Here is a 72,089-nt window from a genome sequence, read left to right on the forward strand (position 1 = left end):
GAATATGACCTACATTAAATCTAACCATGTTTGAACTTTTAGGAAACTTTCTGTTAAAGTAATAAAAATACCAAGAAAACAATGTTTTTTTTGTCAAGTTCATTCAGATGTGCTAAGAATGTTCCGAATGCCAAGCGGCTATCTTGCACCATTCCCAGAAAGTTGTGGGACGGTTGTACACAAAATAACCATAGGACAACCATGCTCTTACCAAGCTCTAAGAAACATATGGTTCTCAGAATGTTTCTTTTTTTCCGTTTTTTATTTAACATTCATTTAACTAGGCATGCTTGTTAAGAACAGATTCTTATTTACATTGACGGCCTACCAAAAGGCAAAAGGCCTCCTGTGGGGACGGGGGCTGGGATTTAAAATATATATTTACACTACCGTTCAACAGAAGAGGTGACTCGGGGATGCTGGCCTTCTAGGCAGAGTTCCTCTGTCCATTGTCGATGTTCTTTTTGCCCATCTTAATCTTATCTTTTTTATTGGCCAGTCTGAGATATGCCTTTTTCTTTGCAACTCTGCCTAGAAGGCCAGCATCCCGGAGTTGCCTCTTCACTGTTGACGTTGAGACTGGTGTTTCGTGGGTACTATTTAATGAAGCTGCCAGGTGAGGACTTGTGAGGCGTCTGTTTCTCAAACTAGACACTCTAATGTACTTGTCCTCTTGCTCAGTTGTGCACCGGGGCCTCCCACTCCTCTTTCTAGTCTGTTTAGAGCCAGTTTACGCTGTTCTGTGAAGGGAGTAGAACACAGCGTTGTACGAGATCTTTAGTTTCTTGGCAATTTCTCAAATGGAATAGCCTTAATTTCTCAGAACAAGAATAGACATGAGTTTCAGAAGAAAGTTATTTGTTTCTGGCCATTTTGAGCCTGTAATCGAACCCACAAATGTTGATGCTCCAGATACTCAACTAGTCTAAAGAATGCCAGTTTTATTGCTTATTTATTCAGGACAACAGCTTTCAGTTGTGCTAACATAATTGCATAAGGGTTTTCTAATTATCAACAACAAAAAAACATCTTCAGACCCCTAGATCTCTCCTCCTCTGTTGGGGTTGAGAGATAATCTGTAGGGTTGTGGTCTCCTGTAACCTGACCTGATCAGGACAGTCATGACAGTGTCGTCTGCGTAGAGGTGGATCAGAGACTCACCAGCAGCAAGAGCGACATCATTGATGTATACAGAGAAGAGAGTCGGCCCAAGGATTGAACTCTGTGGCACCCCCATAGAGACTGCCAGAGGCCCGGACAACAGGCCCTCCGATTTGACACACTGAACTCTATCAGAGAAGTAGTTGGTGAACCAGGTGAGGCAAACATTTGAGAAACCAAGGCTATCGAGTCTGCCGATGGGGGATGTGGTGATTGACAGAGTCGAAAGCCTTGGCCAGGTCAATGAATATGGCTGCACAGTATTGTTTCTTATCGATGGCGGTTAAGATATCGTTTAGGACCTTGAGCGTGGTTGAGGTGCACCCATGACCAGCTCTGAAACCAGATTGCATAGCGGAGAAGGTGCGGTGGGATTCGAAATGGTGGTAATCTGTTTGTTGACTTGGCTTTCGAAGACCTTAGAAAGGCAGGGTAGGATAGATTTAGGTCTGTAGCAGTTTGGGTCAAGAGTGTGCCCACTTTGAAGAGGGGGTTGACCGCAGCTGCTTTCCAATCTTTGGGAATCTCAGACGACACGAAAGATAGGTTGAACAGGCTAGTAATAGGGGTTGCAACAATTTTGGCAGATCATTTTAGAAAGAAAGGGTCCGGATTGTCTAGCCCAGCTGATTTGTAGGGGTCCAGATTTTGCAGCTGACTGGATTTGGGAGAAGGAGAAATGGGGAAGGCTTGGGCGAGTTGCTGTGGGGGGTGCAGTGCTGTTGACCGGAGTAGCCAGGTGGAACGCATGGCCGGCCGTATAAAAATGCTTATTGAAACTGATTGAAATTTATTGAAACATTAACAATGTCTACACTGTATTTCTGATCAATTTGATGTTATTTTATTGGACAAAAAATGTGATAACATGGTACAAACATTATTGGGCACAGACAACAGCACAAAGGGCAAGAAGGTAGAGACAACAGTACATCACGTGAAGCAGGCACAACTGTCAGTAGAAGTGTCCATGATTAAGTATTTGAATGAAGAGATGGAGATAAAACGGTCCAGTTTGAGTGTTTTTTGCAGCTCATTCCAGTCACTAGCTGCAGCGAACTGAAAAGAGGAGCGACCCAGGGATGTGTGTGCTTTGGGGACCTTTAACAGAATGTGACTGGCAGAACGGGTGTTGTACGTGGAGGATGAGGGCTGTGTTATATGCGAGCTGGGAGGATGAATGATGAATGTCATTCAATGAATGTTCAATGTGAAGAAACTGTATTGTTGCATGGGCTATCCGTGTTTCTGGGATTGTCTGCGGCTCCTCTGGGTTTTAAGGTGTCAGTTACTGCAGTACTTGACAGAGCTGTCAGACTCTCCCATTGGCCAGATTTGGATGTGCCTTATGTACTCTATGCCAGTGATATTCTGGATGTACTGTTCTGATTAGATTTCGGGGTTTTGAGATGAGGATCTTCTTCTGCAGTCAAATGTATGCATTTACTGTAACATGGTTCAGAGATTCTGGAGGGACATTTATCCTTTCGTGTGTTTTGAAATTATTCTAGATAAAAGTAGCCTGTGAATGTAGCATTTCAGTGTTTATCTCACTGATATTTGAATATATAAGTCTCTAATATTTCAGTGTATTCCAGTGATATTTCAGTATAGAAGTCAGTGAAATTGCAGCATCTAAGTCAAGAGGCTCGCAATATCGCTTGCTGTTGACACAGGAACAACAGTAGTGTTTATTGTCGACTGCGAGTGGGAGCGAATCAATAAAGGATAGTGTCGGTTCGTTGAAGCCGAGGAGGGAAGAGCCCGATGTAATTCATTTTCAGCGTGGCTTGGCCATGGTGTGGTGTCATAGCTCCTTTCACCCCTTATCACTGTTATGAATCTCCCTCCAGACCCCAAGCTTCAGCTCTAGGGTCTCTAACCTTATCTACACCTACATCTTATCAGAGAATTGTCCCCATACACACAACCTGTCTCGGAGGAGATCAGCTTCTCTTAGGCCTGTATCCTGTTTTCTTATGTTGCCTGATGTAGCTGTTAAAAGGAAACTAGCATAATCCTCAATGTCTATTTGGTCTGGTTTCATGTTTCTTTTTACCTTTTTAGTTGATTCTAGTGGCTGGTTTCTTGGACACAGATTAAGCTTAGTTCTGGACAAAAACGCATGCTCAAAGGAGAATCTGTATCGAAATAATGTTTAACATTTTTACATTTACATTGGTGGCGTAGCAGGAAGATCGGATCCCAGGTGAAGACATGTTAAATAATAATTACTGTATAAATTAACATGCACAATGCGATCATGTATGTCAATGTGTCAAATACAGTATATATACACAAAGGTACTGCTGACAGGTGTATAAAATCGAGCACACAGCAATCTCCATAGAGCTGCCCCGGCCAACTGTAAGTGCTGTTATTGTGAAGTGCAAATGTCTAGGAGGAGCAACTGCTCAGCCGTAAAGTGGTAGGCCACACAAGCTCACAGAACGGGACCGCCGAGTGCTAAAATGCGTAGTGTGTAAAAACCGCCTGTCCTCGATTTCAACATTCACTACCGAGTTCCAAACTGCCTCTGAAAGCAACGTCAGCACAATAACTGTTTGTCGGGAGCTTCATGAAATGAGTTTCCATGGCTGAGCAGCAGCCCACAAGACTAAGATCACCATGTGCAATGCCAAGCGTAGGATGGAGTGATGTCAAGCTCGCCACCATTGGACTCTGGAGCAGTGGAAACACGTTCTTTGGAGTGATGAATCACACTTCACCATCTGGCAGTCCGACGGACTAATCTGGGTTTGGTGGATGTCAGGAATACGCTATCTGCCCGGATGCATAGTGCCAACTGTAAAGTTTGGTGGTGGAGGAGGAATAACGGTCCGGGGCTGTTTTTCATGGTTTGGTATAGGCACCTTAGTTCCAGTGAATGGAAATCTTAACGCTACAGCATACAATGATATTCTAGATTCTGATTCTGTGCTTCCAACTTTGTGGCAACAGTTTGGGGAAGGGCCTTTCCTGTTCCAGCATGACAATGTCCACGTGCACAAAGCTAGGCCCATACAGAAATGGTTTGTCGAGGTCAGTGTGGAAGAATTTGACTGGCTTGCACAGAGCCCTGACCCTAACCCAATCGAACACCTTTGGGATGAATTGGAACTCCGACTGCGAGCCAGGCCTAGTCGCCCAACATCAGACAAACAGACAAAGAGCTGTAAATGGATCAGTGGTTTACCAATCAGGGGATGTTTCAGGGAATGTTTATTTGGGACAATCAGGTTATGCCCTGACAACTGATTCACCAGTGGAGGCTCTTCAGAGAATGAAGGGGAAGACCATCCTCCTCAGTAAATTTGACAAAAATAGTGTAACATTAAAAAAGTTATCCCTTTTAGATAAAACTATACAAAATATTTTCACGTCAGCAAATAATTGATTAAAACACACTGTTTTGTAATGAAGGTCTACAGTAGCCTCAACGGCTCTCTAAAGGGTAGCACCATGGTGTAGCCGGAGAACAGCTAGGTTCCGTCCTCCTCTGTAAACATTGACTTCAATACAAAACCGAGGAGGCTCATGGTTCTCACCCACTTCCATAGACTTACACAGTAATTATGACAACTTCCGTAGGAAGTCCTCCAACCTATCAGAGCTCTTGTAGCATGAACTGACATATTGCCACATGTGTGGCTGCTATGAAAGTGAACTGTGTTTGCGTGCGATCAGGGGAGTATTCATTCAGCTGATTCTGTTGGAAAACCTTTCTGAAATGGATGCAAACGGAACAAAACAGGGATAAACATATTTGAATAATGTCCAATAGAACCTCTTGTTTGCAACTGTTGGACTAATGATTACACCCTAGATCAGCTGGATGCAGACACGAGTGTTGAAGGCAGTATTGAATGTGTCAATATCTGTCACCTTGATTACTCAAATGTCTCTCAACCTGTGCACCTACGTTGTAAACTTTCATTCATAGGCTAGGTTGTAGCAACCTCATGTTCTGTGTATGTTTGGTGTGACGATGTAATATTCTCCTAACCCTCAGTAAACTGGACACATGAATATTCTTGCAATGTTCCCATGAAACATGTCTAGAACATTAATATGTTATGTTTAACCATGTTTTGTGTATGTTTGGTGTGATGTCGATGGAATATTCTCCTAACCCTCAGGCAACTGGACACATGAATGTTCTTGCAACGTCCCATGAAACGTGTCTAGAACATTAATATTGGATATTCTGAGACCATGGTAACCACGTTCTGCTAGAGTTCCCCTAACTCCAATGCCAGAGCATGCTAAATAGGTTCTCAGGAGGTTGCTAACATACATAGAATTATCTCCTAACTAATGGAAAACTGGACACTCAAACATCAAGGGAACATTACATGTAACATTAAAAAAACGTTCTCTATCGCTCTACCTAGAATTGAGATCTGGGAGGTCTCCAGAGATGGTCTGGAGAAGGGAGGGGATATGGTCAAGCGGGCAGATTGTTAGGTGGCTGGACATCATTAGCCATAGGATTTTCCATCTGAAGAGAGTATTTGGTTTTCAGACTTACCTTGTTCAGTTGCGTAAGAGCCAATTCATGCTTGATCCGTCATTCAGGGCAGGTGGGGCACTTTTTTCCGTTGTAGAATAATAGTGAAGACATCAAAACTATGAAATAGCACATACAGAATCATGCAGTAACCAAAAAAGTGTTAAACAAATCTAAATATATCTTAGATTTTAGATTCTTCAAAGTAGCCACCCTTTGCCTTGATGACAGCTTTACACCCTCTTGGCATACTCTCAACCAGCTTCATGAGGTAGTCACCTGGAATGCATTTCAATTAACGAGTGTGCCTTGTTAAAAGTTAATGTGTTTGAGCCAATCAGTTGTGTTGTGACATGGTAGGGTTGGTATACAGAAAATAGCCCTATTTTGTAAAAGACCAAGTCCATATTATGGCAAGAACAGCTCAAATAAGCAAAGAGAAACAACAGTCCATCATGCTAAATTCGCCACTGCGGAATGACTCATTTTTGCGGCCTTGCATTGACATGATTGGAGGTCCTGCATAAACATAAACTCACTTCCTTGACAACTTCCTTCACAACAGTTCTGCACTGCTCCGAAAGCCCAAGTAGTATGAATGCCCTGACTTCTGTAAAGGCCGTATCACCGTAAATGCTGCACAGCCTATGCAGAAGGCAGATTGACCATGCAGCACCTTTAATGCGCTCTGCAGGTGTGGCTACCTTGTGCCCTCTGAATAAATGTAATTCAATTGATGAAAACCCTCCAACTTGCTGGCCAACATATTTTCTCGTGGAATTTTCATTCAATTGGGTTTTCAGTATATTTATCTTACGTCATCCCTTTAAATACGGTGTACCTTTTAGTTCAAGCATTTACGAATCATAAAACATTTTTTGGAGAGCCTTTATGCACAAAAGAAAGAAAACTGAGGTTTGTTTTATTCAGAAAATTGCCACATTCAGTTCTTCAACCCATGGTAATGTTGTTAGATTAGTGTACATACATTTATAATAGGGATAATTGTGTACAATAGTAGGCTATACCCTCGTCTATTGCCCGCACTAACCATGGAACTGTGGGGATACGGCACCCTAAAACACGTAGATCCCCTGAACACAGCTCACTTTCCAGCTCACACTCTCAAAAACCTAGATCCCCTGAACGCAGCTCACTCTCCAGATCCCAATCACCTGAATTGTAATCACCTGTTCACTCACCTGTATGTCATTATCACACACTATTTAGTTCAGTTCTTTGCACCCCATCACTGTGAGGTGTTGTTTGTTTTGTGACTCAGGTCTTTTAGAACGTGTGGCCTCCGCCGAATGGAACAAGTCGGCTCTGGTCACTGTGTTCCGCAGCGGACTGCGGGAGGAGGTACAGACAGAGTTAGCCAGCCGTGAGGACAACCTGTCACTCGACCAGCTCATCAGCATGGCGATCCGGTTGGACAACCTCCTGCGGTCCCAATGAAGACCTGCGTGAAATCCGGAGCCCATGGCTACACCTGCTACACCATGGCTACACCGCCAGAGCCGATGGAGGTGGGCTCTGCACGTTTGCACGTGGAGAAAGGGATCATTTCTCCCTGTCCTGCCCTCTATCCACTAATAGGCGAGGAGGTGACAAGCCAGGGAATTCCCCTGCTCCAACCCAGGCATGATGCATGATCTCCCCTCCTTTTCTGTCAACTCAACCAGTGTGTTTTCCCATCAAATTCCCTGAATACCCTAGCCTCTCACTCCTGTTAGCTTTGATTGATTCCGGAGCCGCTGGGAATCTTTTAGATAGCGCACTGGCCACTGCTTTACGCATTTATTTGGTTCCCCTACATTCATCCATTCCGGTTCAATTCCTGGATAATCGTCCAATAGGGACAGGGCTCCTCCTCAAGCATCTTTTTTGTTAAGAAGAAAGATAGGGGACTGTGCCCCTGCAATGATTATCGAACACTGAATATAGCCACCATTAAGTTCAGCTATCCTTTACCCCTCATCCCAACCATCATCAAACAAATGCACGGGGCACAGTACTTCACAAAACTGGATTTGAGGAGCGCCTACAATCTGGTGTGCATTCTCTCAGGCGACGAATGGAAAACGGCCTTTCCACAACCACCGGCCATTATGAGTATCTCGTAATGCCCTTTGGCATGTCTAATGCTTCTTCAGTCTTCCAGGCCTTTATTTAACAAAGTGTTTCGGGACATGCTGGGACAGGGCGTCTATTTGGTCTATTCTGTTGACTGCGCCCAGCATGTCTCGTTAGTCAGGTCTGCGCTGGGAAGACTGTTGGAGAAGGATCTATATGTTAAACAAGAGAAATGTTTGTTTTTCAAGCGGTCCATGTCCATTTTTGGGCTACCTCATATCCACGGAGGGAGTGGAGATGAAAGAGCAATGCGCCAGCGTAGTCAGGTCAAGGCCCATCCCCAACTCCGTGAAAGCAATCCAGCGATTCCTGGGGTTTGGCAACTACTTCCGGAGGTTCAGCCGGGGCTTCAGCACAGTGGTCACGCATCTTACCTCCCTGTTGAGAGGAGGTAACCAGCGGCTTTGTTGGACGGAGGAGACGGAGAGGGCGTTTGAGACACTGAAGGCACGCTTCACCACTGCTCCCGTGCTGGCACATCCCGACCCCTCACTCCCCTTCATTGTCGAAGTAGATGCCTCCAAGTTAGAAGTCGGGGCAGTGCTATCCCAGCGCACCGGAACCCCTCCAAAGCTGCGACCCTGCGCCTTCTACTCCAAGCAGCTGAACCCCGCCCAGAGGAACTACGACGTAGGGGACCAGGAACTCTTGGAGGTCAAGAAGGCTCTGAAGGCATGGAGGAACTGGCTGGAGGGGTCCAAACACTCTTCCCTGGTGTGGACGCTTGGAAAATTCCAGAAAATGACGTCATGGCTTTAGAAGTTCTGATAGGCTAATTGACATAATTTGAGTCAATTGGAGATAAACCTGTGGATGTATTTGAAGGCATACCTTCAAACCCAGTGTCTCTTTGCTTGACATCATGGGAAAATCAAAAGAAATCAGCCAAGACCTCAGAAAATAAATTGTAGACCTCCACAAGTCTGGTTCATCCTTGGGAGCAATTTCCAAACGCCTGAAGGTACAACATTCATCTGTACAAACAATAGTAAGCAAATATAAACAACATGGGACCACACAGCAGTCCTACCTTTCAGGAAGGAGACGTGTTCTGTCTCCTAGAGATTAATGTACTTTGTTGCGAAAAGTGCAAATCAATCCCAGAACCACAGCAAAGGACCATGTGAAGATGCTGGAGGAAACAGGTACAAAAGTATCTATATCCACAATACAACGAGTCCTATATCGGACATAACCTTGAAAGGCTGCTCATCAAGGAAGAAGCCACTGCTCCAAAACTGCCATAAAAAAATCAGGCTATGGTTTGCAACTGCACATGGGGACAAAGATAGTATTTTTTTGGTGCACTACACAAAATAGATGGCATCATGAGGCAGGGAAATTATGTGGCTATATTGAAGCAACATCTCAAGACATCAGTCAGGAAGTTAAAGCTTGTTCGCAAATGGGTCTTCCAAATGGACAATGACCCCAAGCATACTTCCAAAGTTATGGCAAAATGGCTTAAGGACAACAAAGTCAAGGTATTGGAGTGGCCATCACAAAGCCATGACCTCAATCCCATAGAACATTTGTGGGCAGAACTGAAAAAGCGCCTGTTAGCAAGGAGGCCTACAAACCTGACTCAGTTACACCAGCTCTGTCAGGAGGAATGGGCCAAAATTCACCCAACTTATTGTGGGAAGCTTGTGGAAGGCTACCCAAAACGTTTGACCCAAGTTAAACATTTGAAGGCAATGCTACCAATTACAAATTGAGTGTACGTAAACTTCTGACGCACTGGGAATGTGATGAAAGAAATGAAAGCTGAAATAAATCATTCTCTCTACTATTATTCTGACATTTCACATTCTTAAAATAAAGTGGTGATCCTACCTGACCTAAGACAGGGAATTCTTGCTAGGATTAAATGTCAAGAATTGTGAAAAACTGAGTTTAAATTTATTTGGCTAAGGTGTATGTAAACTTCCGACTTCAACTGTATGTTGTCACGGCTGTGACAATAACCGAGGATAGTTTTCTTGGGAGATAATTCCGTTGGCATTTGATTGTGAGGATTTCTAGGTCAGGTGAACAAAAGGACTTGAGTTCTTGTATGTTGTTACAATTACACCATGAGTTATTAATCATGAAACTTACACCCCCGCCCTTCTTCTTACCAGAGATATGTTTGAAAATCCTATTGGCTGTACGGACTCCGACAGCATGTCCCCAGCTAACCATGTCTCCGTGAGTGCAGGAACATTGGGTGAATAACAAAAACATGAACACCACACAAGGGTTAAAGGTCTAGCAAAACAACAAATGGGCCGAAGTCTCAAACAGTCTTGCAACTGTCTGTATCCACGTTTTTCATGTTCTCCATGTTGTATTTCCATTGTCTTTTTTCCATAGTGCCAAAGATCCGCGTTAACACTTGGTTAAACTTTTACAGGGAATTTCCGATTGAGCCAAAATATGCAGCGTGAATGCAGTCTCCGTGAGCGCAGGAACATTGCCTTTAGATTTTTATTGCGCTACAGCTCGGATCTTCAGCGCTAAGGATTAAATATAGGCCTTACTGTTAATGAGGTAGATGTATGGGTAACTTCATATATATATGGAGGCTCAGTGGGTTCCGTGTTAACCGACAGACATTATAGATTCTGAATATTTTGAGAGAAATAATGATTTTCAATTGTGCAGCGGCCTACATGTGTTTGTGACAAAATTCTCACCTCATTGACATTTCAATGGTTCTAGACTTTAATTCACTTTTTAATCTAGTGATTCTGTGCTACTTTTTTATATGATGTATCACTTCAAAAAAGCTATAACTGTAAGTGGGACAAAATTATTAATTAGGTAAACAACATGGTTCTATTTTGAGCGTGAGAGGGCAGAGGAAGACCAAAGGCAGTAACACAATCTCGCAGGAACACAGATGTCTGTAACAACAAAGCTAGGAATTGTAATTGGCTATGATTATTTTAATGTCTCTAGTCTCTATGGATTTTTTTTCCACAGCATGTGAAATTGTTGATTAGTTGGGGGCTTTTTATCCGTTTGATACAATTCCATAGCACAGCTCACATAGCACAGCTCATTATGTCAATGTCACATAGGTGTACTTTTAAAACATTTATTTACAACCATGTGACCATTTTATTGGCATTCTTAGTCTGTTTCTGCTTCATTGTCAACTCCTGTTAACATATTTCATTGGCGGGTAATTTTCTCACACTCAAATGGGCATGTGTTACAAAAATATAGGATACGTAGGTGCAGAACAGGGTTGTGAGATGCAAAATGTTCCAGGATGATTTTTTTTGAGAGAGAGAGAGAGAGAGAGAGAGAGAGCGAGAGAGAAAGAGAGCAAGAGAGAGAGAGAGAGAGAGATGCTATCATAAACCATGCACATTTTTATCCATTGTCATTCAAGTGTTGAGTATCCAACAAAACAAAGAACATGCTGAATAACTCCAAACAGAATCCTCTCCTTTCTTCAACATGAAAGCTCCTGCCCGCCGTTTGCCGAGTGCCATTTCCCATGCGATGCAGGTTGTCTTTGATACCGGGAGAGAATAGAAAAATCTCATTTTATAATTCAAATGAATCAATTAAGGTTAGCATAATAACAACCTCTCTGGCTATTATGTATGCAGGTTTTCTTTTTGGGAGCCCCATGGTTGTTGAATTAAAACCATTCGGGTCAGACCCGCATTCAATCTATCTCACCTCATTGAGTGGGATCAGAGGAGGCAGGTCGGTTAATGAGAAAGAGTTTTTTCCCCCCCTCCTTTGATAACAGAGTGGCCTGTGAGAGGAAGTATCTGTGTGGAAGCAGTGTTTTGAAGGCCAAAAGTGGACATATTATTTTCTGCTGAAGGTGAACGGCAACAAGGCAGGGTTGGGTTACTTCAATTTGTTTTGGCCCTAGAAAGCTGATCTTAGGTTTGTGTTGGATGATGATAAGCTGACCCTAGATCTGTGCCTATAAGCAATTTCTACCCGGCTCTAGATCTACACTACCAGTCAAAACTTTTAGAACACCTACTCATTCAAGGGTTTTTATTTATTTTTACTATTTTCTACATTGTAGAATAATAGTGAAGACATCAAAACTATGAAATAACACACAGCAACCAAAATAAGTGTTAAACTAATCAAAATAGATTTGAGATTTGAGATTCTTCAAATAGCCGCACTTTGACTTGATGACAGATTTGCACACTCTTGGCATTCTCTCAACCAGCTTCACCTCGATTACTTTTTCAACAGTCTTCAAGGAGTTCCCACATATGCTGAGCACTTGTTGGCTGCTTCTCCTTTACAATGCGGTCTGACTCATCCCAAACCATCTCAATTTGTTGAGGTCAGGGGATTGTAGAGGCCAGGTCATCTGATGCAGCATTCCATCACTCTCCTTGGTCAAATAGCCCTTACACTGCCTGGAGGTGTGTTGGGTCATTGTCCTGTAGAAAAACAAATGAAGGTCCCACGAAGCCCAAACCAGATGGGATGGTGTATCGCTGCAGAATGCTGTGGTTGCCATGCTGGTTAAGTGTGCCTTGAATTCTAAATAAATCACAGACAGTGTCACCAGCAAAGCCCCATCACACCTCCTCCTCCATGCTTTATGGTGGGAAATACACATGGGGAGATCATCCGTTCACCCACACCGAGTCTCACAAACACATGGCGGTTGGAACCATAAATCTCCAATTTGGACTCCAGACATATTTCCTCCAGTCTAATGTTCATTGCTCATGTTTCTTGGCCCAAGCAAGTCTCTTCTTATTATTGGTGTCCTTTAGTACTGGTTTCTTTGCAGTAATTTGACCATGAAGGCCTGATTCACACAGTCAACTCTGAACAGTTGATGTTGAGATGTGTCTGTTACTTGAATTCTGTGAAGCTTTTATTTGGGCTGCAATTCCTGAGGCTGGAAACTCTAATGAACTTATCCTCTGCAGCAGAGATAACTCTGGGTCTTCCATTCCTGTGGTATTCCTTGTGAGTGCCAGTTTCATCATAGAGCTTGATGTTTTTCTCCACAGCACTTGAGAACCTTTCAAAGTTCTTGAAATGTTCCTTATTGACTGACCTTCATGTCTTAAATTAATGATGGACTGTTGTTTCTCTTTGCTTATTTGAGCTGTTCTTGCCATAACATGAACTTGGTCTTTTACCAAATAGGTCTATCTTCTGTATAACCCCCCTACCTTGTCACAACACAACTGATTGGCTCAAACACATTAAGAAGGAAAGAAATTCCACAAATTCACTTTTAACAAGGCACACCTGTTAATTGAAATGCATTCCAGGTGACTACCTCATGAAGCTGGTTGAGGGAATGCCAAGAGTGTGCAAAGCTGTCATCAAGTTAAAGGGTGGCTACTGACGAATCTCAAATATAAAATATTTGATTTGTTTAACACTTGTTTTGGTTACTACATGATTCCATATGTGTTATTTAATAGTTCTGATGTCTTCACTATTATTCTACAATGTAGAAAATAGTAAAAAATAAAGAAAAACACTTGAATGAGAGGTTGTTCTAAAACTTTTGACCAGTAGTGTATACACTTACAGTATCACCACACCCTACCATAGTTCTATGGGACTTAAATTAATTTGTTTATTTGTTGGTCATTTTACAGACACAAGCGAAGGACATTTCTCCGTAGATCAGTAATTGACTACAAATGTATCATTTACATTTTTTTTTACTGCTATAGCGTGAATAAGTTTGAAAGTGAGAAAGTTAGATGGGTGAAGATGAGACTGGGATTTTTGTAAAAAGAAGCAAAACATTGTCAATGGTCTCGAAAACATCAGTGTGCTCATTCCCAATTATATTCTAAAATGACAAGTCAGTAAAAAAATCTTTCTTGCTTTCCAACGTCTTGATTGAAATAGTTTAATTAGTTGAAATACTGTCTGAAAAGCACATTTCCTCACAAGCCATTTTATTCAACGAGATAAAAGCCTTTTTCGTTAGATGTAAATTCTCCATTGCTTCAAGTCAGCCCTGCTATTTGCTTATCTCCGTAATGCCTTTTCTTTGTCACTCATTTTTCAACTAGAATTCAAAGTTCAGCTTAATCATCCTAAAATGGTACATTATTTTGCATTCAGTAAAAAGTATAAAATAAAATTGTATTTAGCAGGTGGGTGTAGCGAAATGCTTGTGTTCCATGCTCCAACAATGCAGTAATATCTAACAATACACAGCAATACACACAAATGTAAAAAGTAATAGGATGGAATTAAGAAATATAGAAATACTACGACGAGCAATGTTGGTGTCCGGAGTATATATACAGTACGAGTCAAAGGTTTGGACACACCTACTTATTCAAGGGTTTTTCTTTATTTTGACTATTTTCTACATTGCAGAATAATAGTGAAGACATCCAAACTATTAAATAATACATATTGAATCCTGTAGTAACCAAAAAAGTGTTAAACTATTCAAAATAGTTATATATATATATATATACAGTGCATTTGAAAGTATTCAGACTTTATACAATGCATTAGGAAATAAGTAATTAATAATAAAACATTGTGTATATCATCACCAGTCTACACACAATACCCAATAAGGACAAAGTGAAAACAAGTGTTTAAAAATGTTTTCAAATTAATGAAAGATAAAAAACAGAAATATCTTATAAGTATAAGTATTCAGACCCTTTGCTATGGAACTCGAAATTGAGTTTAGGTGCATCCTGTTTCCATTGATCATCCTTGAGATGATTCTAAAACTTGATTTGAGTCCTCCTGTGGTCAATTCAATTGATTAGACATGATTTGGAAAGGCTCACACTTGTCTATATAAGGTCCTACAGTTGACAATGCATGTCAGAGCAAAAACCAAGCCATGAGGTCAAAGAAATTGTCCGTAGAGCTCTGAGACAGGATTGTGTCGAGGCACAGATCTGGGGAAGGGTACCAAAAAATGTCTGCAACATTGAAGGTCCCAAAGAACAAATTGGCCTCCATCATTCTTAAATGGAAGAAGTTCGGAACCGCCAAGACTCTTCCTAGAGCTGGCCGCCCAGCCAAACTGAGCAATCGGGGGAGAATGGACTTTGTTAGGGAGGTGACCAAGAACCCGATGGTCACTCTGACAGAGCTCCAGAGTTCCTCTGTGGAGATGGGAGAACCTTCCAGAAGGACAACCATCTCTGCAGCACTCCACCAATCAAGCCTTTATGGTAGTAAAAGGCACATGCCAGCCCGATTGGAGTTTGCCAAATGGAACCTAAAGGAAACAAGATTACCTGGTCTGATGAAAACAAGATTGGTTTCACAACGGTGAAGCATGGTGGTGGATGCATCATGGTGTGGGGATGTTTTTCAGCGGCAGGGACTGGGAGACTAGTCAGTATCGAAGGACAGAACTTGAGAGTCTTCACTATTATTCTACAATGGTAGAAAATAGTAAAAATAAATAAAAACCCTTTAATGAGTAGGTGTGTCCAGACTTGACTGTTACTGTACGTGTGATGGGATGTATTGACTTTATGGACAGTATATGGATAGAATATGTAGCATATCTGAAGAATACATAGGATAGAATATTATATGTACAGCAATAGTTGAATAGGAATACAGTGTATACATACAGTGGGGCAAAAAAGTATTTAGTCAGCCACCAATTGTGCCAGTTCTCCCACTTAAAAAGATGAGAGGCCTGTAATTTTCATCATAGGTACACTTCAACTATGACAGACAAAATGAGAAAAAAATCCAGAAAATCACATTGTAGGATTTTTAATGAATTAATTTGCAAATTATGGTGGAAAATAAGTATTTGGTCACCTACAAACAAGCAAGATTTCTGGCTCTCACAGAACTGTAACTTCTTCTTTAAGAGGCTCCTCTGTCCTCCACTCATTACCTGTATTAATGGCACCTGTTTGAACTTGTTATCAGTATAAAAGACACCTGTCCACAACCTCAGTCAGTCACACTCCAAACTCCACTATGGCCAAGACCAAAGAGCTGTCAAAGGACACCAGAAACAAAATTGTAGACCTGCACCAGGCTGGGAAGACTGAATCTGCAATAGGTAAGCAGCTTGATTTGAAGAAATCAACTGTGGGAGCAATTATTAGGAAATGGAAGACATACAAGACCACTGATAATCTCCCTCGATCTGGGGCTCCACGCAAGATCTCACCCCGTGGGGTCAAAATGATCACAAGAACGGTGAGCAAAAATCCCAGAACCACACGGGGGGACCTAGTGAATGACCTGCAGAGAGCTGGGACCAAAGTAACAAAGCCTACCATCAGTAACACACTACGCCGCCAGGGACTCAAATCCTGCAGTGCCAGACGTGTCCCCCTGCTTAAGCCAGTACATGTCCAGGCCCGTCTGAAGTTTGCTAGAGAGCATTTGGATGATGCAGAAGAAGATTGGGAGAATGTAATATGGTAAGATGAAACCAAAATGTAACTTCTTGGTAAAAACTCAACTCGTCGTGTTTGGAGGACAAAGAATGCTGAGTTGCATCCAAAGAACACCATACCTACTGTGAAGCATGGGGCTGGAAACATCATGCTTTGGGGCTGTTTTTCTGCAAAGGGACCAGGACAACTGATCCGTGTAAAGGAAAGAATGAATGGGGCCATGTATCGTGAGATTTTGAGTGAAAACCTCCTTCCATCAGCAAGGGCATTGAAGATGAAACGTGGCTGGGTCTTTCAGCATGACAATGATCCCAAACGAAGGGGTGGCTTCGTAAGAAGCATTTCAAGGTCCCGGAGTGGCCTAGCCAGTCTCCAGATCTCAACCCCATAGAAAATCTTTGGAGGGAGTTGAAAGTCCATGTTGCCCAGCAACAGCCCCAAAACATCACTGTTCTATAGGAGATCTGCATGTAGGAATGGGCCAAAATACCAGCAACAGTGTGTGAAAACCTTGTGAAAACATTTGACCTCTGTCATTGCCAACAAAGGGTATATAACAAAGTATTGAGATAAACTTTTGTTATTGACCAAATACTTATTTTCCACCATCATTTGCAAATAAATTCATTAAAAATCCTACAATGTGATTTTCTGGATTTTTTTTGTTATTTGTCTGTCTTGGTTGAAGTGTAGCTATGATGAAAATTACAGGCCTCTCTCATCTTTTTAAGTGGGAGAACTTGCACAATTGGTGGCTGACTAAATACTTTTTTGCCCCACTGTATGAAGTGGGTAAAACCGTATGTACACATTATTAAATTAATCAGTGTTCCTTTATTAAAGTGACCAGTGTCTATATACATAGGGCAGCAGCCTCTAAGGTGCAAGGTTGAGTAACTTGGTGGTAGCCGGCTAGTGACAGTGACTAAAGTTCAGGGCCGGGTACTGGGCAAAGGCCAGCTAGTGGTGACTATTTAACAGTCTGAAGGCCTTCAGTCTTTCGGTCCCAGCTTTGATGCACATGGACTGACCTCACCTTCTTGATGGTAGAGGGTTGAACAGACCGTGGCTCAGGTGGCTGGTGTCCTTGATGAGCTTCTTAACCTTCCTGTGACACCTGGAGGGCAGGCAGTGTGCCCCCGTTGATGCGTGGGACAGACTGCACCACCTTCTGGAGAGCCCTGCGGTTTCGGACGTTGCAGTTACCGTACCAGGCGGTGATACCGCCCGATAGGATGCTCTCAATGGTGCATCTATAAAAGTTTTTGAGGGTCTTAGGGGCCAAGCCGAATTTCTTCAGCCTCCTGAGGTTGAAGAAGCACTGTCTGCTTGGGTGGACCATTTCAGATTGTCAGTGATGTGTACGGCGAGGAACTTTTCACCATTTCAATTTTGGCCTTTCTGGCCCTCAATGTGGATGAGGACGTTCTATGTCTGCTGTCTCCTGAAGTCCCCGATCAGCTCTTTCATTTTGTTGACTTTGAGGTAGAGCTTATTTTCCTGGCACCATTCCGCCAGAGCCCTCACCTCCTCCCTGTAAGGCTGTCTCGTCGCTGTTGGTAATCAAGCCTACCACTGTAGTGTCATCTGCAAACTTGATGTTTGAGTTGGAGGTGTGCATGGCCACGCAGTCATGGGTGAACTGGGAGTACAGGAGAGGGCTGAGAACGCATCCTTGTGGGGCCCCAGTTTTGAGGATCAGCGGAGTGGAGATGTTGTTTCCTACCTTCACCACCTGGGGGCTGCTGTCAGGAAGTCCAGGACCCAGTTGTACAGCGCAGGGTTCAGACCCAGGGCCCCAAGCTTAATGATGAGCTTGGAGGGTACTATGTTGTTGAAGGCTGAGCTGTAGTCAATGAACATAATTCTTACATAGGTATCCCTCTTGTCCAGATGGCTGGGTTTTCCTTTATAATCCGTGATTGTCTGGAGTCCCTGCCACATACAGTACGTCTTGTGTCTCAGCCGTTGAAATGCGACTCCACTTTGTCTCTGTACTGACGTTTGTCTGTTTGATTGCCTTACGGAGGGCATAACTGGGCTTTTTGCATTTTTTCAGTATTGTGTGAATGCTGACATCTATCCATGTTTTTTTTGTTTGGATAGGTTTTAATAGTCACGGTGGGAACAACATCCGCTATACACTTCCTGATGAACTCAGTCACCATGTCAGTGTATACCTCAATGTTATTCTCAGAGGCCAACCCGGAACATATCCCAGCCTGCTTCCACTATGCTCAAGCAATTAACAGGAAATGAATAAAAAATGGATGCCAACCAAGTAGATCTGAATATAGTGAAAGGGAGGAAGCATTTCTATTGTCTTTGCTTCTATGTAAGCTTTTTTCTCCATGCTGTGGGGGATTGTCAGCGTGAGCTGTGTATGTAAGAAAATGGTCAGAAGCTAGGAGATACACTGGAGGCTAAAGCCCATTTGTATCAATTGGTATCTAATTCATAACAGGAGACATTTATGTGCGAATGAGGAATCTCTGGGGTTCATTAGCATATGCCAAAGTCATTGAGAAATCGGTGCACAGCTTGCCCTTACGAATTGCCCTATGCTGGAGAGGAGACCAGTTTATTACACAGCCTTGAACTAAATTGTCACAATCTTGTGGTAATTGATATGTAATCATGGCCAGTGGATTTTGTCCAGGGCAATAGTCAATGGTCTGTGACCATTTTTACAAACATAATTCAGAATTCGTTAATCTTTTTCTTACCTTGGCAGTTTTTTTTGTTGAGAACCTGCAAGTGCCACCTGGGTTGTGTCTGTTAAGACATGCAATAGAAAACATTTGAAAACACTGGTAGCCCCTTCCTTCTTCAGTCTGTTTTGTTTCCGTTTGGTGTATAGCAAATGAACCTGACACTGGCTTTCAAGATTTGGACACTGTGCTGACAAACCTCCAAACGAGCTTCAATGCCATACAACACTCCTTCCGTTGCCTCCAACTGCTTTTAAATGCTAGTAAAACTAAGTGCATGCTCTTCAACCGATTGCTGTTCGCACCCGCCCGCCCGACTAGCATCAACACTCTGGACGGTTCTGACTTAGAATATGTGGACAACTACAAATACCTAGGTGTCTGCTTAGACTGTAAACTCGCCTTCCAGACTCACATTAAGCATCTCCAATCCAAAAATAAATCTAGAACCAGCTTCCTATTTCGCAAAATAGCCTCCTTCACTCATGCTGTCAAACATATCCTCGTAAAACGGACTATCCTACCGATTCTTGACTTTGGCAATGTCATTTACAAAATAGCCTCCAACACTCTACTCAGCAAACTGGATGTAGTCTATCACAGTGCCATCCGTTTTGTCACCAAATAACCATATGCTACCCACCACTGCCACCTGTATGCTCTTGCTGGCTGGCCCCCACTACATATCCGTCGCCAAACCCACTGGTTCCAGGTCATCTATAAGTCTTCGCTAGGTAAATCCCCGCCTTGTCTCAGCTCACTGGTCACCATAGCAACACCCACCCGCATGCTCTCCAGCAGGTATATTTCACTGGTCATCCCCAAAGCCAACACTTCCTTTGGCCGCCTTTCCTTCCAGTTCTCAGCTACCAATGACTGGAACGAATTGCATAAATCACTGAAGCTGAAGTCTTATATCTCCCTCTCTAACTTGAAGCCTCAGCTGTCAGAGCAGCTTACCGATCACTGTACCTGTACACAGCCAATCTGTAAATAGCACACCCAACTACCTCATCCCCATATTGTTATTTATCCTCTTGCTCATTTGCATCCCAATATCTCTACTTGCACACCATCATCTGCACATCTATCACTCCAGTGTTAATGCTAAATTGTAATTATTTTGCCTCTATGGCCTATTTATTGCCTACCTCCCTACTCTTCTACATTTGCACACACTGTACATAGATTTTTCTATTGAGTTATTGACTGTACATTTGTTTATGTGTAACTCTGTGTTGTTGTTTTTGTCGCACTGCTTTGCTTTATCTTGGCCAGGTCGCAGCTGTACATGAGAACTTGTTCTCAACTGGCCTACCTGGTTAAATATAGGTGAAATAAAAATAAATACATTTTTTATAAAAGACTTAAGCTATTAGCAACCAGATGCTAATGTTTGCATCGATTAACCCAAAACGATGAGCATGAGTTTTGCCTAAAATGTTTTATGTTGGGTACAGATACTATAAAGCAATTCTGCTACAGATCTCAAGGAAGCATATCCAAATATGTGTGTGGTCCATCTTTTCAACAACGGTCTCTGCAGTCTGCCGCCATCTGCCTTCTCCAATCACAAGAGAGCAATCCTGAGGTTCATCCACCTGTTGGATCGCATTTGGGCCAAGAACATTAGAAAGCCTTGGTGCAACAATAACTTCATAGACATTTACAGTAAATGGCCTCATATATGAACCTGTCATCCAAAACAGGTTTGTCTTCAGCAAGAAATATTTATTAAATTGTTGCCCACCTGTGCGGTGCACATTTGAGGACATTCCTAATCCCTATGACAAAAGCCCGTCTCCCCACTCTATTTCTGTGTTCCTAAACAGAGGTTGTTGCAAAATCTGCCACAGAGGGATAGCATTATTGCTGCGTTATTCAGTGCTGTGGCATCTCACATCATGTTGATCAGAGACTATTTGTCTGAAGTTCACTGTGGTTTAATTTGACATCATTCACCCGCCGTGACCTTTGATCAAGGGTGATAATGAGGCCATGCCTCCTACCTTTGTTCTTCTGAGTAGATCAATCCCGAACATACACATGAAGAACATGTTTAATGAGGTACATAGTTACCTCGATGCCGATTGAATATGTATTTATGTATCCACCTTGCACAATATTGAACCTGGGGGTTTCAACCAAGACAAGAGGTTCTTAATAATGGAAATATAATATATTTATATCCCTACGATACTAATATATGTAATCTGACTCTGAGTAAGTGCATTAGGGTTTGCCAATTTAGCAACCCTCCTCTTGGATAGTGTACAGGCTTTTGTTCCATCCCTGCTTGAACTCACCATATTCACCAAATCAAGGTCCAGTTAAGCTGCTGATTGGTAGAACCAGGGTTGTTAAAGAAGGGTTGGAACAATGGTCCGGTAGCACTCCATAAGGAGGGTAGGGAGGTTGGCAACCTATGCAGTAGGCAACATGTACCCTTGGATTTGGCTAAATGATAAGGCAAGAACGTAGGTATTTACTCTAAACCATTGACAACTATAGGGAAAAGGTACCTCAAATGAGCTGGTGCACTAGGAAAAGACTATGTGTTCGTGCCAGGCTCAGTGAGACGAGAGAGGAATAAACCCACTGAGAACAGTTTCTATTCCACGTTAGTTCAACGTAATTTTGTTGAAATGACGTGGAAACAACATTGATTCAACCAGCGTGTGCCCAGTGGGAACTGTCAGCTGTTTGTATGATGGATTACACAATAGTGCAACAGTACCCCCTAGTGAACAATATGTGGAATGACCTATGTGGTGACAAAATCGATTTTCTTTAACCTTATCGCTTAGTTACACAACTATCCAATAGCGATAGTGATGGATGGGTATCTGTGGACTATGGTCTCTCTCTTCCCACGTGAGCATCTTTTCTCCCACCCCCACCCCCCGGTGAGTCCAAAGATAAGAGCGAGAGAGGAGAGAGACAGAGACAAATGTGCTGATCTCCACAGCAGGGTTACTGATGATTAGTCCATGGCCAGGATGTATTGCAATTCTTATGTATATTTTTGTATTTTACAAAAACACAAACGTCAACATAAATGACACTGACAAATTCAAAAATGTATTTTAGGAAGAGTCCGATTAATTTAAAGGTAATCACACTTGAATAACACAGGCTAGGCAGCTCACTTGGCAGAAACTGATTTAATCAATGTTGTTTCCATGTCATTTCAACCCCCAAAATCTATGAGATGACGTTGAATCAACGTGGGAAACTAATTGGACTTGCAAAAAGTAATCAACTGTTAACCTAAATCCAATGACTTGGTGAATGTTTTTGTTGATTTCACGTTAGCTGACAACTCAACCAAATGTAAATCATAACCAGTGGGCACCGACTGAGAGGTAACTATTACAACAATAAGGCAGATGCATGAAGACAACAAAAAAAAACCTATACAACCTGGTAGAATTCTGTTATTACATTCTAGTGTGTGTGTGTGTGTGTGTGTGTGTGTGTGTGTGTGTGTGTGTGTGTGTGTGTGTGTGTGTGTGTGTGTGTGTGTGTGTGTGTGTGTGTGCTGTCATATTCACAGGGAAACATATCCCAGCATGTCACAGTTTTATTAACAGGAACACAAGAGACTATTTTATCCGGCACAGGGAAACCGAGGAGTCAACATTCCAAAGCATAAACCCTGGGAAGAGGGGCTCAGTGAATATGGTCTGGAATGTGTGCAGGGGTGACTGTAGGAGTTCAGAGTGCCAGCCGCCAGATACACTACTACTCTGTAGGAGCTGAAGGGGAAGAAGGGGACAAGTATGTCAGTCTTCTTATCATTGTGTTTGGCAGTGTAACAGTTACTATATGTGCTCAGGCACAACGACTTGTCATTGTATCCAAGAAAACTGTCAAAACCCATTCTTCTCCTATTTCCTCTATATGTCACTCCTATACCAGTCTTTACACGCTCCACTCTGCTTCCCGGTAACAGCGCCCAGTCAGACCCTGTCTGCACAGGAGCTGTAGTCAAATCTCTCTGGGTGATCAGGATACGGCTGCTCCTCTATCACCCGTGTCACCTTTCTGTTCTTTTCAGACAGAAATAGCTTTCTGTCTGTTGTGTTTCAATCTAGTGTGAGCTCACTGGCATCTTTTTAGTTGATCCTATCACATCAATAGAGTCAACCAACCCTGTTCATTTCTCTACTGTCATGTAATCACGTCAGGAGGGATTAGAAGATGTCTTATATGAATTGTCAAATCAAATGCATTCGTTCATTCACTTACAAGTCTTGATTTTACAACGACTCTTTTGGGGAAAAAAATACAAAAAATGACCATGATTCCATATTTCAGTATCGCGCGCACACACGCACGGTCAATGTCACATGAATACAGTTTGACACAAACCCTCAACATATTTCAGTTTCTCAAGTCTTTGGTGAGGATCCAGCAGACCAGCAGAAAGCAGCATCACTTCTTGAGTCTCTTGGGTGATTGTAACTCGGTTACAGCTCTCCCAGGTGGGAAGGGTTTGACCTTCTGCTGAGACCAGGAAGCCTGACAGCCTGCAGAGAGCTTATTATATGGCACTATACACCTGGTACGGGGGGAAAAGTATAAAAATCTATGCACTGTATGCAAGTCGCTCTGGATAAGAGCGTCTGCTAAATGACTAAAGTGTACAAATGTAAAATGTAATTCACACGTTTACAACAGAATGAAAAGTGTAATTATAAAGATGCCAACTTTCTCTGTGAGGTTACACCCATTCAACCTAAATGAAATGTAGAAATATGCAATGTTCAGGGTTTGTGGGTGGCATCTAATTTGAGAAAAATTGGTAATTGTAGTGTTCATGTTTTATTTTGATATACAGTATATGAACATTCTGTCTGTTTTTAACATGTACCTACAGAGCTGAATTGAATGTTTTGACCACTGGCAGAACCCTCTATCAGGTTTCAGGTAAGACCCAAGTGCAGACTGTGTTGAAGTAACAATGTTTATTGCAACAACAGGGGCAGAGAAACGACAGGATGAGGCAGGCAGGGGTCGATAATCCAGAGTAGCGGCAAAGGTACAGGACGGCAGGTGGGCTCAGAGTCAGAACAGGCAAGGGTCAAGACCAGAAGGTCGAGGTAAAAGAGATACTGGGGAATAACAGGATCTGAGAAACCGCTGGTTGACTTGAGACAAACAAGACAAACTGGCACAAACAGACAGAAAGCACGGGTATAAATACCAAGGGGATATGTGGGGAAGATGGGCGACACCTGGAGGGTGTTGGAGACGAGCACAAAGACGGGTGAAACAGATCAGGGCGTGACACCCTCAGAAGCCCCTTCTGTGATTTGGAGAATATTTTCTGGTCAAACACATCCAGCTCGTCTTTTGAAGTCAGCAACACAAAGACCAGTGATGACCACCGAGCAGGTGAGAGGTTGGCCTCTGAGAGACATTCTGCATGTAGCGTTTGACCAAGAGAATGGTCATTCAGCTCATTCAGACAGTGGAACAGATTGAAGCATCTCCCTGAGGGTATGTCCCTGATATTCTCCTTGATGTATTCCACTGTCCTCATATTGGTCTATGTGCTGCTTCTTGTCTGTGTCAGGCCTCTGAGTCGAGTGTGACTGGACTCCAGCGAGAGGCCGAGAAGGAAGCTGAGAAACAGGTCCAGGTGCCCACTCTCACTCCGTAAGGCCTTATCCACGGCACACTTATGTCGGCTAATTTCAGAATTCTCATCTTGACTAAAGGTTGATTTGTGGTTCATCCAAAAGGTTAACATTGCCATTGTTGAATGTGAGAAACACATAAAGCAGCCAGAAAATCCTGGATGTGCAGATGAACACTTTCTCCTGGTACAGCATACACTCCTCTCTAAAGATCTGTGTGCACACTCCTGAGAACACGGACGCTTCTCTGACATCAATGCCACATTCTCTCAGGTCCTCATAGAAAATCTGATTCCCTTTCTACAGCTGTTTGAAAGCCAGTTTTCCCAGGGTCTTGACTCTCTTTATTCCAGTGTGGATCTGGCTCATCTTTCCCATGATACAGTGCCTTGCAAACGTGTTCACCCCCCTTGGAGTTTTTCCTATTTTGTTGCATTACAGCCCGTCATTTAAATTGATTTGTAATTGGATTTCATGTAATGGACATACACAAATTGGTGAAGTGAAATGAAAAAATAACTTGTTTTAAAAAAATTCAAAAGAATACAAAACAAAAATGTGGTGCGTGCATATTTACCCTTTGCTCTGAAGCCCCTAAATAAGATCTGGTGCAACCAATTACCTTCAGAAGTCACATAGTTACTTAAATAAAGTCCACCTGTGTGCAATGTCACATGATCTGTCACATGATCTCAGTATATATACATCAGTTCTGAAAGGCCTCAGAGTCTGCAACACCACAAAGCAAGGGACACCACCAAACAAGCGGACCAAGGAGCTCTCCAAACAGGTCACGGACAAAGTTGTGGAGAAGTAGAGATCACGATTGGGTTACAAAAAAATGTAATAAACTTTGAACATCCCACGGAGCACCATTAAACCCATTATACATTTTTTTAAAGACTATGGCACCACAACACACTTGCCAAGAGAGGGCCGCCCACCAAAACTCATGGACCAGGCAAGGAGGGTGTTAAGAGGCAATAAAGAGACCAAAGATAACCCTGAAGGAGCTGCAAAGCGGAGATTGGAGTATCTGTCCATAGGATCACTTTAAGCTGTACACTCCACAGAGCTGGGCTTTACGGAAGAGTGTCCAGAAAAAAAAAGCCATTGGTTAAAGAAGAAAACAACAAAAAAAACACGTTTGGTGTTCGCCAAAAGGCATGTGGGAGACTCCCCAAACATAACCAGGTCTCTCTTGGAAAATAGATATTATCTCAATGAGAAAAACCCGTTATAAATAAAGGTAATATAAAATATGTAAGGAGGTACTCTGGTCAGATGAGACTAAAATGTTGCTTTTTGGCCATCAAGGAAAAATCTCTGGCGCAAACCCAACACCTCTCATCACCCCGAGAACCTCATACCCACAGTGGAGCATGGTGGTGGCAGCATCATGCTGTGTGGATGTTTTTCATCAGCAGGGACTGGGAAACTGGTCAGAATTGAAGGACTGGGAAACTGGTCAGAATTGAAGGGCTGATGGATGCTAAATACAGGAAAATTCTCGAGGGAAACCTGTTTCAGTCTTCCAGAGATTTGAGACTGGGACGGAGGTTCACCTTCCAGCAGAACAATGACCCTAAGCATACTGCCAAAGCAACACTTGAGTGGTTTAAGGGGAAACATTTAAATGTCTTGGAATGGCCTAGTCAAAGCCCAGACCTCAATCCAATTAAGAATCTGTGGTATGACTTAAAGATTGCTGTACACCATTGGAACACATCCAACTGGAAGGAGCTGGAGCAGTTTTGCCTTGAAGAATGGGCAAAAATCCCAAATGGCTAGATGTACCAAGCGTATAGAGACATACCCCAAGAGACTTGCAGCAGTAATTGCTGCAAAAGGTGGCTCTACAAAGTATTGAATTTTGGTGGTGGGGGGGAGGTGAATAGTTATGCATGCTCAAGTTGTCTGTTTTCTTGTTTGTTTCGCAAAAAAAATTATTTTGCATCTTCAAGGTGGTAGACATGTTGTGTAAATCAAATGATACAAACCTCCCCCCAAAAAATATGTTTAAATTCCAGGTTGTAAGGCAACAAAATTGGAATAATGCCAAGGGGGTGAATACTTTCGCAAGCCACTGTACCTCATGTTCATTATTGACCTCTCTACTTCCACCCTCAGTGATATAGAGCTCTGTGTAGATCTTGTTGAGAAGTGTTGTTTCCTAGTTTAGATATTCCCTCAATTATACTTTCAAACTTCTTCTTCAGATGAGATTTAAGTTTTTGTTGGCACCTCTTGGCAAGTGTATCTAAAAAATATATATTTTTGGTACTTTTACCCCAGTTTCGTGATATACAATTGGTACAGTCTTGTCCCATCGCTGCAACTCCAGTACTGACTCGGGAAAGGTGAAGGTTGAGAGCCATGCATCCTCCAAAACACAACCCTGCCAAGCTGCACTGCTTCTTGACACACTGCTCGCTTAACCCAGAAGCCATCCACACCAACGTGTCGGAGGAAACACAGTACAACTGCCATCAGCTTGCTAGAACGCGATGGAACAAGGAAATCGCGGCTGGCCAAACCTTCCCCTAACCCAGACAATGCTGGGCCAATTGTGCACCGCCTCATGGGTTTTCCCGTTCACAGCCAGCTGTAACACAACCTGGGCTCAAACCTGGGGCTGTAGTGGCACCTAATGTGATGCAGTGCCTTAGACAGCTGCGCCACTTCGAGGCCAAAAACAGAACATTTAACCAGAACTTTATTTTTGTACTTTTTTTTTATTGTATTCAGGATTTCAAGATGAAAGTATATGTGCAACAGATGTTTTTAATTATCTACAGAATACTAAGGTATTTACTTTGTTTGGTATATACTGTGTATTTCATGAATTTAGCATTAAACCTAGAGACTACATGCAAATTTATGCTTAATTGCACAATCTGATTGCACTAACGGGCTTTTTAAGCTAACACATTTTGTTTGGCTCATATTATATAAACGTATTAAAATATTATTTAAATATTTCTTAGTTCTATATAGTTCGTTAGCGAGCTCATTCTGGTTCATGTTCCTCAGGACGTGCAGTGTGATCTTCAGACCGCCCTCTCTGGCACTGCTCAGCTGATCCTCATTCAGTGTTCACCCCTTCCTCATTCTCCCTTTGACTTCCAAAGCATTCTGGGAGATCTGGAATCCTTTTTATCCTCTACAGCTCTTTCTTCACAAACTTGATGATATTGTCTTCAAGTGAGTCCGCGGCCGGACTCAAGTGAGTTCAACCAGGAGTCCGTGGCCGGTACTGCAGGGGGTCCGCGAAAATATATTTAAAAGAAAGTCAAATATTTGTTTTATTTCAACGTTTCTATGAATATCGCTAGAAACAACAGAATAAACACATTTTCGACATACATAAGTAGACAAGAGCAGAATATATATTTCTAATGATGTCAACTTAATTTCACTCACTGGAGTATCTGACATAGGCTTTGAAAAAGCACACTCAAATAGGCTACTAGTCGGTAAGTGCCTCTGGCTGCTGGTAAGCTTTCTTGAATTGGACATACATTTTTGCCAACACATGGCTAAACAGGCGTTACCTTTCTACCTAATAGACTATGTTAGAGTTTACACTTCCTCTTTCAACTATAATGTGGGGAGGTCAAAATAATGAAAAACGATCTAACAAAATCTATTCATTTTAAAATGTTGATTACTTTTTCCTTGGCATTATCATTCACCTAATGATAAGACAAGAAATGTGAAAAAAAATGTTTTGCTAACGTATGATGGGATATTGCCAGTTTGCCTGAAAGGGGGTCCCTGGACAAGGAAAGGTTGAAGACCCCTGATTTATATACAGTGCCTTCAGAAAGTATTCACACCCCCCAAAATACTCTGGAGGTCAAAGTGGAATAAAACTTGTTTTTTTAAACTATTTATAGAAAATAAAACACTCAAATATCTTGATTAGATAAGTATTCAGCCCCTGTGAATTCATCTCCCAGTGTCTGGTGGAAAGCAGACAACCAGGTTTTCCTCTAGGATTTTTCCTGTGCTTAGCTCTATTCTGTTTATTTTTAATCCTAAAAAACTCCAAGGTCCTTAATGATTACAAGCATGCCCATAACATGATGCAGCCACTACTGTGTTAAAAAAAAAAATGGAGAGTGGTACTCAGTATTGGATCTGCCCCAAACATAACACTTTGTTTTCAGGACAAAAAGTAAATTGACTTCCCACATTTTTTGCAGTATTACTTTGGTGTTGCAAACAGGATGCATGTTTTGAAATATTACAGTACAGGCTTCCTTCTTTTCATTCTGTCAATTAGGTTAGTATTGTAGAGTAACTAAAATGTTGTTGATCCATCCTTATTTTTCTCCTATCACAACCATTGAACTCTGTAACTGTTTAAGTGACCATTGGCCTCATGGTGAAATCCCTGAGCAGCTGTCTTCCTCTCCGGCCACTGAGTTAGGAAGGACACCTATTTTTGTAGTGACTGGGTGCAGTAATACACCATCCAAAGTGTAATTAATAACTTCACCATGTTTAAAGGGATATTCAATGTCTGCTTTTTTTTTTACCCATCTACCAATAGCTGCCCTTCTCTGCGAGGCATCGGAAAACTTTCCTGGTCTTTGTGGTTGAATCTGTGTTTGAAATTCACTGCTCGACTGAAGTACCTTACAGATAATGGTATGTGTGAGGTACAGTTAATCTTTGGATACAATCATTTGTGATCTAATGTCAAAGTCTAATGTCATGTTGGCAGGTAAGGATTTGGTGGACAATAATATCACAATTTATTCATTAACAGAATAGTATTTTCTGAACGTGTGTATGTGTGTCTGCCTGAGGTGCGACTCTAGCGTGCGTGTGTGTGTGCCGCCAGTCTCCGACAGCCATGAATAAAACATGCAAGAGGTGGTGGTGGAAGCTCCAAAGTCAGTGGTGTGTGTGCTTATGTGCTGCCGGCCCAGGCGACCCATGATGTCAGTCAGTTGGCAGGAACCTGTCACTGAAAACGTCCTTCTTCTTTGAAGGCCTGTCATTTCTAATGTACCAGAGCCAGAACTGTGGCAAAAGTAGTCTCGTTTGGCTTGCATCGTGTGTGTGTATATGTTTGTGTTTTGAGGGGAAACATTTTAAAATTAACATATCCACTGAACCAAACAGGAATCTCAGTCCATTTCCCTACTACACACATCAAGGTCTCCATACTCTCACTTTAGCAGTAATTGCTCCTGTATTTCAATAATGCCCTCAACCAAGTAAATTCATTTGAAATACTAATACACCAGACTTATCCCAATTGCACTTAGTGTTCAAGGTCATCAAACGCACCACATCCATGATAGATATTTGACATAATGTGACACATCTGGGATGCTCGCGATTCCTCATCTGGATAGTAGGATGCTGCCTCTTAATGAGAATGTACTGCGGAGTGAAAAATTGTCCAAGCTTTCCAACTTATTGTAACGTCACAGCAGTCATTGAGGGGAGGTATTGTCAGCTATAATAGAAATGTAACATTCAGAGAAAGCATGGTTCTGTATACCAGAAGAGACTTGATCAGCACCAAGCAAATGCTCATTCAGACTTATATTTCTATATGAAAACTTAGGTAACTTTTTGCACCTTTATCCAGGTATGATATCTGTCCCTTGCAGCCACGACGGAAATAGAGACGGGCTTTCAATTAAGTGTCTGAGGCATTCTCTCAGGTGACAGGATAGGTGTTTATGCCAGGGTGGTGGGGGCTGATGGGTAGGCGGGCATGGTTGTATTTCTCTGCCCATTTGGCCCTGTAATGAGCCACTCTGACGAGCTTGTCTGACAGCAGCTGGTGAGAAAAAAATACAAACAGGAAACAGCCAGCCAGGGATGAGAAGAAGTGCAAATGAGAGCGAGGGAGGAGAGAAAGTGTGTAATGCATGCTGCTCTTAAGGCAGCAATAAATTCTATTTTAATGGGGCACCGCAGCAGTATCAGGCACTCAGCAGCCTGTTGTGTTTGATGCCAAATTGGGCAGAATAAACAGATTTGCTGTGCAGCTGGCCCAAACTCTATCATCCCCTCCCCCCCCCCCATCACTCCTGCTCCCTCTTTCCTCCCCTCCAAACATCCCAGATGTGAATTGCACCATGCACACAGATTCCAGAATACACTTCAGGTCTGATAGAAGTACATTGATTTCAATGGGATGCAGTGCACACTATTGAGACTTTGCATGTTGTGATCATTGCAAGTGGCCTAAAAACTTGCCTCAAAAATATTTTCAGTCCTCAAAAACAGTTGATATAAAGAAAATAACTGGTTTCTAATCTCATCCTTTAATTTGGGATTGCGACATAGCCCTATATAGCCAGAATCTATACAACCGGCAGCATGAGACGTGAAGTAAACTTTACGTTAGTTGTGTATTACTCCTGAAAACACTTGCAGTGAATTATCCCTTTTAAATTCTGTCATGACAACTACAAAATGGTATATTCACATGATGAACTATTGTATTTCTTTAAAACTACCTTTTTTCTTATACTTTATACACAGTGTATTATGAGGGTGTCAAAAATGGTGCAATTGCACCCCCTTGTGGATCAAATAAAACTTCAGGTTGGAAAATAAATGAAAGGTGACACACACACAAAAGGGAAATCACTACATAAATGTGATTGTATAGGAATCTTAAATATCTCATTCCCATCAAGTTTTACAATTGGCATGATAATTGTGTATCAATAACAACACTTTTTGGTTGGAGAGTTTGTATTAGAAGGCAGAGAATCCTATAGGTTCTTTGGAAGCCATATGAAATACAACATAGAAACTTGAATTCAACCGCAAGGTACACATACAGCTACTCTGAGCACAAGGATGCCAGGATACATATGACTTACTATTCCTATTCAAATTCGTACAGAGATGGCCAGTAAGAGCCATTCTCGTGTTTTCGTTGCCATCTTTGGTTAGAAAGTTTACATAATCCCCTTTCTATGTGATACCTTACGAGGTTAGCATGATTATTTTACTGTAAAAGAAAAGTTAAAACATCAAAGTAAAACAAATAATTGCATTCCAAAATGTAGATCACATTAACAGTTGCAGGACAAGCCCCAAAAGATTGCAACAAAATGTAGACAAAAAAAAAAAAAAAAGTATATTTTTTCTGGTTAGTGTACCACCAACTCTGTGATTACAATCACAGTATAAAGAGACTCACTATCAATAGATAATGTATACACGATTAGGCTTTACACAACAGCATGTACTGTATAGTGAACGGTCAACTGATCAAGTCACAGAAAAGTCAAAGGTCCTTGGTTTGAAGCAGCAAAGTCACATGGGTGGATATAGACTTTCATAAGTAGACAGATTTGACCATACTGATAAGTCATCATAACGGCCAGAATTCTTTGGGACCTTTATGAGGTATTTCCAGCATTGTCCACTAATGTTGCTGCGGGTAGGAAATGTGCTGTAATTGACACAAGCTGTTTCCAATCAAAATCAATCAATGTCTGGTTGTGCGTGTGTGGCGGGGGAGGCGTAGCTCTGCTAATCTTAAAAATCGTACAAAAACGGATTTGGCAGGGAATACTATTTGTAGATCAGTGATTCTACACCTCACTTCGCTCATGCTGATCCTCTCCAGCACTCTCGGAAGTTAAAGCTTAAAAACTGATCAATTAGGGGCAGTTAAAAAGGGGAGAATCAATGACACCGGCTAACCCCCCCCCCCCCAAGTTCATTACAATGTACTTCCATGGTTGGTTTCATTGTCTGTGTTTACACAGGCAGCCCAATTCTGATATTTTTCCACTAATTGGTCTTTTGACCAATCACGTCAGATCTTTTTTAAGACCTGATCTGATTGGTCAAAAGACCAATTAGTGAAAACAAGACAAGAACTGGGCTGCCTGTGTAAAAGCAGCCAAAGACCCTCCTTTAACTGACCCTAATTAAAAAATAAATGCAAAAATATCCGAGTCCATTGGAGAGGATTCGATCCACTTGAGAAAAATGAGGTGTAGAATCAATGATCTACAAATAGTATTCCCTGCCAAACAAAAGGCTTTGTGCAATTAAGATTCACAGCACTACGGCTCCCATGTCTAAGGCGATCCTCCCACCAAAACACACACGCACAACCCGACATTGATTAGAGACAGCTTGTGTCAACTGAATAACATTTCCTAGGATTTCCTACGTGCAGCAAACCTAGTGGATAATGCTGGAAATAAATGGTTAAAGCACAACACCACAAAAAGTGCCCCAAACTCCTGGCCCTAGTCATCACAACTACAAACATATTCCACAAAAGTGGAAATAAAAATTGTATAGCATTAAAAAAAAAAAAAAATATTAAAAGAGTTTTAGTTTAAAGTTACATAAAGCTATTAGCAGCAGTTAGTTTAAAGCTAAATCAATTATTGCATGGTTCATAAAAGAGAGTTTAAAGGGTGTGATATAAAAGTATATGAAATACATTACACTTAAGTAGATTATCTTATCCAGAGTGACATACAGGAGCAATTAGTGTTAAGTGCCTTGCTCAAGGGCACGTCGACAGATGTTTCACCTAGTTGGCACGTGGATTCGAACCAGCAACCTTTCAGTTACTGGCCCTACGCTCTTAACCGCTAGGCTACCTGCCACTTATATACAGTAGCTAAAGTTAAGAACAGATTTTTCTCCTTGACCACATTACTGCATTATTGGTTCTTTAGAAAAAGCGTATTAAAAAAATTGAGTAAAATTGTATCATCGTTTCCCTAAATACTGTGGCTTGACCCCTACTTCAGCTGAGGGGAGGCAAAAAAGCCTCCTTGGCGACTTGAGCTAGCAGATGCCTTGCTCTTGCTTCCAAATCTGTAAAGTTACACAAGAAAAAAAAACATGAACCTCCATCACCCAATACTAGGAAGAAATACAAGACAGCTAAATACCCATTTAAGGACAGATAGAAGCACACATTCAGCGAATTAAGCACTGATGTAATCCAAGCTAGTGAGAATTATTTATTTTTTTGGTTGACAAATGTATCACCCAAGAAACACACAGAGAAGGAACATTACTCAAAACTAAAACAAACATCGGGGTCATGTTAATTAGGACCCACAATAGAAAATGTTTTAGAATGTTAAACAATCATTAGATTTTTTTATTGGACCAGGTACTCCCTGTTTCAGTAAGTTTTCTTATTTGGCTCCTAATGGAACACAACCCATTTGAAATGTGCATTAAGATCTTGAGGGGGGGGGGGGGGGGGGGGGGGGCTATGTTTAGAGTGTGCTGCTTACATGGTGGTGTTTGACAGGGTCTTCTTCATTCGCTGGGACAGGGAGCTGGAGGAAGGAGTTTTGGTCATCTGGTGTTCTGGAGTGGTCACTGGCCCCAGCATGCTCACTGATTGGGGGAGAATTAACACATTCAGGAGAATATTAGCTCAGACTGGAGATTATTTTTCGCACATTACGGCCATAAAAACATTCAAGTTCGAGTTAAAAGGCCATAGCAATGATAAAGGATATGTTTTGTATTTAAACATTCCTTGACACTAGTCTATGGGCCAGGACAGACTGGCTCTCAGTGGTGTTTACCTTTGTGGTCAGGAGTATTGTAGCAGTTAGCATTGCCCTTGACCATGTTGTCTGCGTGGGCCTGCTGCTCTACTGTGTACTGGTTCCAGTACTCATGAGGAAGGTCCAACAAGCGCTCCATCACCTGTTCACATCAATAGGAATCAAATACCCTGTTGTGTGGAGACTAACACTAATTTCTGTATGGTGAGAATCATTCTTACTAAGTATTGAAAGGGTACTAAAATATAACACAAATTGTACGTTAAAAACTAGACAGTTGATAAACTAGTGTCCACATCCTTTAGGGAAAAAAAAAAAGTACATTTAGCTGTCATATTTGTTTTGTTCCATACATACCCTTGGTTGTCTGTTGGTATCCTGCAGGATGGTCATGGGGTCTGGTTCTGGGACGGCATGGCCTACCAGGGTGGGCCCGAACACTCTGGCCAAGTTGGTGACGTCCATCTTGGTATCTAGTACACACTGGGCCACCCTAAAAGCACCAGAAGTCAACCATTTCAGAGAGACTCAAGTGAACAGTACCTTGTGAAATCAGGACACTTAAACTTGCCTTTGATTATGGAGGCCGGTTCCCACAGAATTTAAAATGACGATTACTTTTACCAAACATCCACCACCACAGTTTACAAACAGAGGTAGGGGCAGCACTCTTCCCTGGAAATAGAAAGTGACAGATTTGCAAAGTGACCATGAAGGGGTTGAAGCGCTGCCGTACCTCTGCAGGTGGATGGCTAGATAGGCCAGAGTGTCTCTGTTGGGTTGGGGCAGCTCTCTGATGGTTTGGTAGATCAGCGCCAGGCTTTTGTCATAGTCCTGAATTTCTGTGGACAAGACAAGAGTGATAGAGGCACTCCATAGAGTACTCACAAGGTAAGGAAACAAATGCGTAATTTTGTAATTTGGGTGAACTATCCCTTTAATGCATACCTGAATACACTTGAACATAACCAGAATGACGTCTACGTCTTAAAATCTATTTAACCCCTTAAAGAGACAACCAACTGCCAAGGACGGACCTGCAGCCACCATGAAGGCGCGGTTGAGGCGGAAGGTGAGGAGGGGCTCAGGGAGGTTCCTCAGGAAGTCCTTGAGGAGGCCCGTGACACAGTGGATGTCATCCACCTTGGCCAGGGCCGGCACCATCCTCCCCCGCAGGAACCTCTCCTTCAGCTCCTTCACTGTGCGCCCCTCGCCTGACACACGGTACAGACCCGTCTGAGAGGGGCGGTGGAGAGGAAAAAAAATAAATGGGCAGGAATGTTAACTGGCAATAGGGACAGTTAAAAACAGGAATTATCAAGGTAAAAAATACATTTACTATCAGAGCTAGTATCTGAAAATATGACTGATGTTCTTTCCTTTTACCAAACTGAATTTTCTGAGTGCTAAAATGGCTGCTCACCTCATTTAAACCCCTGTGTTCGATCTCTTTGACACAGTGGACCACTAGGGCTGGGATCATGGGAGAGGAGGAGGGAGCGTAGTCTGCAAGGGTGCTTGGCTACAACACAAGAGATACAGTTATGACATGCAAAGTTTGGAGAAGGCATTCGAGACAAAGATGGTACCAATACAAATTCATGAATGGTGTCCAGAATATACCAAACTATACGCAGGTAAACCCTGAATCCGATATGAAGAAAACAGCATAATGATCAGTTATTGCTGTATAAGCGCCAAGTGTTGAAAATATGAAGTCTTGTCAATCTAGGCACGTATAACTAACTACACAAGGTTCAGTACCTCTCTGGTCCTGACGGGTGTGCTGCCTGTGGAGACAGGGTTGCACGGCAGGGGGCAGTGATCACGGCACTCGGGGTGAGCCACAATCCTGCAGTCCTGGCACCTCAGGCAGAGCTTTCCAAACTTGGTCTTCTTTCCGCAGGGCACGCAGAACTCTGACTTGATAACCTGAGTTAGAAGAGGGGCAGAACAGAGACTCGGCTTGAACGTGTAGATGTTGGACAAATCATTAGATGGTAGATAAGATTACTAAATTTTTGACTTAACTGGGTCAACAACCTCAAGTTAATTATGTGACAAAAATATTTTCCCAATGCTGTTAAAAAAATAATAATATGTAAATCCTAAAAACAAGGTACAGGCAAAAACAATAATGACAATGTGTACCGTTTTGGCGAGGAACTCATGCTTTCGGACCCCGCCTTTGGCTCTGGGTGTTTTGAGTGGGAGTGGAGCCTCACTGCAAGGGGTGGTGCTGGGTGCCTCGCTAGCTGTCTCTGATTGGTCAATAGTAGTGGTACTGTCCCAGCCCTGAGGATCTGGAAGAACAGATATACAGTTACAGATGTAGCAGGGAACTATTGTCATCTCCTTGAAATCTCGTGGCAGTTGCTGGGATTGACAAAAAGTGGTGTTTATGCACAAAACGTTTTCAAACAAGGGAGGTAGCCCATTACCTGAACTTGTCCAATAATTTTCACTTTCCGTTTTAACAAGCTTCACTACGCTGTGCCCATTTGAACATGCCCCTGGCTGATGAAAATAAGGATGTATCTAGGCTTGCTAGTGTCATCTCACCAGTCCTGCTGCGTATCCAGTAGCCAGGCACTGTCTTGATGGTGGACACGGCCTCCACAGGACCTCCGTTGACGGGCACTGTGATGGTGGTTTTGGTCACTATGGAGTCATTAATCTGCAATAATACATACACATCTTGTGATTGACAGGAAATAATACTCAAAAAGGAGAACGCAAACACAGAAGCAACATCTATTTTTTTATGTAAAGATACTGGTCTAGTGACCAAAATTCTATACATTGAATGTGTGCTGGAGTGCTATCCAAATCAAATGAGACTAGGGTCAGAAATTAAGTCATTTTGTAGATGTTGCATCAGCTTCACCGGAGTTAGTTTCAGAAGCCTGCATTGAGTAGTACCCTCTCCGATGTTCGGCCACTGGACCGGGGTTTCTTCACCACCTGCTGGGGTGGCTCGGCAAGGTTTCTGGGAGAGCGCTGTGGAAACAAATAGGAACGACTTAGCTAACCAAACTTTCAAATGACTGAGCATTGTAGATAACCTGGCACTTATGACAACATTTCCACCCCATCCTTGACTACAGATCCTTTAGATAACATTTGAAAAAAAAAAAAAAAAAAAAAAAAAAGACATGTACATTTCTATTGTGGATCTGTCAGGATCTAAACTAAATAGTAACTCTCCACACACCCTTTTCTGGAGCTTCCTCAGTCGCACCGTCCTCATCACAGAGGAGTCCTAGAGGGAATAGAGAATGTTGACTCCACAGTTCATGTTTAGGAGAATATCTAGAACATTAGGTAGTATTAGTGTGGCTATATCTACACTTCAAAATATAAAAAAGCAACATGCAACCATTTCAAAGACTTTACTGAGTTAGTTATTTAAAAGGAAATCAGTCAATTTAAATCAATTAGGCCCTAATCTATGGATTTCACTTCTGGGAATACAAATATGCATCTGTTGGTGACAGATACCTTTAAAACAATAAAAATATTTAAGAGAGAGAGAACCAGTCAGTATCTGGTGTGACCAGCATGTGCCTCATGCAGCGTGACATCTCCTTTCCATAAAGGTGATCAGGCTATTGATTGTGGCTTGTGGAATGTTTTCCCACTCCGCTTCAATGGCAGGTGAAGAAGCCGGATGTGAAGGTCCTGGGCTGGCGTGGTCTGCGGTTTTGAGGCTGGTTGGAAGTATTGCCAAATTCTCTACAACGACGTTGGAGGCAGCTTACGGTAGAGAAATTAACACAAAATTCTCTGGCAACAGTTCTGGTGGACATTCCTGCAGTCAGCAGGCCAATTGCACAATTCCTCAAAACTTGAGACATCTGTGGCATTGTGTTGTGTGACAAAACTGCACATTTTAGAGTGGCCTTTTATTGTCCCCAGCATAAGGTGCAGCTGTGTAATGATCATTCTATTTAATCAGCTTCTTGATATGCCACACATGTCAGGTGCATGGATTATCTTGACAAAGGAGAAATGCTCACTAACAGGAATGTAAACAAATGTGCTTCTTTTGGGAGAAATAAGCTTTTTGTGTGTACGTAAGATTTCTGGGATCTTCTATTTCAGCACATGAAACATGGGACCCACAATTTACATTGTGGGTTACGTTTATATTTTATTTGATCGCTTTTTCTATTTTGGCATATTGTATTCATGTATTTTTGTGATGGCACACAACTACAACGTCCAAGACAAATGGCCCCTTGGGGAAAATGTAAATGCGGATATACTTACCAGAGAATCATCCGTTTTGTCATAGCTAATGTCAGACAACAAGGAAGCAGATTCATCTATGGTGGTTAACCTGAAAGACATGACGGGAGGCTTGGTTATGATCACTGTTCTGAATCATAACAATCTGGGCCATATTCACTAAGGGCCCGATTCAGACTTGGGAAATGTACGCCCATCCAACACACTTCTCAGTAGTTGGTATTCCGACTTACCTTATGCAGGTGCATAGCAGGCTTTGTAGGCGTGGTTCACTTGCGTGCCCTGAATAAATGTCATTCAACTGCTGAAAACCCTCCCACTTGCTTGCCAAAAGATTTCCTCATGGAGTTCATTCAATAGGGGTTTCAGTACATTTATCTAAAGCCATTCCTTTAAAATTTGGTGTACCTTTAATTTGAATTCTCTCAACAGAATATAAGGGATCAATGAAAGAAAGCCATGTAAATACATGCATATTAATCTCATTTCCAGCACCAATTGGTCAATTTAAAAAAATACTCTGATCTTGTATGTCATTTAGAGTTAGGAAAGCCTTTATTATTGTTTTTTTTAATGGTTTGGAGAGCCTTTAAGTACTAAATATATTGGTGAATCAGAAATACAGTGGTTTGATTCATCCTGAAGGTTGCCATATTCAATTGTTCAATCCATGAAATATTCTAAGGTGAGAAAAGTGTAGAATAGGGGTTGAACATTTGTCCTATAAATCTACCCTCATAATCCTCACCAATGATGAAACTGTATGACAACGGTCCAGTTGTCGTGAACCGTGCGCCAGGCTCCAGGTTTATACTGCTACGTATGGTCTATATTGATTCAAAAGGCTACATGTCCCAAATTACTGCACAACTTGTAATATATTATGATCCACTATTCGTAAAGATCATCAGGGGATTTACTCTCCATTTACACCCCCTAAGCATTTAACTGAAGCAAACGGCCAAAAGGGGCTAAGAGTTTCTGAATTTGTTCAAAAACAAATGTTTCTTATTATTTCCCATTGCAAACTTTTTTTCTCTCTAGAGGAGTGTACAGTACCTGCGGCTGGTGTTAAGGCTGGTGTTGTTCTTGGCGGCCTGTGCGGCCTGGGAATGGGCGTTGAGGAAGGCCAGGGCCGAGCGCTGCTCCTCGCTCAGGTGGAGGCTGCTGCTGGAACCATCCGCCACCAGCAGATCCCGGATCAGCTGGATCTGACGCTCCTACACACACACAGAGTAACACACAGTGTAACACAGAGTAACACACAGATACTAACTCATAGGCTTATTAAAAATCAGGCTGTAATGCACAATGAATTGGTTAGACAGCCTGGTGTAAATGCTCCTTACAAGCCAGAATGTTTAATAAAGTTGCATTTGAACTTACTCTTACGGTTGGCCGTGGTGTTTGTCCATCTTATGCTCAAAATTTGCGACAAAATATCTACAGGAAAGTATTGGTACCTGACTTTTAATAGCTCCGATACTGAAGTTTACAATTCTATCACCTGCCACAAGCACAAAACCATGTTGACTTCAGTTAGTATGTATGCTGAAGCCAGCAGGTGTTTACATGGTTTTGCGCATGTGCCAGGTGATAGTAATGTCAACTTCAGTACCGACCCTCTAAAAAAAAATTACAATTGGGTACTTTGTTGCAAATTTCAACCACCTGAAGGACCAACAACAACCGGTAGACTAAATTCAAATGTAATTGTATTTTACTCAACATTAAAATAAAATTAAAAAAGGTTTATTGTGACATACACCAGATAGTGAAATGTGTTGTTTTACAGGGTCAGCCATGGTAGTAGTACAGCTCCCCTAGAGCAAATAGGGTTATGTGCCTTGCTCAAGGACACCAACATATTTTTCACCTTGTCAGCTCAGTTACTCAATCCAGAAATATACTAATTAACTGTGTATTACAGCCTGATTAAATCAGTCTAACTCATAACTAATTAACCATAGTGGTCTTCAAACTTTGCCCTCTAACAATGAACATCACAAAATAGCAGCATTTCCCAATAGAAGCCACCACAACTTTATGATGTACAACACGTTTAATGTACTGTAATTTTTCTATAACTGTACCAACCAGTTTCTCATAGTCAGACTCCGCCCGCTGGCGCCGTCTGATCTCCACGTCCACCTGGTTGCGCGCGTGCTTCAGCTTGACCTCCAGAGCCCCCCTCTCAGTCTCCGTTTTGGTCAGCACCTCCTTGCATGCCACAAGCTTCTCATCACACTGGAGCCACTTCTGCCTGCAGTCCTCGAAGTTCAGAGCCATCTGGATGAACTCTGGGCAGAAAAGCAAGAGGATGGTTATTGTTTAACAATCTGCCTTTTCTCTACAGACCTGTTGATTCCTTTGAAGTCAATCTCCCCTATTGTTTGTTTTTTCAGGTGAGGAGTGTGTGTGTGGGGGGGAGATTAGATTTTCACCAGCCAGGGAGAAAACCTGCAATCTCTGATATGCCATCCCTGATATGCAATGCCTGGAGAAACACTGATCGCCACCGTCAACCATCAGCATGCTCCACTAGTCACTTACGTGGTTCGATGCCCTCAATGAGAATCTCGGAGTGAGCAAGCAGACTCTGAAACTGGTTGTGCAGGTTCAACACGGTCGATTCCATGTCCTGATAAAGTATGGGTTAAAAAGGGGAAACAATCACGTGACAGAAACCCAGCAGGTGACTTGATAAAAGATGTTCTACTATATTCCTCTCTGACTTTATTTATTTGGTCGTTATAACGTTAGCTAGCAAACATTATAAATAATAGATGGGCTAGCCAGCGTAGGCTATTTTAACAGATTGAAACGGACTCGCTTCCATTTCTTTTGCAAGCAGGCTAGCTAGCTAAATTCGTTAACTTTAGTAAACAACACTGACAAGAAAACAAAAACAAACAGACACTTACGGGCGTCGGTCCTTCCGCGGACAGAGTCTCGCGGCTGATGTTTCCAGCTGATGTCAAAAGCAACTTTTATTGCGATTCTTGATAAAACAAGATACGTTGTGTGTCTAGCCACACCTGTCTTATCTGGTCCCAAGCATTTCAAAACCAGGCGCCAAGGCAGAAGGCGTTTCTTTTGTATTATTGACGCAGTACTGCCCCCATCTGTGTTGGAGTGTAAATATGCTTACAATTGATAGGCCAAAATACATTAGGCCGGCTCTAGCGTTTTAAGATGCCCTAAACGTGGTATTGCAAATTTCCTGCAATACCACACATTTTGCCATGACGTATTCCATGTTAATGATATCTGAGTGAGTGTGACTAACAAAATCAATGGGGGTCCCTTGGAGGTCAAGGCCCCTGGGCACGTGCCCTGCATGCTCGGTCGGTATTAGGCCATGATACCTAAAAGTTTAGATAACTGTCTAGACTAACTTACCAATCTAAAAATTGGTAGCTGACATGACTAATTTAGTGACTGTCAGTGACTGACAAAACAAAATAAAAACTGCTGAAGCACAACCAAATTTCAATCGTGCACCTGTATTCTGCTATTCTGGCTCTCAACAGTAAGTTGGCTTAGCAGCAACCTACTGGGTCCCCCTAGTCACCTTGGGCCCTAAGCGACCGCTTATGACGCTTATGCCTGGAGCTGGCACTGGTACAAGTGCCTTGTGAAAACCCATGTTGAAAGAAAATTGGCAAGTTTCGTTCTTCAAGGCTCTGGGGTGTAAGACCCTGATGAGATAGGGTGGAATGCCTGTGAGTTTTCAAACCTTTAGTCAGACACTGGAGCCTGTCCTCTTTCACTTGGTCTGTCACACATGGGACGTACCCCCGCAGCATCATTAATCAGCCCAGGCTGGCGTATCTGGGCCCTGCAGAAACTCTACTGTGTCATGTAATGAGAAGAACACACACTCGTATATAGAGAAACACACACAAATAGTCCACTCACACACACAAACATGCAAATGCGAACTCGAATGTGGATGCACATGCAAACACAGTTAAAAACACTCATTACAGACACACTAATTTACACATCACCTACTACATAGACCTGCATGCAAATATGGACATCGGACACATTATCTAACAAACACATGCAAACGCTCACAATAATGTCCGTAATAGCGCAAATGGAACGGCATCAAATACCTGGAAACCATGTGTTGGATCTATTTGATACCATTCCACCTATTCTACCACGAGCCCATTCTCCCCAATTAAGGTGCCACCAACCTCCTGTGCTGCACACACATACCACGAGCAACACCTATCAGCACATTCTACTTTGCTATGCAGTTCATTCACTCCTAATTGTCAATTTTGTGTTTACATTTCTCTTCCACTACTGCAGGTCCATTAGACTTGATTTGAGATAATTGGACCTGTCAGTCAATAATACTTGATCTATTATTCATGTAAAAGCAATAGGCCGTTCCCTGGCTCTGGAAAATGTTCCTCTTGTCAAGCATCATTTAACTGCCAGAACTCACTCTCTCTCTCTTCTCTAAACAGTCGATTGTGTTGGACTGACTGGAGACGTTTTTGAGTTTCCTCTCTAGGAAGATTGGCATCAGTCTTATGAAGACTGTGATACGCAAAGAGAAAAAGGAATCACTTTGCCACTTTCCCAGACAACCCAGTGAAGGCGTTTTGGGAAATAAAGCCACCTACCATGCCAGTGAAGAGTTTTAACAACAGAATGCATTTAACACATTTCTATTAAAACACACATCTCCTTCCACCCTATGTCGTGGCTACATGACTTAAATCCAGGGGCATACTTTGTACACACACACTACTCAATCCACTTTAGCACTTTAACAAACAACAATCTTGCAATTCTAATGCATACTAGCCACACTTACTATCATGCTGCTAAGCCAGGGCCTCCCTCCCACCTGTCCATAGTTGTTGGAACTGTACTAATTAGCTCATTTTATGAAACAAACAAACATTATATCTGTCCCCTCCAAAAGGACCACAATGGAAATAAGCTTTTAAGCTTTATTGTGTTATCCTTGATGATTTTCTTAAATTGTACGTGGAGGCGTCACCGGCTGATGCGCCCTTATGTTTGTATTTGAAAAATAGTCTAATAAATACAATCAATCAAAGAGCGCACAGGAGAAAAGCCAACTCTACTATCAGGACCACTATCAAGGAGTCAGCAATACAAAACTATCAGGGTAACATCATTGTAACAAAAACAAGACTAACATGCAGATTGTTTATCGCAGAAAAATGTGTTGTGTACATGGGGTGGAACGCGTTTTGATAGTAATGTGCATGCATTATGAGCATATATGGTTGGTCACAGCGGACTCCTTTTGGCTCGTTCCTTAAAACGGGATACTTGCTTTCTTTATTTAGTGGGTCTCTAGAAAAGTCCTGAAGCTGTAGATGGGTCCTGAAAACTAAGTTTGGGATCCGGTGTTGTGGAGAAGTTCTGGGTCATTAGCATTACTGAATCCCCACAGGCTGGCAGCGTTGTGCTGAGTACATGGTTAGGGCTTCCCTGTGGCACCAACACAACAGCAGTAATGGATCTGCAACTAGACTCGAGGGGATCACTTAGTCGACACACATCCACTTAAGAGGAAGCAATGCATGGATCCGACCCCGACCCCCACCCCCACACAATGAACATCCTGTGTGTGTGTGGGTTGGTGAGGGCTCAGGGTCTGCTGCAATGCCAGCACAGCAAAACAAACTTTGGCCTTACATTTTCACATCACCCTCCAAAGCACTGCGACACTCAATCTCCATATTGTGAACCATCAGCCCTAACCCCAGGTGACCTCAGTACTAGTAGCACTAGTACATTCAACTACAACATAGACATTCCTCCTAAGTGAAATGTGACAGAACCAGTAATATTGCATATCCCTTGACAATCACATCATAGGAATTTTGGCTGTGATTGTATGTAGTGTATGTGTCAATGTGATGTGTGTGTGTGTGTGCGCATTCATGCACGTGTGTGTTTGTGTGCGTGTGCATGCACATGCATATGTGTGTGTGTGCGTGTGTGTGTCTGCGTACATACAGTACACTAACATGGTAGAGTGGTATAACATAAATTAGATTACACAGAGAATCCTCAATTCACAAAGTGGTTCCTGGCAAAGGCTTCCTTTTCCATATCCCTATGGCACCAAAACATCAACATCAACAAACAGAGGAGGTTTCTCATCAAAAGACTGCATTGACACATAGCCAGTAAAATATAGAGGAAATCACTGAGCAAAAACCATTATGACAAATAAATATTTTATTCAACATAACTTAAGGATAAATAATGGCAGACAGTAGGCCTACCTAAATGCTGTGCTTTTTACTGTTATGCATTTTTTTTAAATTTGTGCTTGAAAGAAATTAGCCCAGTAAGGTATGTGGGCAACAGGATAAGGCCATAACAGATTGTAATAGCATGGCGCCAGATTCACAAAGAATTTGCATTCGTTTAGCTTGGTCTTTCCTTAAATACTCTCTCCTGAGTACACTGGTGCAAGAGCATGGTAAATGTAGGGCACATTACTCCCATAAATGTAGGGCACAAAGTATCACATCAACACCACATTCAGAATCCCACCATCCCGTCGTCGCCAATCAACAAATCAAATCAGTATTTTTGTTTGGAGGTCTCCTGTCTGGCATGCATACAGAGCCTCAGGAGCTCATGGTGGCGATAGGGATGACGATGACGAGGATGATGGTGATGGAAGTGAAGATGAGCGCCCCCAGCTTGCAGGCTTTGGCTCTGCGCTGGTTGGCCTCTTTGCGCCTCAGCAGTGTGCTGTAACCTGGCGTGTAGATGTCCTCCATCCAAAACTCCAGGTTATTAGGGTTTAGAGACTCCTGGGCCTACGAGACAAAACATAAGGTCACCACTCTATCATGCCAGTCAAGTAGATAACCGTTCCAGTTGTTCCATTAAAAGTATTATTCACTGGGGCCTCCCGAGTGGCACAATGGTCTAAGGCACCGCATCGCATGCAAGGCTAAAGGTGCTACTACAGACCCGAGTTCATTCCTGGGCTGTGCCACGACCGGCCGTGACCGAGAGTCCCATAAGACAGTGCACAATTGGCCCAGCGTCGTCCGGGTTAGGGGAGGGTTTGGACGGTGGGGCTTTTCTTGGCTCATCGTGCTCTAGCGACTCCTTGTGGCGGGCCCGGTGCCTGCGGGCTGACCCCGATCGCCAGTTGAAAAGTGTTTCCTCCGACACATTGGTGCGGCTGGCTTCCGGGTTAAGCTGGCGGGTGTTAAGAGGTATGGTTAGGCGTGTCATGTTTTGGAGGACGCATGACTTAACCTTCGCCTTCTGAGCCAGTTGGGGAGTTGCAGCGAGATCGAAAATTGGAGAGAAAAATGGGGAACATTTTTATATAATTGGAAATTCCTTTTGGATCCCAGTTCAGATATACATTTTACATTTTAGACATTTATCCAGATAGACTTACAGTAGTTAGTGATACATGTTCATACTGGTCCCCTGTGGGAATCAAACCCACAACCTTGGCATTGCAAGTGCCATGCTCTACCAACTGAGCCACATGTGATTCTATATTTTCTGAAGGTTCACTGACTAATCCTGGTTTGTATAATTTTGGGAGAAAGCTGAACTTTATTTAATGCATTGTAATGCAGTTATAGTGCATCAAAAGAAATGTCATATGTATAATGTATTAGTATAATCTCATAATGATCTTGACTAAATAACTAATTTGTTCAGTCTGTTGAACATTTACAGCATATAAGATTAAAATAAGACATACGTGCTCATGTGCTTATGAAAAGCAATCAAACATTTCCTCTTGGAAAGCAGGGAGCTCGTACTGGCGGTCTGACGGGTCCCGTGAGGTGATTTAATGCGGCCCACAATTGTCGTTAAGTACTGCGCTACCAAAAGGTCAACAAGGTCAAAATATACAGTACCTGTAGGTCCAGAGGGGACATTCTGGCCTCTCTCTCCTCCACGGTCCAGACCGGGGCTCCTCTCCCCTCAGCCAATCTGAGGTCAGAGGTCAAACCAGAGGTCAACCCAGAGGACAACCCTGGGTTGGTCAAACCGCCACCCTTCTGATGGAAGAGAGAAGAGTTGGACACCTGCTCCACCAAGTGGGAGTGTTTTTGAGGAGGGAGTTTGTGACTCTGGGCAGAGCTGTTTGATTGGTCCGTCTGCATGGAGGGTGGGACAAAGATGTGAAAGAGGAAATGTGGATGGATGGGCGGAAGAGAGAAAAATAAATCAAACATAATGGCAGGAACAAATATGGAATACATATGTGAACAAACTGGATACACACAAGCAAACCTGCTCTTGCATTTGTGTGGAGAAGTGGGGAATTACTGATTACTGAAAGGCAGTCTTGCATTGACAGTAAAAGAGCTATGAGAATAATTGACTAAGTAAACAACTGACCACCTAAATCACATAGTCTGACCAACAGGCCAGCTAATGTCTGACTCAATTTCTGCTTTAGGTTTTAGTCTCCATATTAGTCTAGTTCTTTCAAATGTCTGCCTAAAACCCCCAAATCCACAGAGTTTATAATTCCTTATCCTCACACAACTAGCCACTAGTCTTGCTAGATCCAAACAGCAACATACAACTATATGGAGCAGATAATAGGTCAGACCCAGACCCTAAGACTGCTTTACAAGACACACACAGCTAAACTCCTGATTTAGCAACAAAATGAGCACACACACACACTAAAACACACACACACATACTCACACTCGCACACACTATCACACTCACTCCAAACCAAATCCAAATCTCCAAAACGAATGCATGCATGTGTGCACATACACACACACACACACACTGTTGCACTGACTAAGTTGGTACACTACCTGTCCTGTTTTCCCGGGCTGGTCCTTGTCATCTTTACTTTTCGAGAAAGACACCGTCCAATCCCGTGCAGACAAGATGGAGATGATGCTTGGCCGCTTGGAGTCCACGCCACTCTTGCAAGAGGCCTGCCGAGAGAGCACCCCCTTCTTCCCCACTTTGGTTTCGCTCACACCTCTGTTCTCCTCCATCTTCCCCCACCGGTTCCAGTCCAGGCTACCAAACGAATGCACAGATACAGACAGGGGCTGGGGCTCAGAGGAACCACCAGACCCAGGGCTGAGCGGATGGCTTAGCACACCCAGGGAAGACTCACCGCCGCTGGGGGGTCCCAGCCACCTACCTCCCCGCCTACCTCCCACGGCCTGCTCTTGCATCTTCTGGTCCAGCCGCTGGAGGAAGGAGAGCACCTGTGAGATCTCGGCCTTGACCTCGGACAGGGACTCCAGGCTCTGTTCGATCTGACCCATTCTCAGGAGGAGTTTACACACACTTGCCTTGAGCCCGCCATCGTCACTGCCGTCCAGCGAATGGAAGAGCCTCTGGAGCTGGCCCAGGCGGCCGCGCCGCGCCTCCGGGGTGTCCTGGGCTGCTGAAGGGACCCCGTCGGGGGGGCAGATGTACCCTGTGGAGCCGCACATGCTCATGTCATCCAGGAAGCGGAAGATGGTGCTGATGTCGTCCTCGCCTAGCATGTCGGGGTTGTCCATCGAGGTCATGAAGGACAGGTGGTCGGCGTGCACCAGGCTCCGCAGGTGCCGCGTGCCCGGCATGGTGTCTGTCTGGGTGCCCGTACTGCAGGCCATCCACCCTTCTCCTTCAGGTCTGGGACTGACGGTCCCCTCCCATCCCTTTAAAAGGGGCAACCACTCACCAGAGTTTGTGGTGGGGCTGGGAGCAAGTCTCCTCTGAAGGGAGCCCTCGGAGCCATCCAAGCCCACCAACCTGTCATCCAGACTGAGGCTCTTGTCCGTCCATCCTGGCCTACGGGTCCTGGGGGGTTGGGGGTGGAGGGGTGACCATTCAGGAATAGTACCCCCTGGGCCAAAGTATGTGGAGTCCTGGAGGTCATCCAGGCTTTCATGCTTGGCCTGGCGCTCCGGCGAAGGCCGACCGACCGTGGGCGAAGGATACGGGTTGGAGAGCATCTCAAAGCTGCGATTGGTGAAAAGTTCCTGCCTCCCTCTTCCTCCTACTCCTACTCTCGGAGTCACGGTACTAATGGTCACCTCGGGAACGAGGTGCGACTGGTTGTGGAAGTCCATCTTGAAAATACCTCTCTTCTTCGTGCAGGAATGCCGCTCCGATCCCGGCTGCGATCCCGGCTCTGATCCGGGATCCCTGGGTGCCGAGTCTCCACTCAGGGAATCCTTTGAGGACTCGCTGTCTGTCTCCAGGGGGAGGTAGATGCTCTGCATGGCCTGGCCTGGGATGCTTCCACTGCCAGCGAACAGCGGGGTGTTGTGGCGCCAGTCGAAAGACACAGCCCTGGCACGGCCTGGAGGGGATGACGAGACCAGAGAGAGGGGATCAGGAGGGAGACTGGCACGCTTGCGGAACGAGTAATTTGATTTGGGCCAGAGCAAGCTCTGGTCGATAGGGCCTGAGAGGGTCTGAGAGTCTGACAGTGTGCGCACCCTATCGCGGCTGGAGAATCTCACCTCGTCAGCGATGGGCAAAGAAATTTGCAAAGAGGGCCCTGGGGATTGGTCGATATTGGGGCCGAGCTGAGCTTTCATTGGCTGGGCCGCCTGGGCCTCTTCAGGAACCCCACCCGTCATTTGAATGAGGTTGAATATTGTGACGATGTCAGCTGCCACGCCAATCGGGGATGTCCCCAGTCCCTTAGGGTTGACCCTGTCTCTGAAGAGGGTGGCGGGGAAACAGGGATCGCGGCAGGCTGCGGAGAACAGCAGACTCCTAAGCTCTGTGAGGTGCTGCAGGTCGAAGCGGGTGCTGACCATTCTACACAGGTCCTGAAAGGAAAGCCAGGGGCGCATAGCAGCCAGCTCCTCCAGAATCCCCAGCAGGACCAGGGGGTACTCCTGCTGCAGACTGGCCATGACCCAATATCACCTTCAAATTAACAACAAAATCAACAGGGGATGTGGTTGAAAATAAATCATAGGAAAATGTATGTATTACCACAAATGTATTACCACTTGAATAACACTGAGTAAAAAATTACACAATAACAAAGCTGCCACCCCTTCTCTGTTTTGGTAAACAGCTGATGGATAGGCTTGGAGAAATGTAACCACTCTCAAATTCATAGACAGAGCTATGGATGCAAGGACTGACCATCCATGATATAAAAATAATAGTTTTAACCATGCATGTTTTATGTTTATACAGTGTTTATTAACATTTACATTGTTAACAAACACTGAAGTAAAACAAGTTTATATTTTGGGTTCTGATGAGGTGCAACAGATGAACTAAGCTCATGAGGCGTTTATACACTATATATACAAAAGTATGTGGACACCCCTTCAAATTAGTGGATTTGACTGTTTCAGCCACACCTGTTACTGACAGGTGTATAAAATATTAGGAGTAGAATGGCCTTACTGAAGAGCTCAGAGACGTTCAATGTGGCACCGTCATAGGATGCCTCCTTTCCAACAAGTCAATTCTCCAAATTTCTGCCCTGCTGGAGCTGCTCCGGTCATCTGTAAGTGCTGTTATTGTGAAGTGGAAATGTCTAGGAGCAACAACGGATCAGCCTCGAAGTGGTAGGCCACACAAGCTCACAGAACGGGACTGCCAAGTGCTGAAGCGCGTATAAATAAAATGTCCTCGGTTGCAACACTCACTACCGAGTTCCAAACTGCCTCTGGAAGCAGCTTCAGCACAAGAACTGTTCGTAGGGAGCTTTATGAAATGGGTTTCCATAGACGAACAGACGTACACAAGCCTAAGATCACCGTGCGTAATGCTATAATGTTATAAAGCTCACCGTAATTGAACTCTGGAGCAGTGGAAACGCGTTCTCTGGATTGATGAATCACACTTCAACAACTGGCAGTTCGATGGACGAAGCTGGGTTTGGCGGAAGTCAGGAGAACGCTACTTGCCCGAATGCATCGTGCCAGCTGTAAAGTTTGGTGGTGGAGGAATAATGGTCTGGGGCTGTTTTTCATGGTTCGGGTTAGGCCCCTTAGTTCCAGTGAAGGAAAATCTTAATGCTACAGCATACAATGATATTCGAGACGACTCTGTGCTTCTAACTTGGTCTCAACTTTACTGTTTCAGCATGACAAGTTCCCCATGCACAAAGTGAGGTTCTTACAGAAATGGTTTGTTGAGATCGGTGTGGAAGAACTTGACTGGCCTGCACAGAGCCCTGTCCTCAATCCCATCGAACACCTTTGGGATGAATTGGAATGCCTACTGCGAGCCAGGCTTAATCACCCAACATCATTGCCCAACCTTACTAATGCTCATGGCTAAATGGAAGCAAGTGCCCGCAGCAATGTTCCAACATCTAGTAGAAAGCCTTCCCAGAAGAATGGAGGCTGTTAGCAGAGAAGGGGAACCAGCTCCATGTTAATGCCTGTGATTTTGGAATGAGATGTTCGACGAGCAGGTGTCCTCATACTTTAGTTCATGTAGTGCAAGTTATATTCTTCAAGAATTCATGGGTGTATATCATTAATTTATATGTCCAACAATGCATGTTGAAACTAAGGATTCTAGCTTTAGCATATTTTGAGGCGTGCATTGTAAGAGGCTACATTTATTGCACCCGTGAGTGAGAGTACTATACCAATTTAAAAGGTAGACTCAGCAAAATGACGTTGCTCGGAGCAGCACCACAGATATTGAGATGAACAAGATGCAAGACTTCGCTCTCACACAGTATCTCCGCATTTGTGCATGTGTGCACATTACGCTGTTCACCGAATGGTAGCCAGGGCACCAAAACAGCAGGGAAGTTGAACCTTGTGCTTCAACGCTCTTAATTGTTGCGGAAATTGACCCTCTACGCTGTTTACTTTCTGCATCTACTGTACGTCATATCCAAGCTGCTTACCTATTGCAGATTCAGTCTTCCCAGCCTGGTGTGATTTTCTGTACAATGTGATTTTCTGGATTTTCTTTCTCATTTTGTCTGTCATAGTTGAAGTGTACCTATGATGAAAATTACAGGACTCTCTCGTCTTTTTAAGTGGGAGAACTTGCACAATTGGTGGCTGACTAAATACATTTTTTGCCCCACTGTATTAATATCCCTTGACTTATAATTTGTTGTTACAGCCTGAATTCAAAATGGATTAAATATATATTTTTTCACCCATCTACACACAATACCCCATAATGACAAAGTGAAAAAACATGTTTTTTAGAAATGTTTGCAAATGTTTTGAAAATAAAACACAAAAATATTAGATTTACATAAGAATTCACACCCTGAGTCAATACTTTTTAAAAGCACCTTTGATAGCAATTGCAGCTCTGACTGTTTCTGTGTAATAGGCTGACCACACCGCATGCGCTGCAAAATAATTTTAGAAATCTATGTTATTCAATTATTGCACCCACACTGTTCGCGCGAGCCAACAGGCGTCTGCGATGCCAAGGGCTAAAATAGAACTCCTTTCTTTTTCTGACGCAGAACGCGCTGCAAGTCCTGCCTCTCCCATCTCCTCATCGGTTTATAGAAGCAGGTACCCACGTGCCATCTCCTCATTGGTTATACCCACGTGGGTGATTGAAAGACGAACTGTTTTGCCGGTTGTCGTGGTAATACTATGAAAGTGTAGATGTGATCACCATATAAGTTCAAAGATGAAAAAGCCTGGAAGGAGGAGAGATGACTAGAAATGATTCGAGTGGCCGTTTTATGTGTGGATTAATTGTCGAAGTAGAGGACCTTGTGCATTTCAGGTAAAATAACAACTCAATGTTTATATCCCAGGACAAATTAGCAAGCAACAGCAAGCTAGCTAAATAGGACAAATTAGCTAGCAAGTGCACGCTAACTAGCTAAATTGCCATACATGTTTAATGCTGTTCGACCTGTCCCAAATTAATGTCATTTGTTCAGAGTTTGTTTTGATATTTTAACCTGCTTGTCGTGATCGCGTTTGGTGTAGTGGGACAAAATACATTTATGCACGATGGCTCAGCTCCCAGCTGGTTTGTGTTCAGCGTAAAAGAGCTTTCCACACCTGGATTGTGCAACATTTGCCTATTATTCTTTTCAAAACCCTTCAAGCTCAAATTGGTTGTTTATCATTGCTAGACAACAATTTTTGTGTCTTGCCATAGATTTTCAAGTATATTTAAATCAAAACTGTAACTCAGCCACTCAGGAATATTCACTGTTTTCTTGTTTACCCATAAGTGTCTAAGCCCTGTCTAAACCTGGGAAGGGGGGTTCTACTAAATGGAATTGTTTGAAGAAGGTCATAGCAAGGATCATTTAGCTATTTGATTTAGAATTTTAAGACCTCTTGAAGTATAAAAATATCTATAAAAATATCATTTTGGGCCTTCCTGCTATTAGTCCATACAAATACATTGAATAACAGATTCAATACATGGAACAACAGATAGTTCCTTTTCCTTTTTTCTGGGGGGACTTTGTTCTGAAGTGTCTGTCCTATATCTGAGAGATAAGAAAGATCAGGAAAGATCAACATTATCATTTATTTATTTTTACATGTATTATTAACCCCTTATTTGTATACAGTACTTCCATTCATTTTTTAAAATGGTATGGGATTATAATGATGAAAGAACTACGTGAGTTTGTATTTAGAATTTCATGGTCGCACATTCAGATTCGTGGTTGCAAGGACGATTCGCAAATGTGTAATTTAATTTCGCAAGCTTCTATCATGATGTGTGAAAGATTTAACAATGGTTGCAAACTTGTAACTTGAAATTTGAATATATATTATATTCAGAATGATTGAAAGTCAATTTAGTACTATGAATACTCTGCTGTGAATCAAAAATACACTTGCAGATTTTCAATTTGAGTGTGTTCGTTAGTTCTGTCATTGTTGTCACGTTGTAGAAAGTTTTGTAAATTTGTAGGAAGAAATTTACAAGTAAAATCATGATTTTCGCTATGGAGAAATGACCGTTCACTCCTGACCAATCAATTCCCCCTGCCAAAACCTCAGCCGCCTAACCATTGGCTGGATCCTTCCATCAATCAAATATCAGGATGTTGCTACCCACATGAGCAAGAGAGGATGAGGTCAAGAAAAACAAAATGGTCTACTTGATGGTAATCGTCTCTTTTATCTGTCTACATCGATTTTTGTTGTTGTTTTTTTTGTGAAAAGGCATGACAATAGTTTGCTTATCATTTGAAATATAATGGTACATTTCAGACAAACTCCAGACCAGCAATTGCATTAGCTATCTGGCCTCTGACATTCGTCCTAGCTTTACCATCAACTTGCAAGTTTTATCAGGCAGTTTTAGAAACGAGGGGAAAACAAATATTTGCTAGTTAACCATCTGATTGATAGTTTATACAAATAACGTTAGCTAGCTAAATTAAAACTTCTGGGGGAAAGGTAGCTAGCTAACGCCCACCATCATCACTGCAGTGCAGTTATTGTTAGCTTGGTTTCTAGAAAATAAAAACTTAACTATAGCTATGTTAAGACTTTTTAACACTTTTTGTCAAACTGACTCATTCCACTGCTTGTTTATTAATTAATTGGTGACTGAAAAAGTTGGCAAGAAAAATTCCTCCCAATTTCACTGCAAATATACTACTAGGCTGTTTTGGTAGGGTATCATTTGGCTGATGTGCACATTTTAGGTGAGTGTTTAATCACCCAAGTTACTGACTGACTAGGTGTAATGTTATTAATGTTTTTCTTGTTGCATTTCAGGTGCAGAGGGATTAAGATCACTAGAAAGCAGCATGTTGCTAGACCACCGCAGGACCCTAGAAGTATTAGTCAATGCTTATGAATTTGATATTGTTTGTGAATGTCCCATTTAGATCCATGATAGTAACGAAATGGTTGGATTGTTTAGCAACATGTGCAGTAAATGCTAACACTGCTTTGGTGATGAAAGGTACATAATGAATTTTGTCATCTCCCTATCAGGCCACTGCATGCTGTGATAAGGGGTTGGATGGTGGAACACATCTGCTTCAAGCTGAATACGGGGGCCTTCAGTGATACCTTTGATTACAGCAAGAGCCTCCATCTGTCTCATAGCCATTTAACATGTACTGTATGTAACAACTCAAATTCACACGAACTGCTTCAAACACAAGAACTGACTTTATATTCACTTGTCCCTGGCTGTGTAGACTGGCAGCCCAATTCTGATCATTTTTCCTCTAATTGGTCTTTTGACCAATCACATCAGATAGGTTAAAATACCAATTAGTGGGGAAAAAAAGATCAGAATTGGGCTACCAGTCTACACGTAGCCTATTTGTCTTATTCTTCAGTCTTGTGTAGTGTACTTTTAAAAAAAAATATATATATTGCATAAGCAAACTGTCATGCCTTTTCACCAGAAAATGTATGTAGACAGATAAGAGACGATTACATAGTTGGTTTTGGTTTTCTTTACCTCCTCCTCACTTGCTTATGTGGGTAGTTACTTCCTGATGATTGATGGAACAATCCAGTCAATGGTTAGGCAGCTGTGGTTTTGGCAGAGGGAATTGATTGGTCAGGAGTGAACGGTCATTTCTCCATAGCGAAAATCAAGATTTTACTTGCAAATTTCTTCCTACAAATTTACAAAACTTTCTTCAGTGTGACAGAACTCCGAGCGTGCGCATATTCAAAATCTGCATGTGTATTTTTGATTCATAGCAGAATATTTATAGTTGTAAATGGACTTAATATATTATGTTTGCAAATCTTATTGAATGTATTCAAATATCAAGTTACAAGTTTGTAACCGTTGTTAAATCATGAAACAAGCTTGTGAAATTAAAACAATTTCCAATGCCTGTTTTGTGATATGTACCATGTTCTGAATCCAGATGTCTTTTAGACATACAGTACTAGTCAAATGTTGGGACACATTCTCTCAACCAGCTTCATGAGGTAATCACCTCATTTCAATGAACAGGTGTGCCTTGTTAAAAGTAAATTTGTGGAATTTCTTTCCTTCAATGTGTTTGAGCCAATCAGTTGTGTTTGGTAAGGAGATTTTACCTATTTGGTAAAAGACCAAGTCCATATTATGGCAGAACAGCTCAAATAAGCAAAGAGAAACGACGTCAGTTAGTTTGGCATCTGGGGTGAAAGAGGAGCGATTATGATAGAGGAAACCAAGTCTAGATTTAATCTTAGCCTGCAGGTTTGATATGTGCTCAGAGAAGGACAGTGTACCATCTAGCCATACTCCTAAGCATGTGTATGCGGTGACTACCTCCAACTCTAAACCCTCAGAGGTAGCAATCACACCGGGGGGCATTCTTACCCTACCACGTGACCTTTGTTTTGGAGATCCTCAGAATAAGTTTAAGGTAAGAGAAAGCTTGTTGGACATTAAGAAAGCTTTGTTGTAGACCATTTAACACATCTGGGGAGATGCCAGCTGAGTATAAGACTATCATCTGCATATAAATGGATGAGAGAGCTTCCTACTCCTTGAGCTATGTTGTTGATGCAAATTGAGAAGAGTGTGGGGCCGAGGACTGAGCCTTGGGGTACTCCCTTGGTGACAAGCAGTGGCTGAGACAGCAGATGTTCTGAATGTAACACTGCACTCTTTGAGGTAGTTAGCAACCGAGGCCAAAGACCCCTCAGAGACACCAATTCTCCTTAGCCGGCCCACAAGAATGGAATGGTCTACCATATCAAAAGCTTTGGCCAAGTCAATAAATAAATAGCAGCACAACATTGCTTTGAATCAAGGGAAATGGTGACACAATTTAAGACCTTTACGGTTGCAGTGACACATCCATAATCTAAGTGGAAACCAGATTGCATACCCGAGAGAATACTATAGACATTAAGAAAGCCAGTCAGTTGATTATTGACAAGTTTTTCCAACACTTGATAAACAGGGCAAAATAGAAATTGGCCTTTAACAGTTACAATCAGCTTGATCTCCCCCTTTAAATAAAGGACACACCATGGCTTCCTTCCAAGCAATGGGAACCTCCCCAGAGACGTGAGACAGGCTCAGAAATGATAGGGGCAGCATCCTTAAAGAAAGGGTCTAAACCATCTGACCCAGCTGTTTTTTGGGGGTCAAGTTTAAGGAGCTCCTTTAGCATCTCGGACTGACTCAGTGACTGCCTCCAGGGAGAAACTTTTTGGTGGGTCAGGGGAAAAAGAGGGAGGAGCATCGGGGATGGTCGCAATGGAAGGGGTGGGAGATGAGGAAATGTTGGATGGGCAAGGAGGCATGGCAGAGTCAAATAGGAATCCTGACTTAATGAAGTGGTGATTAAAGAGCTCAGCCATGTGCTCCTTGTCAGTAACAACCACATCATCAACATTAAGGGATATGGGCAGCTGTGAGGAGGAGGGTTTATTCTCCAGATATTTAACTGTTTTCCAGAACTTCTTGGGGTTAGACCCACAGAGAGAGAGAACTGCTCCTTTAAGTAACTAACTTTGGCCTTCCGGATAGAATGAGTGTACTTATTTCATATTTGCCTGAACGAGAGCCAGTCAGCCTAAAGATGTGTGTGCCGAGCGAATGGAATTCTTGAACTGGAGTAACTCTGCCAGATCACGGGCGAACCAGGGGCTGAACCTGTTTTTAATTATTATTTTCTTTATGGGTGCGTATTTGTTAACTATACCACTAAAACATATTTTTAAAGAAGGTCCAAGTGTCTTCGACAGAGGGGATAAAGCTGATTCTATACCAATTTACAGAGGCCAGGTCATGAAGGAAGCTAGAGTATATTGATTCCAGATATGCTTGTCTTGGCTGAGGGCCAAATCCAGATCTTGGTATGCTTTTTGATATGCTGAAAAGACTGAAAATTGTTTAACACATGCTTATGGACTCATTAGATATCCTGTGATAGGCCTATATGGACATTTTATTTTCTCTTTATGGTGACAAATACTGACAGTAGGCCTACACAGTATATTTTCTCATCACATACACTGCATATGCTCTTGACTGAGGTCCATATCAGGATCTTGATATACATTTTGATATGCTAAATAAAGGAACATTTCTGATGCTTATTTGAGTTTTGAAGACATGCTCAATAATTTGACAAATATTAACTCCATATAATTCTTTCAGACACTAGCTATAATTTTTTATATTCCCTCTGGATAAAGCTAAAAGCACTGTAACTGGTAGCCTAGCTAGAATCACATGTTTTATGCTGATCAGTTCCAAATGTCACTTTTTTTTAACATGGGCGCCACAATTAGTGTGTAAACGGTGTGTTCAAACTGACAACTGGAGAAACAAAAAAGTGAGAAGCTGTTCAGAAAATACTTCAAAGAAGTTAACGTTAAAGTGAGTAGCTAATTTGAGATGTTTTATTTATTTTAGTAAGTAGAATCAGGAACATTAGCTAATTTGGCTAGCAGCCAGTAGGACAAGCTAGCTAGCTAGGCTTGATAGGGGGGTAGAAGCTAACTTGTAGCCTAGTGATTTTCTTTTTGGACCCCCAATGAAGCCTCAAGAAGACAGCTAATGTTTTAAAACGTTTAGGCGTATTTTGTATTGGACCAGGTCTCGCTTGAAAAAAACATGTTATCTCAATGTGAAAAACCTGTATAAATAAAGGTTAAATAAAAAGTACAAAATTACTGATTAATAAAAGCTAGCTAGTTAACTAACATTGCTAGCTATGTAACTAGCAACTTGGCTAGCTTGATCCAGTTAGTTTCTTCATCATGAATGAAGCAGGCAGAGTAGCTTGGGGTGTGGTTATGTGAAATGACAATATTTTCTTGCAATATCCACACAATTTTGATTCATGATTTATGCATTGACAGTTTGGAGTGGATCACAGACCAACATTACCACCACATTGGGTCTGGACTAGAGGTTGACCAATTAATTGGAATGGCCGATTAATTAGGGCCGATTTCAAATTTTCATATCAATCGGTAATCTGCATTTTTGGCCACCAATTACATTGCACTCCACGGGGAGACTGCGTGGCAGGCTGACTACCTGTTATGCGAGTGCAGCAAGGAGCCATGGTAAGGTGTTAGATAGCATTAAACTTATCTTGTAAAAAACAATCAATCTTAACATAATCACTAGTTAACTACACATGGTTGATGATATATCTAGCTTGTCCTGCGTTGCAAATAATAGATGCGGTGCCTGTTAATTTATCATTGAATCACAGCCTACTTAACCAAACGAGTGATTTAACAAGCGCATTCGCGAAAAAAGCACCGTCTTTGCACCAATGTGTACCTAACCATAAACATCAATGCCTTTCTTAAAATCAATACACATGTATATATTTTTGAACCTGCGTATTTAGTTAATATTGCCTGCTAACATGAATTTCTTTTAACTAGGGAAATTGTGTCACTTCTCTTGCGTTCTGTACAAGCAGAGTCGGGGTATATGTGTAGCAGTTTGGACTGCCTTGCTCGTTGCGAACTGTGTGAAGACCATTTCTTCCTATTCTTCGTATATATTTTTCCAGAATTGTTCATAATTAGGACATTACATTGAAGGTTGTGCAATGTAACAGCAATATTTAGATTTAGGGATGCCACCCGTTAGATAAAATACGGAACGTTTCCGTATTTCACTGAAATAATAAACGTTGTTTTCGAAATGATAGTTTCCGGATTTGACCATATTAATAACCCAAGGCTCGTATTTATGTGTTATTATATTATAATTAAGTATATGATTTGATAGAGCAGTCTGACTGAGCAGTGGTAGGCAGCAGCAGGCTCGTAAGCATTCATTCAAACAGCACTTTCCTGCATTTGCCAGCAGCTCTTCGCTGTGCTTCAAGCATTGCGCTGTTTATGACTTCAAGCCTATCAACTCCCGAGATTAGGTTGACAATACTAAAGTGCCTATTAGAACATCCAATAGTCAAAGGTATATGAAATACAAATGGTATAGAGAGAAATAGTCCTATAATAACTACAACCTAAAACTTCTTACCTGGGAATATTGAAGACTCATATTAAAAGGAACCACCAGCTTTCATATGTTCTGAGCAAGGAATTTAAATGTTAGCTTTTACATGGCACATATTGCACTTTTACTTTCTTCTCCAACACTTTGTTTTTGCATTATTTAAATCAAATTGAACATGTTTCATTATTTATTTGAGACTAAATTGATTTTATTGATGTATTATATTAAGTTAAAATAAGTGTTCATTCAGTATTGTTTTAATTGTCATTATCACAAATATATATAAATATATATATATATATATATACACATACACACAGATTAATCGGTATCTGCATTTTTTGTCCCATTACTGCAACTTGGGAGAGGCGAAGGTCGAGAGCTGTGCGTCCTCCGAAACACGACCCCGCCAAGCCACACTGCTTCTTGACACACTACCCGCCTAACCCGGAAGCCAGCCGTAGCAATGTTTTGGAGGAAACACCGTACAACTGACAACCAAAGTCAGTGTGCAGGCGCCAGCTGCCACAAGGAGTCGCTAGAGTGCAATGGGACAAGGACATCCCAGCCGGTCATACCCTCCCCATAACCTGGATGACACTGGGCCAATTGTGCACCGCCTCATGGGTCTCCCGGTCGCGGCCGGCTGCGACACAACCCGAGATAGAACCCGGATCTGTAGTGACGCCTCCAGCACTGCGCTGCAGTGCCTTAGACCGCTGCGCCTCTCGGGATGTGCTTTGGAAATAGAAACTTGGATTAAATATGACAATGTTTGCCTTTCCGTGCCTTGTATAGCCTACTACTGAATATGGTGCAAATGTATAGATAAGTTTGCTGACAACGTTACGAAAACTATGCACATGCTTCAATGGGGCAGAAGTCTGTGAGTTGTTGTGTTTCTGGATGTCCAGAAAGCTAGTAAGAATGACAAGAAACTGCCATGTGGGGAATTATAAGTGACTAATTTCAGCTAGTCAAATAAAATAAAAGCCCTTAACCAACAATGCAGTTATAAGAAAAATAAGTATTAAGTAAAAATGTTTAAAATAATAATAAAATAAAAGTAACAAATAATTAAAGAGCAGCAGTAAAATAACAATAGCGAGGCTGTATACAGGGTGTACCGGTACAGAGTCAGTGTGCGGGGCACTGGTTAGTTGAGGTAATATGCACAGTACATGTTCTTGATACCATGTCTTATTTTTGTTGTTGTTTTGACTGATTTCATGTCAATACTAATATGGCAAAAAAAAATTGCTAGCTAGCTAACCAACAACTGTAACGATGTATTTGAGAGACAACAAGTCATCATTGTGCAAGTGTATTTATGTTTTCAATAAACATTGTAGAAGAAATATAGTTTACATTTCGTCAACAATCTAAGCCCATTCCATCTGTAGTTGCTAAACAATCAACCCATCTATGCTCAGATATGTCACCTTGATTTTAGGCACCTGAACAAGTAAAATAATTTGGGCGCTGGACCTTTCATGAGTTGAATTTAGCCCATTTTCAATCAGACATACAAGGATAAATATTACATATCACATAACGATGTATATTGAAATTATGAATTTGTTTAGAAATACAGATACATAAATGTCAGGTAATGACTACAGATATGATACATTTCTGAAAATATTTGGAGTCGTTCATGCCTAAGTATAAAGTCTTATCTATGTCAGCATGTTGACACATACATATTTGTAGAATATTCTAACGCCGCAAAGTGTAAGCGGGTGCACGCGCATCAGGTGTGTGTCTTGAACGTATCTCACCCTAGATATCTCCTGGACTCAATATGGTAGCAGGGAGATTTCTGAGGTTCGGATTGGATGCATGTAGAAACTGTCCCATTACGGAGAATGTCCGAGCTCCGTAATGTCTACTCCTTATATCTAATAAAGATATTCGGAAATATATAAAGATACAGTGCCTTCGATACGTTTTCAGACCCCTTGACTTTGTCCACATTTTGTTACGTTACAGCCTTATTCTAAAATTGATTAAATAATTACAAATCTCAGCAATCTACTCATAATACCCCATAATGACAAAGCGAAAACTGTTTTTTAGAAATGTTTGCAAATGTATTAAACATTTAAAAACAGATACCTTATTTACATAAGTATTCAGACCCTTCGTTAAGAGACTCAACATTTTGCTTAGGTGTTTCCATTGATCATCCTTGACATGTTTCTAAAACTTGATTGGAGTCCACCTGTGGTAAACTCAATTGATTGGACATGATTTTGAAAGGCACACACCTGTCTATATAAGGTCACACAGTTGACAGTGCAGTGTCAGAGCAAAAAACAAGCCATGAGGTTGAAGGAATTGTCCATTGAGCTCCGAGACAGGATTAGGTCAAGGCACAGATCTGGGGAAGGGTACCAAAAAATGTCTGCAGCATTGAAGGTCCCCATGAACACAGTGGCCTCCATTATTCTTAAATGGAAGAAGTTTGGAACCACCAAGACTCGTCCTAGAGCTGGCCGCCAGGCCAAACTGAGCAATCGGGGGAGAAGGGCCTTGGTCAGAGAGGTGACCAAAAACATGATGGTCACTCTGACAGAGCTATAGATTTTATTTTATTTATTTTTATTTCACCTTTATTTAACCAGGTAGGCAAGTTGAGAACAAGTTCTCATTTACAATTGCGACCTGGCCAAGATAAAGCAAAGCAGTTTGACACATACAACGACACAGAGTTACACATGGAGTAAAACAAACATACAGTCAATAATACAGTATAAACAAGTCTATATACGATGTGAGCAATTGAGGTGAGATAAGGGAGGTAAAGGCAAAAAAAGGCCATGGTGGCAAAGTAAATACAATATAGCAAGTAAAACACTGGAATGGTAGATTTGCAGTGGAAGAATGTGCAAAGTAGAAATAAAAAATAATGGTGTGCAAAGGAGCAAAATAAATACAGTAGGGAAAGAGGTAGTTGTTTGGGCTAAATTATAGGTGGGCTATGTACAGGTACAGTAATCTGTGAGCTGCTCTGACAGTTGGTGCTTAAAGCTAGTGAGGGAGATAAGTGTTTCCAGTTTCAGAGATTTTTGTAGTTCGTTCCAGTCATTGGCAGCAGAGAACTGGAAGGAGAGGCGGCCAAATAAATAATTGGTTTTGGGGGTGACCAGAGAGATATACCTGCTGGAGCGCGTGCTAATGGTGGGTGATGCTATGGTGACCAGCGAGCTGAGATAAGGGGGGACTTTACCTAGCAGGGTCTTGTAGGTGACATGGAGCCAGTGGGTTTGGCGACGAGTATGAAGCGAGGGCCAGCCAACGAGAGCGTACAGGTCGCAATGGTGGGTAGTATATGGGGCTTTGGTGACAAAATTTGTTGAGTAGGGTATTGGAGGCTATTTTGTAAATGACATCGCCGAAGTCTAGGATTGGTAGGATGGTCAGTTTTACAAGGGTATGTTTGGCAGCATGAGTGAAGGATGCTTTGTTGCGAAATAGGAAGCCAATTCTAGATTTAACTTTGGATTGGAGATGTTTGATGTGGGTCTGGAAGGAGAGTTTACAGTCTAACCAGACACCTAGGTATTTGTAGTTGTCCACGTATTCTAAGTCAGAGCCGTCCAGAGTAGTGATGTTGGACAGGCGGGCAGGTGCAGGCAGCGATCGGTTGAAGAGCATGCATTTAGTTTTACTTGTATTTAAGAGCAATTGGAGGCCACGGAAGGAGAGTTGTATGGCATTGAAGCTTGCCTGGAGGGTTGTTAACACAGTGTCCAAAGAAGGGCCAGAAGTATACAGAATGGTGTCGTCTGCATAGAGGTGGATCAGAGACTCACAGGAGCAAGAGCGACATCATTGATGTATACAGAGAAGAGAGTCGGTCCAAGAATTCAAGATAATCCATCTACATAGGCGTACAGAGGCCCATTACCATCACTCCTGTGTTCCAATGGCACGTTATGTTAGCTAAAGAAAAAGCCATCTCTGTCCAGTGTCTGTTTTCTTTTGCCCATCTTAATATTTTATTTTTTATTAGTCAGTCTGAGATATGGCTTTTTCTTCAACTCTGCCTAGAAGGCCAGCATCCTGGATTCACCTTTGGTGTTTTGCGAGTACTATTTAATGAAGCTGCCAGTTGAGGACTTGTGAAGCTTGTCGAAACTTGTCCTCTTGCTCAGTTGTGCACCGGGGCCTCCCACTCCTCCTTCCATTCTCGTTAGAGCCAGTTTGCGCTGTTCTGTGAAGGGAGTAGTACACAGCGTTGTACGAGATCTTCAGTTTCTAAGCAATTTCTCACATGGAATAGCCTTTATTTCTCAGAACAAGAATAGACTGACGAGTTTCAGAATATAGGGCTTTTCTTCTGGCCAGTTGGAGCCTGTAATCGGACCCACAAATGCTGATGCTCCAGATACTAAACTAGTCTAAAGAAGGCCAGTTTTACTGCTTCTTTAAATCAGGACAACAATTTTCAGCTGTGCTAACATAACGCAAAAGGGTTTTCTAATGATCAATTAGCCTTTTAAAATTATAAACTTGGATTAGCTTTCAAAAACAAGGACATTTCTAAGTGACCCCAAATTTTTGAAACGTAGTGTATATATTTTATATGCTGTAATATGAAAGCACATTACCTAGCAGCCAACCTTATTGCACCAACCAGATGCAATTACAGTCAAGTAAACCCACCTCCCCTCAATGATTTTAATTAATTAATCCAGTCATTCATTACCATTACTGTAAAAAAATTACAGTAAGAATATTGGTACAATAAAACTGATTACGGTAACATGCTGTACTGTACATTTACAGCATTATACTGGCAGCAGAGTTGCCAGTAAATTACTGTAATTATATAATACAGCTGTGTTGCTGTAATAATTACAGTAGGCTCATTTACCGTATTGTAATTCTGTTTTTGTTACTGTAAAACATTTTACAGCATCCCTGCTGTAAAATGAAAATACAGTATTTAGCTGGCAACTCTGCTGCCAGTATAATGCTGTACATTTACAAGGAAACGTTACCCCTATCATACACAGATTCCACTAATTCACCAGGCCTGTTTCTTTTTACCTGCTTTTTGGTATGTCTTAAAGTGGTAAAAAACATAGCAAATTAAAAGCCACCTAAAGACCAACACTCTTAGAAAAAATGGTTCCAAAAGGATTATTCTGCTGTCCCCATAGGATAACCCTTTTTGGTTCCAGGTAGAACAATTTTGGATTCCAAGTAGTACCTTCTGCAGAAATGCTTCCACAAGAAACCACGGAGGATCCAAAGGATCCAAAAAGGGTTATTCAAACTGTTCTCTTATGGGGACAGCTGAATAACTCTTTTAGGGTCTAGATAGCACTTTTTTTGCGAAGAGTACTGTCATTATTCCTGCATTTTCACAGACCCTGTGAAAAATACAGGTATTGGGTCTGTGTGAATGGTTCTCTGCTTTTTTGCAAGTAAATTCATTAACACTTCCATTGTTAAATATCTCACTAATTTGAAATGCAAACAGCTACCATGATTTAACAAAACTGCCCACTCTCTCCCCTATCAATTTGCAAGTTAACAACTGATGTGTATAAAAGGGGTAAACCTGCATGACAATGGTAAATAAGGGGCTGTTTGAACGGGGGTCATATAAACATTGCCTTATTTATTACAGGTAATATATCACATCTCCTGTCTGTAATGGGTAAGACAGCGGTGCGTTACTGAACAGGCACATTAATTAAACCATTTAAAACCATGAATTTAACCAGATTTAGGCCAAATGAAAAGCCGAACTCAAGTAGCGGGTGTTTTTAAATAGCCTACATCTTAAATAAATTAGATATGACATATGGTATCCTTTACTCTATTTATAGCTAATAATTTTGTCGTTTTACTAAGCCATCTCAGAAGCACGAAAACTTAAGAGAATTAGAGGACAGAATACAATGAATCACATTCGTTCCATTCAGTGTCAAATCTCTGCCATAAATCATTGTCACTCGTGCTTGTTGCAAGGTCACTGTAGCCTACCACATAGCCTATTAAAAATATATATATTTGATCAGCAGTCAGGTTTTAAATAACGGCCACACAAAGTAGGTGACTTACTTGTTATCTCTGGACAGAGAATCGTTGGATTTCCACAGCCACACCTGCACCCGTTAGAATAACAACATTGACTTAGAGAAGCGCAAAACGACCTCAGGTATACCTAATTATCTGCAGATGAATAAAATGACAATATTCCTTAGTAAAAAAAGAACCAATCCACCCGCACAGTTGATTCTCATCTGCTCGGATGGACTCTGTTAAAATGGGTAGCTACCAACAAGGCAGAGAGGAGAAAATTTAAACCAGGTCATCCTCTCACTGGTCCCTCCAGTCCCCAAGGGGACCTCAAAAAAGCAACCATTCAACTAAGCATTCTCTCTCTAAATGGAATAGCTGCATGACACCTGAAATGTCAATATAAACTAGAGACTATGTGTTAGCTATGAATCATAAGCTAGTCTGTAATAAAGACATACCAGTTGGTACAATAAATATCTTATTGTGTTATCACATACATAAAACGTGTGTGATGGAGTGTAGGAGTGGTTTTTCATTGTCAGATAACAAGTGTTTGTGTGTAAAGGAGAAAAAATATAAAAAATGGATGCTTTCATAATTGAGGCTCCTCAACAACATCTAGCTTGACAATAAGGCCTGAAGGACCTGCTAGCGTACTCACACACACACACTCCTGCCGATCAGTCCTCGTGGACCTGTCGCCATTACCGAACATTAGCATCCATAAATGTCCATACTTAAAACCCCATTAGACTGGGGAAAGAGGAAAGCTATCATCACTGAGTAGTTGCACTTTGACCAGAATCAAACCCAACATCTTGGATGGTTTCACCCAGGGGCGGACTGAACATCTGGCATTTCAGGTAAATGCAGGCCCATTTTTAGTCCGGTGGGCAGTCTAATTGGGCTTCTTTATGTGCACAAAATTATAATTATCTGGCTAATAATGGTGGAAGGCCCAGCCCGGGGCATAAGCAACATAGGTGTTCGCCTAGGGCACCCGGCCGCGATGGGGCCCCGAAAAAGTAGAATACACACAATTTCTAAATTAGGTTGTGCATCAGCAGTTTTCCTCTTGCTATGTCAGTCACTGACCGTCAGTCAATTAGCCCAAGCAATCTTTTCTGGATTGGTAATCTAGTCTACCCAGATATCTGTTGTAATTATCGCCAGGGCACAAAGGGGCCCTGACCTCCAGGGGGCCCTTACTTATTTTGTTAGTCACTCTCACTCAGATATCATTGTAACATTGCGTAAGTCATGGCAACGTGTAGAATTGCAGGAAATTAGCTGCAAAACTGCTTTTGCTTAAATTTTTTTAGCTCCGCCACGTTGCAATTTCATGTAATTAAATGGGGACCTTAGGGGAAAAATGAGCCAGTGTGGTGTCTCAAGGAAAAAAATGGGCTGATTTCTGGTCCCAGTCCACCCCTGGTTTCACCTGTCAGCCATCATATGAAGAGGACGGAATCTTTTCCAATCCATAAAATGAATGATTGGTATAGGAAACTGTTTTTGGGTAGGATTTTTATTTTACAGTACATAAATTACTGTGTATGTATTTACCTAGAAATAATAGCTAATTTCTGGCAATTGTTTCCACAAGCTGTGACGAGTGTAAGTCGGGTTGACGTTTCTTGCCCAGCTGCGATTTCCGCTAAATGGGCCAGCTGCAAAGTTTTACATGTAGATAATAAACTAGGTCAGGAGCCACCAACTGCTTTATTAAAGTAGATGTCTGTCCTAGTGAGTTACACATTGTGAGCTGACACGGCAATTAATCCACCAGAGGCAGCTGAGTGCCTTAACAGTTTGCAAAGATCGCCTTGCAAGGATGGGCGTTGGTGGTGGATGGCGGGCAACCGACAGCGTCATTGCATCAGTACTGCGGAATAAATTCTGCAGTCAAACTTTGTTCATTATGCATTTCAACATTTTAGTGGTTATGTGTGCAACAAAAGTTCAACACTCACCTTTTGTCACTATTTCAGGAAAGTCTACGCATACAATTTGACGCAAACGTTGGATAAATCCAATGTATACACCACATAGAAACCACAACTGTATGGTGTCAAATCCGATTATATGAAAATCGAACGGGCGCGAGAAATCAGGAAGGAAACATCATTGCTCAATCAAACACTTTTATCGAGAGAGAAATGTGGTCGAGCGAGCAGAGGACGTGTTCCGCGAGCGCAGGCCAACGCGGTGTGCGCAAATTCAATTTGAGGGCTTGAGAGTGTGACTTTGAGCGAGCCCAACGGCATTTTTCACACGCATGTATACCGCTTCCACGCACGGATGTGTTTTCATCCCACTCACACCAATTTTCCAGTTTGTTCTCCAAGACACATTTTGCTCTCGCAACCGCTTACTATAATTTTATAACAAGTGAACATTCTAGCGAATGAACATTGCTGGTTGGTGCAGGCTACTGAAACGCAATTGGTCAGGTTTTTGGACCAATCACGGCTCGACTGCTCTCATCGGATTTTGACCATACAGATGAGAAGAGGACGGTGAAAGATGAACGATGACTGACAATAATATAGTATGTTTGATCGTTTTTCAGTAGAGAAACTAGATTATCAACTAACTAGCTAATCTACTGTGATTTGAATATTGAAATGTAAGTAGCTAGTTGTTTGGTCTTCTGTTATTAAAGCAGGCTATTGATGAGGCAAGCTAGCAACGTTTTCTTTACCGTCTCCGATTTAACTAGGAGCATTGTATCTAAGTCGAGGAGGAGTTTAGTAGAGGAGCATGACTGGGTGGCAGAAGATGGGAGAGGGGTAGGGTGAGAACAGACAGGGATGACCCTCAATAGGGAAAAGGTTAGTGATAGAGAAGGGGGAGCCAAGAGAGGTCAGTCTCTGAACCAAATAATAGTCAATATTGTAAACCGCTAACCACATACTTTGAGATACAATCTGATTTGAAATAAAGATGTGTTACTTTTTACTCTCAGTTTTTGTGCAGTTACAATAAATGAGCATGACCTTAAACCATTTATTTCTCTCCATCCCTCTTTCCATGCAGGTCTACTGTCACTAGTGTGTGGTGGTGAAGTTGTTCTCTGCTCAGCTGACAGACAGGAGATACAGAGACAGGAGTCCGTTCTGTTCCAAGTAGGTCACCTTGGCTCTCCTCTATGCACAGCACTCCAGGGACTTCCTGCAGGTAAAGATGTTATCCACCAATCCCCCCCCATAACTGAATCATTAGTGGTACTGCGAGTTACTCTGATTTCTTTGACTCTGTATGAAGACATTGTGCATAGGACATTTGTCACGTAGATTGGATGATGACCAGATGCTGGCTAATGGTTAGAAAGATGGTTCCATACTGAATGTATGTGATAGTCATTGCTAAACAATATGAGGGGTGTAGGTAAGGGAAGAAGTGGAAACCTATAGGAGGATAGCTCTCCACAAGGTGGGTTGGGCATGAAATAACAGCAGGCTGTTCAATACTGAGCCTTTCTGACTGACAAGTGGTGTAGATTGGTACCGGGCAATTCCACAGTAACAGAGTGACGCCGATACTCAAGATTTTTCACTTTAAAATGTATGTCAAACAAACCAATGATTGCAAATGGTTTAAAGTAGTCCTTATGCACACGGTTGCATACATTTTTAAACTGAAAAATCTTGAGTATCGGCGTCACTCTGTACCGTGGAATTGCCCTACAGCTTGGCTCAGTCTCACATAATGTGTTATCACTTATTTGGCTAAATGATTATCCATAGTTGCCGCTACAGCCACAGCAGTCTTGAAATGGACTGTTACCTTGAATGCAACATTAAGATGTTAAAACATTTCAATTCCAACTCTGTCTGTGATATTTCCTGACGTCAATGCATGTGTGACCAGGTGGAGTCAGGCTTCTACTTCATCGCCCTGGACCACGGCACGAACGAGCCAGAAGACGCTAAGTTTGGACCAGTGAGTCACCAACTCATCTTATGCCTTACACAACTCTGCACATATGTATCTTTCCACTTTCCTCAAACTCCAGTGCCCTACTTTTGTTTACCTTTTTTACCAATGTCTGGATTGTACAAGGATTTTAAGTTGGGACTTCGACCATACTAAATCTAATTCCATCTCCTGTATTGTTCTGCCCTCTCTATAGAGGAATGGAATAAATGGAACGGAGTGAAACACGTGATTTTCATAAGTTTGATGTGTTTGATACTGTTCCATTGATTCCATTCCAGCCATTACAATGAGCCTGTCCTCCTATAGCTCCTCCCACCAGCCTCCACTGCTCTTTTAATTATGGTGATGCCCCAACTGTAAGAACCTGGAGATCTCTACTGATTTTGAGGGAGGTGAAATTGCCACAAACAGTGCCTGGGACACCTTCCAGCGCTACCGCTGTCTGGAAAACAGCCAGAGGGTGGTCTGCTGCAACAGTTTTTCAGCTCGGCTGCACCTGGGAACTAAAGGTATGGCACCTCACACCCAACAGTCATGTATGCTCAGACATACTTGTATGATCATTTATGTGTTTCTTAAAGTGACAACCAGCAGTTGAAACAATAACAGAGCATTCTCCCTGCCCCTGTTTCGGTCAAAAGCTGAGGGATGGGGCTTGGGAAATGTAACCACTCAAATTCATAGACCGAGCTATGGATGCAAGGATTGACCATCGCACCTCCTTCTGAAACCTCATTGGAGGAGACGACCCGACCCAAAGGTTCCTCGCCTCAGACCTCCAATGGGTTTCGAGAAGGAAGCGAGTAGAGAGGAAGTGAGGAGTTGAGCAGAGATGAATTGGGACAGAGATCATATCATTGTTTTAGGTGGAATCTTATGTTTAATGATATATTTATTCTGTTTGCACTTCTATCTTGGTTCTACTTGTGCTCTTTCCACCGATGGCTCTGGCTTACTGATATGATAAGACTCCCTATGCGATTTGACTCGGGTATTACTGACTGTATTCAATACAACTTCCAATGCCAAATGTTGTATAATTTGAGATTCTGTAACTGATAGACAATGGTAGCTCTCAATCAGACAATTACTATAAAACAAATCTGTTTTCCTCAGTGCAATGTTTGGTGAATTTTTTAAAACTTTTATTTAACCAAGCAAGTCAGTTAAGAACAAATTCTTACTTACAATGACGGGCCTACACCGGCCCAACCTGGACGACGCTGGGCCAATTGTGCGCCGCCCTATGGGACTTCCAATCACGGTCGGTTGTGATACAGCCTGGATTCGAACCAGAGTGTCTGTAGTGGCGCCTCTAGCACTGAGATCCAGTGGCTTAGACCGCTGCGTCACTCTGGAGTCGTCATGAATGCATGGTGTTGTTTTGTCCTCAGTGCTCCTTTGAATGCTGTGTACTGATTCAGTTCTAAACGTCCATCCTCACCACCTCCATCACTTCAACAGATTGTCTGGGTCTGCTGAGAGGGTCGTTGGCTGCCACCTGCCCTCCATTGAGGTCCTGCACGACTCCAGGGCAAGGAAGCATGCATGAAAGATCATCACCGACCACTTCCACCCTTTCTTCCACAGACTCCCATCTGGCAAACGGTTCAAGTCAATCACGACCAAAACTTCCCACCACCTGAACCGTTTCTTCCCCCGTGCTATGGCCCTCACCAACCGGCCACCTGGTCCACAATGATCCTCTCATCCATGGACTCTGCGCTATTCATCCAGACTATGCACCGTGCACTATCATCTTACATTCATAATTTATAATGTAGCTTAATGGTTCTGCCACAATAAACAGACAAAAAAAATATATATGCAGAATTTCCATAGATACACATTCTGTATATTCATATTTTGTCTGTTTATTGTGGCAGCACCATTTCACAGAGTCAAATTTCTGTACATGCAAATGTTTGGCGAATAAAGCTGATTCTAATTCTAAAGCTGGTTTATCATGTCAATTTAGATTTTAAGTGATAATGCCAGAGAAGCCAGTGTTTGGAGGATATATTGGCACTGGTGTTGTTATGCCCGAGACAAAGTCTAAATGTTCCTTTGCCATACTGGCTGGCAATGTTATTTTTCCTTGCTTGCTAACCAGCCAACTACAGCTAATTTACAATCACGTCAAACAGTGCAGCCAGAATAACAGCAGCATTTGCATTTGTTTAAGGTGTTTTCTAGTGACATTTATTTGGATAAATCCATAACAATGAGCTAATGAGGCGAGATTTCGACAGGAATAGAAAATGTTCTCTCTCGTCAGGACACTTGTTCAGAGGAGCTAACCAAGAACATATCTAACACAATAACTTCAAACTGAAGCTGGAAAGACCGCAAACTAGCTACACTTAATTTCATTGTAACTTTTTTTTCAATTGACATTTCTTTGTATATATCCATAAATATTATGCCAGCTTATTCACGATTTCGACTGGCTGAGAAACGCTGCCTGCCTGTTCTGTCTCGTCCCGACACGTTCATTACTTTAGGACAGCTGGAAATCGAATTTGAATATTGAAACAATGCTGCAAATGTTGGAGAGACACAAAAAAGGTTTGTACAAATCTCTGCTGTTAAAAACTAAATGTTAGTCTAAAAGAAACGTGAGAATGTCTAGATGCTTTTTATAGTGGAGATCAAGTGTATAAATTGCCTGGCTGAGCTGATGAGACGGTGGATAGCGCAGTCAAATGGAACAGAGTAAATAGGCATTTTAATGTCATAGATTTAGCCGGTGGTAACTTGTGGAATAGACACAAACGAATGTGGTTTTAACTAATCATCATTCAGGATTAGAACCACTCGTTGTATAATCTATTGTTATAAACTGGGTGGTTTGAACCCTGAATGCTGATAGGCTGACAGCTGTGGTATAT

General features: G+C 42.2%; 2 protein-coding genes, 1 long non-coding RNA gene and 1 other non-coding gene across 5 annotated transcripts; 1 reads left to right on the forward strand and 3 right to left on the reverse strand.

The window, feature by feature from the left end:
* Nucleotides 1-31,243: 31,243 nt before the first annotated feature.
* LOC139369724 (rac GTPase-activating protein 1-like) lies at nt 31,244-41,397 on the reverse strand. The gene is made up of 17 exons (XM_071108984.1): nt 41,253-41,397; nt 40,882-40,969; nt 40,426-40,628; nt 39,388-39,548; nt 38,350-38,419; nt 37,292-37,339; nt 37,000-37,077; nt 36,640-36,754; nt 36,229-36,380; nt 35,842-36,009; nt 35,501-35,599; nt 35,115-35,313; nt 34,814-34,919; nt 34,435-34,570; nt 34,096-34,219; nt 33,796-33,901; nt 31,244-33,364 (listed from the first exon to the last, which is right to left on the reverse strand). The coding sequence occupies exons 2-17, from the start codon at nt 40,964-40,966 to the stop codon at nt 33,289-33,291; spliced, it is 1,926 nt and encodes a 641-aa protein (XP_070965085.1). The 5' UTR covers nt 40,967-40,969; nt 41,253-41,397; the 3' UTR covers nt 31,244-33,288.
* Nucleotides 41,398-44,972: 3,575 nt separating this feature from the next.
* On the reverse strand, nt 44,973-49,226 carry LOC139369725 (major intrinsically disordered Notch2-binding receptor 1-like). Its single transcript, XM_071108986.1, has 3 exons — nt 47,166-49,226; nt 46,242-46,484; nt 44,973-45,167 (listed from the first exon to the last, which is right to left on the reverse strand). Exons 1-3 carry the CDS (start codon nt 49,224-49,226, stop codon nt 44,973-44,975), a joined length of 2,499 nt encoding a protein of 832 aa, XP_070965087.1.
* trnaa-ugc (transfer RNA alanine (anticodon UGC)) lies at nt 45,792-45,868 on the reverse strand. Its single transcript has one exon. It is a non-coding gene; the product is annotated as a tRNA-Ala (tRNA).
* A 19,069-nt stretch (nt 49,227-68,295) lies between the features above and the next one.
* On the forward strand, nt 68,296-71,089 carry LOC139369726 (uncharacterized). Of its 2 annotated transcripts, none has more exons than XR_011627062.1 (4): nt 68,296-68,384; nt 69,130-69,201; nt 69,505-69,707; nt 70,663-71,089. It is a non-coding gene; the product is annotated as an uncharacterized lncRNA (long non-coding RNA). The 2 variants fall into 2 exon arrangements; XR_011627061.1 differs by having other exon boundaries at nt 68,302-68,436.
* The last annotated feature ends 1,000 nt before the right edge of the window (nt 71,090-72,089 follow it).

This window comes from Oncorhynchus clarkii, chromosome 17, assembly GCF_045791955.1.
Source record: "Oncorhynchus clarkii lewisi isolate Uvic-CL-2024 chromosome 17, UVic_Ocla_1.0, whole genome shotgun sequence".
NCBI classification, from domain to species: Eukaryota; Metazoa; Chordata; class Actinopteri; order Salmoniformes; family Salmonidae; genus Oncorhynchus; species Oncorhynchus clarkii.

Excerpts from the sequence above, each read along its gene's own strand:
- LOC139369725 (XM_071108986.1), bottom strand. The coding sequence starts at position 49,226 with ATGGCCAGTCTGCAGCAGGAGTACCCCCTGGTCCTGCTGGGGATTCTG. Across the intron at positions 46,485-47,165 it reads AGCCCGGGAAAACAGGACAG|ACGGACCAATCAAACAGCTC; the intron begins GTAGTGTACCAA and ends CCCTCCATGCAG. Across the intron at positions 45,168-46,241 it reads TGTCCCCTCTGGACCTACAG|GCCCAGGAGTCTCTAAACCC; the intron begins GTACTGTATATT and ends TTTGTCTCGTAG.
- LOC139369724 (XM_071108984.1), bottom strand. The coding sequence starts at position 40,966 with ATGGAATCGACCGTGTTGAACCTGCACAACCAGTTTCAGAGTCTGCTT. Across the intron at positions 37,340-38,349 it reads ACAAAACGGATGATTCTCTG|GACTCCTCTGTGATGAGGAC; the intron begins GTAAGTATATCC and ends TATTCCCTCTAG. Across the intron at positions 34,920-35,114 it reads CGCCTTCATGGTGGCTGCAG|AAATTCAGGACTATGACAAA; the intron begins GTCCGTCCTTGG and ends TCTTGTCCACAG.